At 42.2% G+C, this 72089-nt stretch overlaps 1 protein-coding gene across 1 annotated transcript; it reads left to right on the forward strand.

The window, feature by feature from the left end:
* Positions 1 to 1512: 1512 nt before the first annotated feature.
* On the forward strand, positions 1513 to 59470 carry LOC148010039 (protein TRIGALACTOSYLDIACYLGLYCEROL 4, chloroplastic-like). Its single transcript, XM_087673032.1, has 5 exons — positions 1513 to 1842; positions 31146 to 31437; positions 57181 to 57526; positions 57674 to 57948; positions 58062 to 59470. The coding sequence occupies exons 1-5, from the start codon at positions 1580 to 1582 to the stop codon at positions 58248 to 58250; spliced, it is 1365 nt and encodes a 454-aa protein (XP_087529158.1). The 5' UTR covers positions 1513 to 1579; the 3' UTR covers positions 58251 to 59470.
* The last annotated feature ends 12619 nt before the right edge of the window (positions 59471 to 72089 follow it).

The raw sequence follows: 72089 nt of genomic DNA on the forward strand, positions 1-72089 counted from the left end.
CATCACCTTTCTTGGGGAATAATTGCCAAGAAAAAGGAGAGTTAGGTATTTGCCTAGAAGCAAATGACCAATCAATAAATTGAAGCGACCTGGTCGCCAGGATTTACTATTAATAAAACCTAAGGTATTGGTTAAGTTGGGTTAACAGGGTATGGCCCTAACCCAAGGATAAAAGGGTGAACAAACAAACCCTTGGGGATCTTGCCAAGTCGCAATTTGATCCCAGATCGAATGCTGGGTGCATTCGGAGAGAAAGATTCGTTTTTTAACAGTTGGCCAAATAAACGACCACTGAAATTGATTGTGCTTGTAATAGTTTAGAAAGCACTGTTTGCTCAAGGAACTAAGGGATGAAAAGATATCTAAATGCTTCAGGTTGAGGGCCTGAAGGGAGAGGCAGCTTCAGTTACCCCCGACTGCCTGCCTGACCCTAACCAAGGGGGTTGTTGACCGCGCCGGGAACGTGGACCGAACCTGCCGCGAGAGGTCTTTCCGTTGAGCTATACTTGGAGCAGGAGGACGCTTGGGTGCCAGGGGGGGCTCTGGCCGTAAATCCCTCGCCTTCCGGGTCCTGCACAAGAGGCTAACGTGACTCGGGATTGGATCTCGAGGCCCGCATACTAGTCTACGGGCAGAAGCTTGGAATAGTGATCCCTGGCGGATTACTGGATAGCCTTCGGGCGGATTATGGACAAGCCTACGGGCGGAACTCCTTGTATTTCAAAGATAAAATGATGAAATCATAATAAAGAATTTGGCTGATATTGTTTTTCTATGTCACGTGATAAGATTACGTGAAGGAAACAGTGCTTAACAGGAGTAATTAAAGAAGCTGATTGTTATATGTCAAATTAATGTGTTAGATAATTACATAACTAAAACAAACTGAGGAAAGTGCGGAGGATGGGCCATGGGTCCGTCCTACGGTTGGGTGGTTCCGGTTAGCCGGGAACTTTTCTCAAAAATCTCGAAGAACAGCGGGAGGATCATCGAAAGCAATGACCTAGAATTATGTTTTACCCGATTTACGCTGTTTTAGGGGAACGGAATGGGATTATGCCTTATGGCAGAGAGGTTGAGTTTTGCATCCCTCTCGTTTCCCATTCTCCTTGAACCAAGTGCAGCGTGAATCCGCTTCGGACCGGGCGTTTCTGCGTAAAGTAGTTCGCTTGGGTCTGACGCTAGTTGTTGCTAGCTAATGATCAAACAAGAAAACCCAAATTCAGGTCGATCCTAAGTGGGAACGCCCAGGATACTTCCGCTACGTGGCAGACGCGGGAAGACCTAGATCGCAAGTCCCGTAACATTCCATGGGAGTGCCGGACGGAGCTTTCTAGACATCCTTTCCGATGGACTGCTAAGACGTGTCCGGGATGATTCTAGTGGACACGTTACAGTGGCTTTAAAACCATCATTTGCTCCTAGATGTTAGTGACCTTAAAACCATCATTTGCTTGTCACACCCTATGGAACTTGATAAGGGGTAGAAACACGCTAGAATAAGAAGAACACGTTGCCATATTTTAACAAGAAAGTGATCGTTTGTTTATCACACCCAAGGAACCAGAAGAGGCAGGCTATGGCGTCTTCTTTGTCTGTGAAGAAGGTTCTGGAGTCCCAGTTCTGGAACGAGGATGTGGAGACATCGAGATCAGTGGAGTCCGTCGTTCACACTCTTCCCCATGAGCCTCCCCCCGTCGGTCTCGTTCGCAGCAGCAAGCTCTTTCGGAGCCAACAGCTTCTTCTCCTTCAGCGCCTCTTTTCATTCCCCTTTACGCCATCTTACTCTGATGGAGGCTTCTCCTTGGACCGCGTCATCGCCAACGCAGGAGGTCTGAACTGGTACTGCCCTTGGCTATGCATTTATCCGGTCGATGTACTGGCAAGACATATGGTTGTTCACTGTAATGATATGAATACTAGCATTAGGTTTTCCGTGGATGTTAGTGGAAGGGAAATAACAGGTTATGATTAGTCTATTGCCGGCCCACTTGACTAGAGAGCATGCCCTACTACGATGTCGCAACTCAGCCTTCTGTATCGATTTAGACCTATCAATTTTTGGAACATTCTATTACAACAGTGTGCGCTATCCCAAGGCATGCGGTAGTTGGGTACATTATCCTTGCATGAGAATCCAATCGATGGCATAAGTTGCCGTATTAGAAAGATTTGGTTCTACACTGTCGTTTCGAGATACCATGGAAAAGCAATAATAGAATGTTCATAGTTGGAACCCCCTTCGAAGATTTCCAACATGCTTGAAGCATGCTCAGTTTTTGGATCTGCTCTCATTCAATATCCTTGTCCTTTGGAAGTTTAATTTGCTTGTACATTTGGAGAGTATTTAGATAGTTTTTTGAGGCGCTTCCTCAACTCAAAGAATCTTGTCCTCCCTTATTTGGGAAAACTTAGAACTCTTACCCACAAGAAAATCTCGTCAAATTCTGTCAGGAGCAACACAAGTAAATGAAAAGCCCTCTTTAAGTTTGTGACCTTCCTATTTGGAGGAGAGAATTAAGGTGTGCTAGTCTTATTAATTGATTTGGGGCAAAAGGCAATTATCAAGAGTAGAGAGTTAAGGTGTGCTAGTCTCATTGATTGATTTGGGGCAAAATACAATGATAGAACGTATTAGGAAAAATAACATCTTCGACCTTCACCTCAACAAACCTCAAGGTGGACACTTGCAATGAATCATGTGTGAGAAATGATGCAATGAAATGTGCTGCTAATCACGGAAATCAAGGTTTTGATTATTCACCTAGATCAAAGTTTGTATCCTAACCTCTCGTGACATTGCACGGCCTAGCCTTATTTCTCCTTAAAGTAAAAGTGATATTTTTATGTTCATACTCTAGATCCTATGAGTGTGCAACTAGAGGGTACAATATTGGTTGAGCATGCAAATAGAGGGTACAATGTTGGGTGAGTGTGCAACTAAAGGGTACATTATTGGTTGAGGATACAATGCTAGGTGATAAATGTTGACATTGAAGCTATATATACTACGTACCTTTCTATGGATGATTGCAAAAAAGAGAAGAGGATAATTAGTTTGAGCTATTTTATGCTATGTACCTTTCTATGGATGGCTACAAAAAGGAGATGAGGATAATTAATTTGAGCTGAGAATATCGAGCATGTAACTTGCCAAGGTTGCTTGATAGTTGGACTCAATTGGCTAGAAATAAACAGAAAGGAAATAGCACTATGGATGTTAGAAGCTAGTGAACAATGCGACGAGATATAAAAGCCTTTATAAGAGTGTATCTCTCTTCCTTAGGTCAGAAACTTTGGTGAAGATTTCAGTAATCAATGCAAAGCAAAGCAAGTGAATCTGATGAAGAGATTGATTGAAGAGTATAAGCATTAGATATATTAATGGGCTGAAAATAGCCCATTGAAAACAAGTATCTATGGACACCTCAAATATTAGGTATGAAGTACAAATTCAATAGGTTGAAAATACCCAAAACAATTGTCGTAAAATCCTTGTGATAGCTTGTCGTAAACAATTGACTTGAAAGGATTGAAACAAGCCCAAAACAATTGTGCAAGAAGAATATATATTTGTCTTGGGAAGAACGTGAAAGCAAAGCTAATGATAACTTTGATTTGGTGAATAAGAAGCTAGATGCAGTCATCTCATGTAAAGTAGTCCTATAAAATGCTTGTTTTTTTAAGGCAATGATAATGGCAATATATGAATGTGCTTGTAACTCATTGCCCATGGGGCTAGATAATAAACTTATAGATACACTCGATATACCATATAGTTGGAAATTTGCAAACATGGGGTAAAAGATTGGAGAAAGGATGGATGTTTCCACCATGACGAAATGTTGAATGGATCTAATGTGTGAGTATCTCAGATATTGATATGTAGCCTTTTGAAATCTCGATATCTTAGTTAGTGTGGTTTTGCATACTTGTTCGAATGTAGGCTCTCATAGCTTTCCAAGATTGACTTATCTTCATGTAGTTTCTTTTGCTTTCCAATAGTAGTAGGCTTCAACTCAATTCCAACAATACCAATCAAGACTCAAGTTCCAAGACTTCGTGGAGTAGTTTTCAGCAATTCCAACGGCAGTATTGGATGTATTGCTAGTCACTAATGGTTTATAGTCTCGGCGAGAGAGCTGTCCACTTCCCTTGTTTGCATTAAGTCTTCCCTTCTCCTATGAAAAGAGCTCATTTCCTCTCATAACCCTAGCTTTGGCCAAGAACCCCATGTTTCATGCTTGTATGAAACTCAGAGGGGTTCAATATCATTATATATGGGAGCGGATCGTGGATTTTGAGTTAGTGGTGGTCTATTGTCTTATGACAAACAATGCACAGACCTCTTCACAATGCCTTTGCCCAAGGCTTCTATGCTTTATCATATGTGTTTGTTGGGTCTTTAGACTCTCTTAGGATTTGAGAGGGGGTGCTAGCTTGCCTATTTTAGTTTGTCAGTTTGTCATCTCCTAGTTATGAGCTCCTTCAGAGTTTGATAGAGACATAGGGCCTTTGACTGTGTTTTTTCCTAGATTTTTCAGGCAAATTTGAGTTTCGCAGTCGATTTCCAGCCCTCGCCAGCTTCCAATTGCTCTAGGAGTGCCACATCAACATTTTTGGCTTGTCAAGCTACTGCCAACTGCCTTTAATGTAGTCGGCGTGGCTTTTTGACATCCTCTAAGGCTGGTCAGCCAAATTCGAGGGGTTTATGCTATTTTTTTGTCAGGATTGGATGCATCAATGGAAGCATAAACAAATGCTGAAATAAATTGTTGAACACAAGATAGAAGAGAAAAACATAGAAGAACACTGCAAAGAACAGAACTCAAAAGAATACTCGGGAAAGAGAATCCATATACCAAACACGAGATAGTTGCGTATAACAATGAGTCACTCGTTGCATGGGCACTGACACCAGCTCCCTCTCTCTAATAGAACCTCAGGTGATGAATGATAGACTGAGGAGGAAAGCCCAGAATATATAAGCTAAAATAGTGCCATAAATAGTAGCATGTCGGCCAACTTAAAATGCCTAAATAATCATAATACAAATCACAATAAAAAATGCCTAAATACCACTGTAATGCTTGGCTCAGCCGAGACTTTATTGCTAACACCCTCTCTTAGATCATGGGTGATTTGATACAATAGAATGATACAATGATAATGACTCATCATAGTCCATACAACAAAGACCACCAGAGTAGGACCATGGATACCGAAGTAGTGGGTGATGAAGCTACCACCACGGTGTCGTAGAAAGAATTTGATGTCAATGTCGATTGTACCAAAACTTGAAAATAGAGAAGAATCATAATAGATCTCTATGTCTATCAACGTCGTCTTGTAGTAGCATATAAGATTATCCCATCAAAAATGCCTTTGAACATACGTGAACATGGATTCCTTGTCTTTGGCAAAGTCTGCCAAAGTGTTGCCTAATGTGAGCTTAGATTAGGAGCCAATCTTGCTTTTTGTCAAGGAGCAGCCCTTCATTATCCTGGATGTGAATTTCAGCTCTAGGATCTCAAAACATGCGAGAGTTCCATTGATGTGTAAAGGAAGTTCCTCTTTGGAAGTTGCGCTCGTGCATACTTGTACATATGAGGTTTACTTGCCCCACTCCGGACCCCATTGTCAAAAGATGAGGTACCAACGAGACAATAGGGTTTGCGGGGAGGAACACGGAGTGGACTGGGTATCGATAGGTGAGATGACCATTGGAAGGAAGCCACCCCATCCAAGGGTAGAAGAAGAAGGTAAAAGTCCTCTGCCAGGGTGTGCGAAGGATTAAGCAGGGGGTGGGGACTCCCTTTGAAATTGGAGGAATAGGAGTCCCCTTTGAAGTCGCAGTAGATGTAGATGCCCCCTCGGAGGGCAAATAAAGATCATCCCCCTTTGAGGTAGATAGGGAATCCAAAAACTCATGGATCACGGACTCCGAAATGTTTGAGGGTGAAGGAAGTGCTGCCGGTCGTGCCAAAGAAGGTATCTGGGGTGGTGAAGCATTCCCAGAGGTGGCCTCTCGAACCTGAGTAGGTGAGGGTAAAAGGTGGGGCTTAGACTAAGCAATGATTGGGCAATAGTCACTACTTCTCAATAGAGCGGACCGGGAAGCCGAAGAAGAGGAAGGAGTCGAGCAGCCACTGTCTCTCGAAGGAGCGGACTAATGAGGAGACGGTATCAAACAATCTCTGTCTCTCAATGGAGCGGATTGCACAATTGCGGGCTGTGGTAGCCATTGTACCCGAAAATAGTGGGAGAAGACTTCTGCTGGCATTGCGCGATCTCGAGGAGGTCGTAGCGCCGATCGATCCTCCATGTGCTTGAAAGGACTTAGTGCACTTCGGATACGTCTTATTGCCTTGAGCATAGTACTCTGATAGCTGATGCAGAACGATCTAGGTGGCCCAGAAAGGAGATGTGGCACAAGGAGTGCTTGGTGGAAGACGCATATACTCCGGGGGGGTGGGGAGCAAAGGTCGAAGTTGGCAAGCATTGGTGGTGTGTCCGGTGATGCCACAGTAGAAGCACCCAATAGTCTGGTCATCTATTGGTAAAGAAGCCATGGGTTCTGGTGTGCCTTGTTGAAGAAGGAAGAGGTCAACCGCGAACCACAATGTTCGCCTCAAGGGGTGTGAGGGCAGTGTGAAGCATGAATTGCAATGTCCGTTGCAAGGGGCGAGAGGGTAGTGGAAGGGTTGGAAATGAGCTGCCAGTAGGAGGATGCTACTAGCTGTAAGAGGTTGCAACCAGGAGAAAAACGCAGGTGAGGAGAGAGAAAGACTAAAAATGCAAGTTGTAGAAGAGAGAAAGACAAAAGGTAGGAAAAACCAGCAGCAGCAGTCAGTATGCTGAAATCAGCTCCGAACAGTGTGTGGTAGGTTGGAAACAGGCACCAGATTGTTACAGACAGCAATGGCTAGCTTGGACTGCGATGTCCTCTGCGTTTGGGGTGTGGGCAGCAAGCTGAAATACTTGAAATATGCAAAAACGAGATTATTTTCTGAATGGAGTGATCAGCCATAGTCGCTCTGTTGTAAACAGTTGCAAACTGCAGGTGGAAGGCTGGAAATAGGCGCCAGACTATAGATGACAGCAAGGGACAGCTGAGATTGCGATTTCGTCCACGAAAGAGGTGTCGGCAGTAAGCTGAAAATACCTAAAACTTGCAAAAACAGCAGCCAGGTTGCAGAGAACAGCCGCTAGCAGGAGGGAGGAGCTGCCAGCAGTAGGGAGGTGGAGGTGGCAGCAGCAGCCTTGAACGCAGGTTGGAAAACAGCAAACACAGGAGGGAGCAGCCGCCAAATAGGATGTTGATGTAGCGGAAGAAGAAGAGAAGTAGATGCCGAACCCGCCACCGATCTTTGCCTTCACTGGAGTGGAGGATCTTTGCCGCTGCTTGAGCAGATCCAGCTCTGATACCATGTCAAAAGAGACGTACCAGCGAGATAGTATCCGTCTTGGAAAGATTTTGGAGAAGCCTAGTTGCACCACTTGTATAGCGCTTCCCGCAATACTTGCATGTCCAATGGTGGGAGTTGGACTTCTTTGTGTCCCTCTCCACATGGATCGCATGCAAATTGAAGGCCTCGTGCTTCTCACGAGTCATGGTGTTGATGACGGATAAAGGGGCCAAAGAGAGAGAGAGAGAGAGAGAGAGAGAGAGAGAGAGAGAGAGTGTGTGTGTCGACTCTTGAAACTTGAAAGTTGAGTCTTGAAAGTTGAAAGGGAGGGAGACTCGAGAGGCTCGAGGGTTGGGGTAAAGTTGAAAGGGCAAGAGTGAGAGAGAGGGGATGGGAGATGAGAATGGCAAATGCTTTGATAGGGTGTGGGATAGAGGGGATGGGAGATGAGATTTGAGAATGGCAAATGCTTCGATAGGGTGGGGGAAAGAGGGGATGGGAGGTGAGATTCGAGAAGGACAAACCACAAGTCCATTCAAGAATCAAGATTCAAGAGAAGAAGATGACTGAGAATGGTAAGTGCTTGCTGAATTGGTGTGGAAGCATGGAGAGGAGCACCTTTTGTAGATGAGAGAAGGGTCAAAGTTCAAACAATCAAAGAGGGGTAAATGGTCAAAGAGAGGGCTGCTAGCTAGAAGGAATCCAAAGAGGGCTAGGGAGGGAAGTGCATGGCTGGAAAAGGGGGTGGGATGAGGTATCCAAGGCTTCCCACCCCCCAAAAAGTGCCACGTAGGCAAGCGGAGTAAAAGCAGGGGCGCAAGAAACGTGTGACGCGGGATGAGAGGCGACATGGCCTAAATAGGTGCAAAAAAACGCATGAATTCATACGGATATGTATCGTACGGTACTGTACAAATTTGTCTGTACGACGTACAAGGCTTGCTGAATTGGTGTGGAAGCATGGAGAGGAGCACCTTTTGTAGATGAGAGAAGGGTCAAAGTTCAAACAATCAAAGAGGGGTAAATGGTCAAAGAGAGGGCTGCTAGCTAGAAGGAATCCAAAGAGGGCTAGGGAGGGAAGTGCATGGCTGGAAAAGGGGGTGGGATGAGGTATCCAAGGCTTCCCACCCCCCAAAAAGTGCCACGTAGGCAAACGGAGTAAAAGCAGGGGCGCAAGAAACGTGTGACGCGGGATGAGAGGCGACGTGGCCTAAATAGGTGCAAAAAAACGCATGAATTCATACGGATATGTATCGTACGGTACTGTACGAATTTGTCCGTACGACGTACAAAGGCAACTATGTCCATAAGTGAAGGATCCTTGTACATCATTTGAAGCTTCGCCCAAATTGCTAGAGCAATCTTGTAGGAGGTGACTGCTGGAAGGACTTCTTTAGAGATGCAGCAAAGAAGAGCAAAATATGCACGGGCATCATCAATATCCCATGTGAGCATAGCTTCTTCATAGTTATTCTCGTTAAAAATCAACTGGAAGAGTAGGATGCTCGCAAGCTCTAGACGCAACGTACCATAACCACTTTTGCACAAACCATGGTTTCATAACAGCACTCCGTGTTAGGTAATTAGGGCTGTGTAATTTGTCATTAGTACAACTGCAAGGAGGAGCCATCTGGAGAGGATAGGAAGAGAATAGAGAGAGAGAGAGAGAGAGAGAGAGAGAGAGAGAGGGGGGGGGGGGAGCAACCAAACCAACAGCACAAGCTGCATTAAATAGAGTTCACACGCAATGTACACAAGCTAATCACAAAAACGACTGCAAAAACAAAGAACAGAGATGGATTACAGGCAACAGATAGTGTCAAACGCCGGAAAGTGCTGTCGCCTAGCCTGCAAAGGCATTAAAATGCAGTAAATTCAGCAGCTGTGTGAAACCAATCTTGCTTCTTGGAGAGGGTGGTGAAATTCTGATCAAGCACTTAATTACAGCAATTAATAAATCAACAGAGGAAGGGGCCACCAAGCCCTTCCCGCGATCCGAAGAAGAGGATCCCTTCCGCGCCTTGGACTTCACCTTGGTCGGAGGATCTGAGTCAGAGTCTGATGAAGGAGAGAACTCATTGGTACAGTCAACATCCCGCTTCTTCTTCTGCTCCTTCCTGGAAACCGCTAACGTCTTGCAGTCCTTCCGCAAATGTCCCTTCTTGCCACAGTGGTAACACTGGGCCTTCGACTTCTTCTTCCTGTCACCCCTCTCTGAAGCTACATAAGCCTCGTCTCCATAATGAGCCGGAAGCTGCCCCTGTAATCTCAAGGATGTCTCATGCTCAAGAAGCATCGAGGTCATATGTGTAAAAGTATTTCTTTAACTTGTATTGTTGTTCCATGGAGTACAAACGGAGATATCTTTATCTCCTCTGTTGGTCCAAAAGCCCCTTGCTGTCATAAATGATCAGCAAGCCAATCGGGCAAATTGCCCCTTGATCTTCACCTAGGACTTGTACAAATTGGTCAAATGTTGCCCCAAATCAAATGGGATGGGCTGGTATCTAAAATCCTTGGCAATTCCTCATATTCCAGCTGCTGATTTTAGCGTACTATGCCCCCAATTTGCTAGCATGTGTCCCAAGGTGGCTGCTAAACCCTAATCTCTGTTGTAAATTAGGGTGTACCGCAGAAATCTCATTGCTGCCCACCAAATCTAACTGAGAACACCTTCAGTCAGCTGAGAAATGCTGAGATACTCTGAGAATGGACTGTTAGATATGATCAATGCCCCACCCTCATTAGGTACTACCAATGATCCATGGTGCTCAAAGTTGTAAGGCCCCCATTATGAGGAGAAGCCAAGTGTGAGCCCGGACATTGGTGGAGTCCTGACTTGTATATCAGATGAGGTCTATGTGACCGGATGGCAAAAAGGTGACCATTGTGGGTCTAATCTTTGGGTTAGACAGAGTGGTTAAGCTGGTAGCAACTCGAGGCACATTGCATTGAGTTGCGTAGTAAGGGAGTTAAAAGGGGCCCCTATTGTGGGGTCCGGGGGCCGCGGAAGCGGCCCCTGGCTGGGGGGTCCCAGGGGGGCCAGCGGCCCCCCTGGCGGGGGTCCGGGGGCAGCGCCCCCGGCCCGATGGTAAAGGGAATATTCCTTGGAATATTCCCTGGCCGACTAGTGGAGGCTCATATGGTAGGTCGGTCAGCAGGCCGACCTAACGACCTTCGCGGGCTATAAAAGCTAAACCCCTTCGCAGCCATCTTATACTCATCTTTCACCCAGTCAGAGTTGTTGTTCCAGCTAGCCTTAAGCTCTTCACCTATCTTCTGTCTAGATCGCCATCTAAGCTTCACTCAGTGGAAGCGCACGGGTGGACAGAGCCATCTTTGTATCAGTTGTTTGGAGTTAAAGAATTTACTGATTCTCCTCTTATCTGTTGTGTACTCTCTATCTCTTTCTCAGATTCTGTTCGCTGCGCCGTGTAATATTTTACATGGTATCAGAGCCCAGGGGGCTCTAGAGATCGGAGAGCGTGCAAGAGGCAAAGGCTTCAACAGCAAAGAGAAACGATGTCGACTCCGGGAAGCAGTTCTGGCGCATCAGGAAGCGGTGCAGGAGGTGGTGCTGCTGTACCGGCTATTCAAACACTGAGGATTCGTCCACCAACCTTCAGCGAAGGCAAGTTAGATGGTACAAACTACACCTTGTGGAAGTTCAAAATTACTACTATCCTTGATTCTTATGAGCTTCTGGAGACTGTGCTGGGGACTGACGCAGAACCACAGCCTACCCCCGACCCATCAAATCCTAGTGTGATGATTCCTCCGAATGCAGATCTTCTACGAGCTTGGAAACGAAGGAATGCAGATGCATTGTGTGCCTTAGTTACAAGCTGTTCTGACAGTGTTTTGACTCTGATTCAGCATACAACCAAAGCGTCAGAGGCTTGGAATGTACTAAGGAGTCAGTATGAAACACGAAACCAAACAAGGATTCAAAACTTGGAGAATCAACTAGCAGCGGAGAAGTTTGCTGAAGGAGAGACGGTTGAAGCATTCATCACTCGGATTAAGAATCTGCGCGACCAGATGGCTGGCGCTGGGATACAAAAGACTAGCGAAGAGCTAGCTCGGAGGTGTCTTCGGATTTGTCCACAAAAGTTTGATGGACTAGTAACTGCCCTTAATACTCAGGTGAGACCTCAAGCTTTGACTTTTGAGGAGTTTTGTGCATTATTAATGGAGGAGGAGTTGAGGCTGAAAGCCCGAGAAGGAAGCAACAATGGAGATGCTGCATTCTCTGCCAATGCAAAAGGCAAAGGTGTTTCCTCCACCAAAAATGATGGTGACAAAAAGAAAAAGGGCGGCAAGAAGAAGTTTCAAGGAGAGTGCTTCTACTGTAAGAAGAAAGGACATGCAATTGCAGATTGTCGTGTCAAGAAGGCAGATGAAAAGAATGGTACCCTTAAAACTAAAGGGAAAGAGACAGCCAATACGGCTGAAGCAGAGTTGGAATTATTCATGGCGACCATTGAGGAAGTGTGCTCCTCGGCGCAAGAAGAATCTACCACTGACTCTTGGGTGTTGGATAGTGGGGCCTCCCGTCACATGACCAACAAGAAAGGTCTATACAGTTCTATGCAGCCTCTACAAGAATCCATCACTGTGACGGTTGGAAATGATGCTAAATGCCCTGCTGCGGGCACAGGTACTATTTCTTTTGTTGCTGCAAATGGTGAAGTCAAAAAGCTTTCAAATGTGTTGTATGTTCCCGAAATCAGGAGAAATCTCTTATCAGTTGCTGCCATAACTGATCTTGGTCATGAAGTGAGGTTCAAGAAGACAGGTGCAGAAATTATTGATAGTGCTGGCACAATTGTTGGCAAAGGAGAAAGAAGGAACAACCTGTATGAGCTAAGTGCTCTTACAGCCACCGCTGGAGTGGGCACAAGTAAGCTTTGGCATGAAAGGTTTGGACACATCGGATTTGCAGTATTGAAGGAGATGCAAAAGCAAGGTATGGTTGCTCACCTACCTACAATAACTGAATTGAAGGAACCATGTGAAGCTTGTATGATGGGCAAGCAACAGAGAAAGGCATTTCCACAAGAAAGCAAGAATAGAGCACATGCTCCTCTAGAGTTGGTGCATGCTGACTTGTGTGGTAAGATGCCTACACAGGCCTTGGGGGGATCTTCTTATTTTATGTTGATTGTCGACGACTACAGTAGGAAGATGTGGGTGTACTTCCTTCGTGATAAGGCTCAAGCTTTTGGTAAGTTTAAAGAATGGCTAATACTTGTTGAGAATGAAACAGGGAAAAGTGTGAAGAAATTTAGAACAGATGGTGGTGGTGAGTTCAACTCAAAGGAGTTTGAAGGCTTTTGCAAGAGCAAAGGGATCAAGCGTCAATTGACGACGCCTCACACACCTCAGCAGAATGGTGTTGTGGAACGCAGGAATCGTACCATTGTGGAGATGGCAAGATGCATGCTAAAGGGCAAGGGATTGCCTAACCATTTTTGGGCTGAAGCTGTTAATACTGCAGTCTACATTCTAAATCGGAGCTACACAAAGGCTCTCAAGGGAAAAACACCTCATGAGGCTTACACTGGTAAGAAACCATCTGTTTCACATTTCAGAATTTTTGGATGTGAATGTTATGCACATGTTCCAGATGAGAAGAGAAACAAGTTACAACCAAAAAGCAGAAAATGTATCTTCTTGGGTTATAGTGATGAGCAGAAGGCTTACAAGTTATATGACCAAGAGGCAAAGAAGATCATCGCGAGCCGTGATGTGGTGTTCAAGGAGGAGCCGCATACAGTGGAGGAGGAGAAGGCAAGGTCTTCCACTTTATCATCAAGCGAAGAAGTAGTCCACTATGAACCTGTCCCGAGAGCTATCCCTATCCTTAAGGAGGAGGAAGCATCATCTTCAGATGATGAGGAAAAAGTTCACCAACCTGACATCACCCCACCGGAAAAGCCATTGCCGCGCTGGGTGAAGCAGCTCTATGACCACAATAATCCTATGCCTGCATCTGTTGAGGAGAAGGCAGACGGACCAAGGAGGTCTCAGAGAATAGAGGAGCAAAGGAGGGCTTCTGCTCACATAGTCAACATGGCCTTGATGGTTGAGATTATGAGAGAAGTAAAGGAGCCAACTGACTTAGAAGAAGCACTTGCAGATCCATCATGGAAGGCTGCTATGCAGGCGGAGTATGACAGCATAATGAAGAATGACACTTGGGTGCTAGTGGATCGGCCAGCAAAGCGGAAGATTATTGGCACCAAGTGGATCTGGAAGGTAAAGTACAAGGCTGATGGTACCTTAGAAAAGTACAAAGCTAGACTGGTTGCCCAAGGATTTTCACAAGTTGAAGGGTTTGATTTTCAAGAGTCATTTGCCCCAACTGCCAGAATGACCACTATTCGCACGGTACTTGCAGTGGCTGCCCACAAGAAGTGGCCAGTGTACCAAATGGATGTTAAGTCAGCGTTCTTAAATGGTGACCTCAAGGAGGAGGTGTACGTGGCTCAGCCACCAGGGTTTGAGGCCCCCCATTCTGAGAACAAAGTGTGTAAACTGAAGAAGGCATTGTATGGGCTGAAACAAGCCCCCAGAGCATGGTACCAGCGGATAGATAGGTTCTTTTTAAACCTAAACTTCAAAAGATGTGCCTCAGATGCTAACTTGTATGTTTACAGGGATGGTAAAAAGTCTGTAGTGATTGTCCTATATGTGGACGACCTTCTTATTACAGGTGACTATGAAGATATGATCAACCAAACTCGAAAGGCTTTGAGTTTTGAGTTTGAAATGACAGACTTGGGCTTGCTGCACTATTGTTTGGGGATTGAAGTCTGGCAAGAGCCAGGAAAGATCTTCATCTCTCAGAAGAAGTATGCATGGGAGATCTTGAAGGCATTTGGCATGACCGAGTGCAAGGAGATAGCTACACCTATGGAGGTGAATGTAAAGTTATCCGTTGAGGATACATCAGCACTAGCAGACATTGGGAGGTATAGGAGGTTGGTCGGCAGTCTAATCTACTTGTGTAACACCAGACCAGATATCAGTTTTGCTGTTGGTGTTTTGAGCAGGTTCTCAAACAAACCTCATGAGAGTCATTGGAAGGCTGGGATGCGGGTGCTCAGATACTTGAAGAAAACTCTTGACTATGGTATCACATACAGTTTCGGAACTTCTCTTGTGGGGAACTGTGACTCAGATTGGGCAGGAGACATTGATTCCAGGAAGTCAGTTTCTGGTTATTGTTTCTCTTTGGGTTCAGGAATTTTCTCTTGGATTAGTAAGAAGCAACCAACAGTGGCATTGTCTTCTACCGAAGCAGAGTACAAGGCAGCTTGTTTTGCTGCATGTGAGGCCGTATGGTTGAGAAGGATTCTATGGCATATGGGAGTGCAGGATGAAGAACCAACTGTGCTGAGATGTGACAATCAGAGTTGCATCGCCATTGCCAAAAATCCAGTGTTTCATGCACGCACCAAACATATAGAGATCCAGTATCACTATGTGCGTGATTTGATGGAGGATGGGATAGTGGAATTGATCTACTGTCCAACAGAGGAGAATGGAGCAGATATCTTCACCAAAGCACTTACGAAGGATCTGCTTCAAGTTCATCTTCAGAGACTCGGCATTGGGCCGAGGAGATAGTTCACTTATGGGTGGACATTGAGGGGGGGTGTTAGATATGATCAATGCCCCACCCTCATTAGGTACTACCAATGATCCATGGTGCTCAAAGTTGTAAGGCCCCCATTATGAGGAGAAGCCAAGTGTGAGCCCGGACATTGGTGGAGTCCTGACTTGTATATCAGATGAGGTCTATGTGACCGGATGGCAAAAAGGTGACCATTGTGGGTCTAATCTTTGGGTTAGACAGAGTGGTTAAGCTGGTAGCAACTCGAGGCACATTGCATTGAGTTGCGTAGTAAGGGAGTTAAAAGGGGCCCCTATTGTGGGGTCCGGGGGCCGCGGAAGCGGCCCCTGGCTGGGGGGTCCCAGGGGGGCCAGCGGCCCCCCTGGCGGGGGTCCGGGGGCAGCGCCCCCGGCCCGATGGTAAAGGGAATATTCCTTGGAATATTCCCTGGCCGACTAGTGGAGGCTCATATGGTAGGTCGGTCAGCAGGCCGACCTAACGACCTTCGCGGGCTATAAAAGCTAAACCCCTTCGCAGCCATCTTACACTCATCTTTCACCCAGTCAGAGTTGTTGTTCCAGCTAGCCTTAAGCTCTTCACCTATCTTCTGTCTAGATCGCCATCTAAGCTTCACTCAGTGGAAGCGCACGGGTGGACAGAGCCATCTTTGTATCAGTTGTTTGGAGTTAAAGAATTTACTGATTCTCCTCTTATCTGTTGTGTACTCTCTATCTCTTTCTCAGATTCTGTTCGCTGCGCCGTGTAATATTTTACATGGACTGGGAAAGGTGAGAAAATGCTGAGAGAAGAGAGAAATCAGAGTTTCCACATGGGAAAACCCTCAAAACTGCTTGCTGCCCTGACTGATTAATCATAAATGCTGTCGTATGTAATCTAGAGCCATAAAACCTGCTGTTGCCTGGTATCCTTGATGCTATAAAGGCTGTCACCTGATTCTTGAGGACTCTTGGCAGCTGTTGCTTGCAGCAAATGGCCTCCCAAGGCTCCAGAAGCTGATCAGCAGCACCTCCCTCTCTGTCACAGCCAGCATACACACAGAATAAGTCTCTCTCAGCCCCCAAACAGCCTTTACCCCCATGGCATGGGCATTTTTGCCACGTGGCAGCCTTCTAATCCCATTTTTCAGCAAACTTCAGCCAATTCATTAATTTTGAAAATTAATTTCAGCCTTTTTGACCCTGCCCAAAATTAAGTGTGCATCCATAATTTAATTGGCTAGGCCATTTGGAGCCTCAAGTGGTCTCCAACCTTTATCGACCCTTGGACATGCATTAATTAATTAATTGATGCTTGGTCTCTAGTGTCACCACCCACTGACGCTCATTGGCCAATTAATCGTCTTAGGGCCAAATTGATACCGATTGACATCCAAAAGGTATAACTCGTCACAACTTTTGCCTTTGAGAGCCATAGCTTCTTTGGGGTCTTTGACTTGTTGCCATGAAATAGCTGCCATGTGCATCACATGTGTCTTACAACATCGCACATTTGATTATTTAATTAATCAATGTTACTAGCAAGAACAAAGCATCTCAAGAATTTCATATCGCTGTGACAAATGCACACTAAAATGCTAGGGCTCCCATGTCTCTATTAGACTTTGACAAGAGCTCACTACGAGGAGATGACAGACAGAGAATCCTAAAATAGGTAGGCTAACAACATACCCACCACCCACCCCACAGGCCACCAACAATTTTTTCTTTCCTTGCCTTTGTATAATCCTCTTTACTTAGCTTAAGCCTTGTCTTTTGCTTTTGTGGAAATGTTGATGGTCTTTTTAGTGAAATGCAATTTTCTTTTGAACTTTTTTGTGGGTTTAATACTCGATTCCTTAGCCTTAGACTTGGACTTGGTGGGGTTGATGAATGCACAATGTGCTTTATTGTTATTAAACAATAAGAATTTGATTGTCTCTTCTAAGGTCTTAGGTTCATTCTTCTTAATTTCTCGGTAGGACTATCCAACCCCCCAATGAAACCCCCTTGTCTTTTGGAGGTCATCAATTCGCTGGTTTGAGGAGTACTTTGTAGTAGTCCGTGACATCTATCAAAAAGGGTTTTGCCCTTGCATGATCAGTCCCCAATCATCCCAATTTCTTCCATTTCACTTTTTGGAAGAAATTCCTTAAAGAAGATGCTTTGGCATTGAGTCCTTAGTCAATGTTTAGAAATTTTGTTGGCCTCTTTTAAGTGTTAGCCAAGATTATAGACTAGCCTCAAGCATGTGATACTCGAGTGGGGTATTTTTAACCGTATGTAAACCTTGCCTTTTTTGGACAAAAGTAAAAATTATATCATTATTCCTATCTCTTCATTCTTCATTAAACAATGGAAGTGCCATACCTTTTAAAATAGTGATCCTTGACCCTTAATGGCAAGTGAATGTTGTGCCTTTATTCCCATCTTTTTCTTCTCCATGTACTTGTGGAGGTTTGGATGTTTAAGGATAAGAATCCTTCCCCCTTAGTGCCTTCTTTGTCATATCAGCTAGAAACATAAAAAACATTCAGAATTGAAACATCAGAAACGTGTTCTGCAAGTTTCTTTCAAGAGGGGGTAAAATAAAAAACGTGAGTTTCTTTATAAAGGGATTTTTATAGTTTTAAACTAGAGAAAGAGGTTTTAAAGCTCCTTGGAACTCTCTCTTAAACAAAGAAAGGTTAATTGAGCATAAATGATTATACATGAGAGTCAATTGAGAAGAACATGTTACACATCCATTATCAAGTTATGTCAATGTTTAATCTTTAGATAAGCTATATCATATTTCAAACCTTAGACATCATGGTTCATGCATATCACACATAGAAAATTGACATAAACATGCTACATAGTCCATGTGCAATGTGGAATAAGTCAAGCTACAATACCATGATTCTCATTCCAAAACAAAAAGACAAAATGTCAAATTTCAAAATGAATCATGATAGATCATACATAACTCATAAATAAGACAAGAGTTGTACAAGCAACGTTTGAGACATGAATTGATACTACACTGACAGAGTCCAATAACTAGACAAATTGCCCAAAAAGTAAGTCTCTCATTCAAAATCAACTTTGGCAGGCTGAGAAGCTATTGGTATTCATGCACGATAGAGAAACAAGAGTGTTAGGAAGAGTGTGGAAGAAGGGAAAAAGAAAGACCCCAATTAAGGTCCCATAGCATCGTACAACATTTTACTAAAGTTGGGCTTCATTGTTTTGTTTTCATGGTAACCTCGTGTTTTTTTATTCATACAAATGTTTCTTACTTTTAGAAATGTTTCATGTTTCAAAAGATTTGAACCCAAAGAATGTCAGAGTGCAGCGATGCGGAAGCGTAGGACAAAGACTGAGAGAGAGTGAACACAGAGAGAAGAGAGACAGAAAAGAAGATAGTGTAAACGCAGAAAATCTGCGGTGTAGTATGCTGTATAAGAGTGTAGAAATACACAAGGGGGCAGAGGAAATATCTGCGTATGTCTCCGACTTGAGGACCTCGATCTCCGTCAACTTGAGCACAATTTGTCGCAGCCAACAGATCTCAAGATCAGAATCTGAAATCACTGAATAATGTGCCAACAATGTGCTGGAGGACTGCTATATAAAGCAGGCTGCCACGTGGCACCTGCGCAGTCTGCTGACGTGGCATTGTACTCTGTCTGCTGTCCAATTGCTGACGTATCCTTTGTAATCTGTCTGCTGTATCAAACCCTAACTGTGTAGAAACCCTAACATAGCCTGTCTAGGGGATGACTCAAATGCTAGTACCCCCTCTCAGATCCTGGACGAGGCATCAAATTGAGGGATCTGGAATGTTGCCTAAGGAGAGCCTGGGGAAGCGCCTTCGTAAACAGATCTGCAAGATTATCCTCCGTCTTGCAATACTCCACATCAATGGTTCCTGGATCTCAATGTGCTTCGTCTGGGCATGGAATACTGGATTCCATACCAAGGCAATGCAACTCTCATTGTCGCACCGCAGACGAGCAGGGCTCCTGAATGTACCTTTGCTGAGAGATGAAAATCCCCCTTTGAGACTGATAAATCTCGTGACCCAAGAAGAAATGAAGAAGTCCCAAATCTGTCATCTCGAATGCTTGATGTAAAGCTATCTTGGTCTCTTGGACCTTTTGTGCATGATCCCTTGTCAAAATCAAATCATCAACATACAACACAAACAACCCATGACCAACCTCGGAAGTGTGCACATAAAGTTGTGGATCGGCCTTGGAGCGCCAATATCCCAACTTCGACTGAAGAAATGAGTCAATCTTCTCGTTCCATGCATGTGGAGCTTGCTTGAGGCCATACAAGGCTTTCTTTAGCGTATAAATTTTCCCATCCGAGGATCCAAAGTCAGGAGGATGCTCAACATAGATCTCCTCCTGCAAGTCACCATTCAGAAAGGCCGACTTCACATCCAACTGATAAACAGGCCATCTTCTATGGCCAACCAAGGTAAGAATAGCTCGAATAGTCGCCATACGAGCAGTGGGGGCAAAAGTATCATGGAAATCAATGCCTAGGCGCTGAGCAAAACCTTTAGCAACAAGGCAAGCCTTGTGCTTGTCCAAAGAACCATTGCTAAGGTACTTGGTCTTGAAGACCCACTTAACACCAATCACTTTCTTGTGAGAGGGACGAGGCATAAGAGACCAATGTCATTCCTCTCAATAGCCTCCAACTCGGCTTCCATGGCCTTCCACCAATGATCAGATTGCAAGGCCTCCTTCACTTAAGTGGGCTTTTGATCCTGTATAACACAGGTTAGTAAACAATAGTTGGAGCAGACAAGCTTCGAAGAATGTGCCTGGGTTCTCCGTGACCTCCGCGGTCCATCCTACGGTTCCCACTCCTCAGGGACCCCCTTGATCCCTGAATCTTGGAGGGTGTCACAGGTCCAACGAGGAGGAGGACGAACCTCTTCCCGTCGGTCTCCATCTGCTGAAGACTCAGGAACATCCACCGGCGAAAGCTCCTCGGGGGTGGCCGGTGAAAGAGAAGACTGTGATTCCGAAGAAGAATCTCCATCAAGAGGCTCTGGCTCCAAAGGAACTGTCTCGGGAGCCCAATTCTCCCCTGGATCTCCAAGGATGGGGTGCTTCTCACCCCTCTCTGTGGCCGGTACTTTCACGAACCGCATATCTCGGCTCGAGTAGACATCCCGCCTAACGGGATCAAACAAACGATGACCTTGGGATTGGGAGCTATAGCCAACAAAAACCTGTCATCGGGAAGCCGCCTTGAACTTATCACGCTGCGTCTTCGGAATGTGTATATAAGCGTCATACCCAAAGATCGTGAAATAAGAGATATTAGGCTCAGTCCCGAAGTAAGCCTCAAAAGGTGTCATCCTGTCAACGTCCGAAGTGGGAGATCGACTAAGGATGTGAACTGCGGTAGCCACTGTCTCGGCCCACAAAAATTGAGGTGTTTGTCGGTGCTCCATCATGGTGCGTGCCATCTCGATCACACTTCGGTTCTTCTGCTCCAAAATGCCATTCTCTGGGGAGTGTTGGTGTTAGCAAACTCCTGGTGAATGCCCCTATCTGCATAAAAACGAGCAAACTCATTAGACATAAATTCACCTTCCTTGTTTGAACGCGAGGTCTTCAGTCTCGCCAGCCAGAAAGGTTCTTCTCAAAGAGAAGCTAGTCCTTGAAATGAGAGAAAGCCTTCGACTTCAAAGTCAAGAAATAGACCCAAGTCATCTTGTTGTAGTCATCTACGATCAAATGAAGTACAAGCTCCCCTTCAGGGACTCGGTCCTCATCGGGCCACAAAGATCCGTAGATACAAGCTCCATGGGTGAAGTAGACCTCCTAGAAGCTTTGTTGGGAATTGCATCCCGATGCAGTTTCCCACGAATGCAGGAGACACATGGCTGATGGCTCACCACTATGTCCGGCAATCCTCTGACAAAAGACCCTCGCGACGCCTTCCGAAGGTACTCGTAGTTGAGGTGGCCAAACTGAGCATGCCATAGCTCGGACTGTGTCTGAGAAGTAAGAGTTGAAGAAGACTTCAATTTGTAGACTCCATTATCCTCATACCCTGCAAAGAGAACCTTCCTTGATCCATGATCAAGGACTCGAACAGTATCATTGTCAAACTCCACCAAGAGGCCAAGAGCACAAACCTTATGAACCGAAAGTAAATGATACCCCAATCCTGGCACATGCAACACCTCAGAGGTGTGGCTACCACCACGTCCATCTGGAATAAGTTGCATCTCACCCCGCGCAACAATAGACACAGAAGAGCTGTCTCCAATGAGAATCTGTCCACGCGAAGGTCGCAAATGGGCAACACCAACGGAAGGAGGAGTCATGTGCCGTGAGGCACTACTGTCCACAATCCACTCTCGAGCCTGGGGAGCTGTCATCGCAACATTAAAAGTTGTTGGTGGAGTCCTCAATGACTGCTAAGTGAAGAAAAGTAGCTGATGAGGGTGCAGCCATTGCTGCAGAGTCCTTCGTGTCCTCCTTCTTGGTATCCTTATTGTCTTTGTTGGGGCAATCCTTCTTCCAGCGACCGGTCTTTCCACAAATATGGCAAGTCGATTCCTTCTCCTTGTCCTTTTTGGATTTGTTGTCCTCCTTTTTTGTTTGGTCCTTCCCCTTCTTCTGAGAGGCTTGACCAACCAATGCCTCCGATTTGGAAGCATTCTGTCCCTTCAATTCTTCCTCCTGGTCCAAAACCATAGGAACCAACTCTTTCCACTGAAGAGTGGACTCCCGCCTTGAAGCAATAAGAGCGGAATAAAAAGTACCGAATCGTGGCGGCAACTAGGATAGTAAAGTGATCGCCATGTCTTCGGAGGAAATAGGCTTCCCCACATTTTGAACCTGTGTTTGAAGCTGCTGAAGCTTGTTGACGTGTTCCTGAAGCGAAGACTTATGGACAAAGTCCGCATCTGCACCTCCAAAGAAACCCTCTTCATCAGGGTCATCCGGTTGTACATCAGATCGAGCTCCAGCCATATCTCATGAGCCACCGTCAAGTGCTCGATGTGAGCTATCACGGGTGTGGTGCAAGATAGAAACAGAAAAGATCGAATCCTGGCATTCAGTTTGTCCCAATGAGACTGGGCCTTAGTCAACTCCGCACGAGCATTGGAAGAGAGTTTGGACTCATCCCTCATCGAGGGCCTGTTAATCTCCTCCATCACCAGTACTGCCAAATCATAAGACTCTAAAATGGCCAACATCATCACCCGCCAGATGCGGTAATTGTCATCATCAAGCTTTTGATCCATTGGAAGAGCCGGTAGGACAGGCACCTTCCTGTCCATGATCGCCTGGAACTCCAAATGAGTCTCTGTAGACATGTTAACCTGCAATACCTACACAAACGCAAAAGCAACCCCCTCTGACTGTGAAAACGCAACCTTCTAGAACTGATTCCTTTGCTGCCCAAACCTTCTTCACCCGCCAGAGGCGATGAAAAGGTAAAATCTGCAATGGAAGGCCTCAAACGCAGCCTTCCTGATAGATGACGGAAAGACAGAGAGAGAAAACGATGAAAGCACGAGTGATTCTTCTCCTCCCAACCACGCCTAGATCCGTGCTGGCCCTCTCACTCGGATTTCTTTGCCAGCCGTCAACTTCCTGGAGTCCTACTATTCTTGGACTCTCTTACTCTCTAGGCTCCCCTTAACCCCGTTCGGGCGCCCAAGAGCCCGGACGGTCATTCTCGTGCATGTTCCCCTAGACTTACCTTAATGTCACATTAAATGTCACTTTTAATGTCATTCCATATTTATGACCTTAACGTGACATTAAATATCACTTTTAATGTCACATTAATGTCACATTTCCTTCCCCTTAAGAATCGGTTTCGTCCTCGAAAACGATACTTGGAAGGTCTAACTGTAAATCGGGAAACCTTTTCTTTAAAGTACTTACTCGCTTCCATGTTGAGCTTTCTTCTGAACAATCTTTCCACTTAACTAAACATTCCTGATAAATAGTATTCCTTGTTCGTCTATTACGAACATTTAATATTTTTTCTGGTTCATGTGGATTAGGTTGGTCATTGAATAGCTCCTCAAAATCATCATTTAAGATTAAATTATCCAAATCACCCAGCTTCTTCCTTAATTTACTTACATGAAAAACTGGATGTATTTTACTATCAGCAGGTAGTTGGAGCTTGTAAGCCAATTCTCCCACCCTTTTAAGTATTATGAAAGGACCACAATACCTTGGTGAAAGCTTTGGACATTGTCCCTTTTTCATAGTTTTAGTTTGTTCAGGCACCTTAAGATAGACCAATTCTCCTTCTTCAAAGGAGATGTCTCTTCGGTGAGGATCTGCATATGCTCTAGCTCGATTTTGAGCTTTTTTAATATTTTCTTGAGCAAATTTTAACATACTATTCATATCCTCCAAAAAGTCTTTAGCTGCCCGAACCTTTTCCTTATGCAGTCCTACTGCAAAAGGAGCTCTGGGCTGGAACCCATACATTAACATCAATGGACTATATCCAGTGGAAGAGTGCTTGGCACTGTTATATGCAAACTCTGCTATCGGTAAATACTCTTCCCAATTAGTTTGCCTTTTACTTACATATGCCCTAAGCATATCTTCAAGAATTTGGTTAACCCGTTCAGTTTGCCCATCTGTTTGCGGATGATCCGCCGTACTCATGCTAAGTTTAGTATCCAATTTCCTAAATACCGCACGCCAAAAATGGCTATCAAATTTTCTGTCTCGATCAGAAACTATGTTTGCCGGAAGGCCATACAATCGGTATATGTTCTCTACGAACAATCTAGCCAATTCTGGTGTTTTAACATCAGTTGAAGTTGGAATAAACCTAGCCATTTTGGTTAACCTATCCACAATCACCCACACAGAGTCGTGCCCCCTCTGTGTTCTAGGTAAAGCAACAATAAAGTCCATGGAGATACTCTCCCATTTTCCCGAAGGAATTTCTAATGGATGGAGAAGTCCTCCCATTTTTAATCTTTCAGCTTTATTAACCTGGCATTTATTACATTTGACCACATGGTCAAGGACGTCCTTATTCATTCCAGGCCAATAGAACTGCCTTTTAATAAGACTATAAGTCTTATTAACTCCTGGATGTCCCGCACTAGGGGTATCATGACACTCAAAGAGTATCTGGCGCCTTATTTCTGTATCTTTTGGGACACATACCCTACCCTTGTAGAGTAAATAACCATTATCAATGGTAAAATTCTTCCACTTGAATCCAGTTTGAGCAACCCCTGATGCTCCATTTCCTTGTTGAACATCCTCAGATATTCCTTCCTCAGTAGAAGCACTTTCATTTGGATCCCCATTTTTTATTGCTTCCCATATGTTGGAATATGCCGGATCAACCTGGCATTTCCCTTTTAAAGATTCAAGCAAGTTGGAAGTGAACTGAGTAAAACTCAATTCATTAATGATGGGCATTCTGCTGAGTGCATCAGCTACTATATTATATTTTCCTTTTCTATATCTTATCTCATAGTCGAACTCTTGGAGGAGTTCGGCCCATCTGGCTTTACGCCCATGTAAATCCGGTTGATCATTAAGCCACTTAATGCTTTCATGATTCGATAAAATCAAAAGTTTGGCACCATACAAATAGTGTCTCCATTTCTTCATTGCATGTACTATTGCATACAGCTCCCTCTCATAAACAGAATAATTCTGTTTTGCACGATCTAATTTCTTGCTTTCAAAAGCAACTGGTCGACCTTCTTGTAATAAGACCGCGCCTATTGCCTTATCACTGGCATCAGCTTCAACCACAAATGGTTTATTGGGATTCACTATTAATAATACTGGAGCTGTAGCAATAGCTACCTTAAGTTTTTGAAAACTTTCATTTTGGTCTGTTCCCCAATTAAAACTTTTCCCTTTGCCTTTAAGTTGGTCTGTCATTGGAACAGCTATTTTGGCATAATCTCGAATGAATCTACGATAAAATCCAGATAAACCTAGGAAGATCTGCAACTCTTCCAGGTTCCTTGGAGGTGGCCATTCAATAATTGCCCTTACTTTTTCTGGATCCATGTTGATTCCCTCCTTCAAGATAATATGCCCCAAATATTTGACCTCTTGTGCAAAGAATTCACATTTAGTTTTCTTCGCATAAAGGGAATGTGTTCGTAACAGTTGGAATACTAATTGTAAGTGTTCCAAATGTTCTTCTCTTGATTTACTAAAGATCAAGATATCATCCAAGAAGACTACTACAAACTGTCCTAGATAGGGCCGTAAAACACTATTCATCAGCTTCATAAAGGTAGTTGGTGCATTAGTGAGGCCAAAAGACATCACCAAAAAATCATAATGCCCATATCTAGTACGAAAGGCCGTTTTTGAAATATCTTGTGCCTTAATTCTTATTTGGTGATAGCCTGATCTTAAATCTATCTTTGTGAAGAATTTTGCCCCTTGCAATTGATCAAAAAGATCTTCCATTCTGGGCATAGGAAATTTATTCTTCACCGTTATTTTATTAAGTGCTCTATAGTCAACACAAAGTCGCATAGAACCATCTTTTTTCTTTACCAATAAAATTGGTGAAGCCCAAGGTGAATTACTGGGTTGAATAAACCCTTTATCCAGGTAATCCTTAATTTGTCTTTCGACTTCTTGATTCTGTGTTTCACTTAACCTATACGGTGGTTTTGAAATTGGGTGTGTATCCTTATTTATATCAATTGGGTGATTTATGTCACCCCTATCTGGTGGAAGGCCACTTGGTAAATCAGAAGGAAACACATCTTTAAAATCATCTAACAAACTACTCAATTCATTATTAACATTCAACTCACAAACATAAGAAAATTGTTGCTTTATATTATAGAAAGTAAAAGTATTCTGTACAGGAAGAGACCATAACATATATACCTCACAAACTTCCATCTTTATCAGCTTCTGAACTTCAGTAGAACACAACAAAGGATTATCAGATACTTCATGTTCACCTTGAATGACAAAAGTCTTACCATCCCTTTCAAATTCCAGTGTATTATGGTGATAGCTACGTTTAAAGGATGGTTCCAATCCCCATAGCCACTCCCTCCCTAGAGCAATATCAGCTCTTTCCATGTTCATTATTTGGAAATCAAGCTTATCTTTATATCCTTGAATCTCAATTTCCAAATTGGATACCATTGTATCCCATATTTTATTGTCTTGGCCTTGCATCATACGAACAACATATTGATGCTCACTGTTTTGTTGGGGAAGTTTCAATTTTTTGACAAGTGCATAATTTATAAAATTATGTGTGGCAGAGTCATGAATCATGACTCTAACCCTTTTTCCAGCTATCAATCCATGTACTCTAAGTAAATCATGTGGCCCAAAAGTAGGCTGCCACATAGAAGTTGACATACAACACTTATGTTGTACATCCATATGCAAGACCTCTAAAGATTTATACTTTTCATGGCCCTTTAATTCTAAGGTCTGCACTACATGAATTTGTTTTTCTTTTCCCTTGCCCTTGTCCTTATCCTTTCCTTTGTCTTCCCCCTTTTTCTTTTGAGGGCAATTCCAAGCAGCATGGTTAGGGGATAGGCAATTAAAACACAACTTTTCTTTTTTGGCCTTATCAAAGTCATCAGGACTTAACTTTGGCCTCATATATGGTTTCTTTTCAAAAGGTTGTTTTTTACCCTTAAAAAATGGCATTTTCCTTTTAAATTTGCCGACAAATTTTGAGGTTTCCAATTCCTTAGATTTGGGCTCCGTATCAGTGAGACTAGTGAGTGTACCTGGACGCATACTATCTTCATAAATTAATGCAAATTTAATTGCCTCTTCCAGCGTCTTAGGTAAACTCCGTTTTACTTCCTTTTTACAGGCTTTATCTAGTCCCCTAATGAATCCTCTTGTTTTTTGGAATTCATCTATTCCTTCCAGTTTGAGGATTATCTCACGATATTCCTCCAGATATGTCAGTAGGGGTCGTCCCTTTTGTCTGACATAATCCCAATCTTCCCAATTTCTTTCCATTTCATTTTCAGGAAGAAATTCTTTCAAAAAGACAGATTCAAATTGAGCCCAAGTTTCAGGTATTTTATTTGCCTCCTTTAAAGTTCGCCACCACTTATATGCTTTGGGTCCCAAAGTTAAACTAGTCTCCAGTGCTTGGAGATGTGGTGGGGTATTTTTTAATTTATGTAAATCTTCCCATTTTTGGAGGAAATTAAAGATTGTGTCTTTATTCCTATCTTTTTCCTCCCCGTAAAATTGAGGTGGTTTCATATCCTTTAGAACTGGATTATCCCTTAATTTATGGTAAGTTTGGGGTTCCTTAGGATCTCGCATAGTCACATCTAAATCTTTCGATGAAGATGGGACATTTGAGATTTCTATCTTATTTTTATCTCTTTCCAACAATAAAGTTAACTGAGATTTCATTTCAGTAAGTGTTTGAGTTAAAAATTCCATTTGAACCCCCTGAGTTTGTACACGAGCAGTAAGATCATCGAATTGCTCTCGCGTAGCAAAAAATTCTTCGCATTGTTCTTCTTGTATTTCTGGTTCATGAGGATCTACCATATGTTGGTCCCCAGAACTAGAACTTTCCATTACCCTTTCTTTCCCTTTTTTTGCCATTAATACACTGGAATTGGAAAGCAAAAATAAGAAATTTGCATACAAGATAAAGTACTTCCCTGATTTTTAATGGCAGGCTGCGGTTGCTGGTTTGGAAAGAAATCCGAAGAGTAAGGAACAAATTTTATCGCCCGAAGAAAGTCGGTCACGTAGAAAATGGAGCTTCTTTGCAGAACGACTAGTATTCAGCCCCCTTCTTTAATAATCACGCTGGTCATTAATGTCGCTTTCCTGAATTTGCTTCCTGCTGAACCTGTACTTATGATATAAATACAGTCGAGGCTGAAATTGCGTGTCTTATTGGTGTGTTCATGGAGAAGCATTCACAGTCAGGCGTGGGCAAGATTCGATGGCCCACGATCAGTTTACGATGGCCCACGATCAATTAAAAAAAAAAAAACGCGTAAAACAGAATGGTTGCCCCTTTCGATATGTTTCGTGGCCAGAATTACACGTCACGTTAACTTTCGTGACGTGTCAAGTCACTTCTAACCAGTGACTTACGGGTCGTTACAGGTCCGTCGATTGTTGTTGACGTCTCGTATGACCAGCGACTTCTTTTCGTGACGTGTCGTGTCACTTCTGACCAATGAATTCACGGTCCATTGAACTTTCGATTGAACAGATTGTGGGCGAATCCGTCACTGCCCTTCCGTTGAAGACCTCCAGGAATCCTCACGGCTCTGATACCAATGATAGATGACGGAAAGACAGAGAGAGAAAACGATGAAAGCACGAGTGATTCTTCTCCTTCCAACCACGCCTAGATCCGTGCTGGCCCTCTCACTCAGATTCCTTTGCCAGCCGTCAACTTCCTGGAGTCCTACTATTCCTGGACTCTCTTACTCTCTAGGCTCCCCTTAACCCCGTTCGGGCGCGTAAGAGCCCGGACGGTCATTCTCGTGCATGTTCCCCTAGACTTACCTTAATGTCACATTAAATGTCACTTTTAATGTCATTCCATATTTATGACCTTAACGTGACATTAAATATCACTTTTAATGTCACACTTCCTCTCTTTCCAATAGCAATAACTTGCAGCAAATTCACCGATTAGACTCCTTTCCCGCATGCCCACGCTTGCTTCAGCCTTGATCCGATGCGCAGCCCTCCCGCTCGCCCTCGAATCCTGGAAATGCAGCCTTGTGTTGTGCTGAAATCTCCTCTTCAGATAGGTTCAGCCCTCAGTTAGTCCATCTTCACCGCTCTGATACCATGTCAGAGTGCAGCGATGCGGAAGCGTAGGACAAAGACTGACAGAGAGTGAACACAGAGAAAAGAGAGAGAGAGAAAAGGAGGCAGTGTAAACACAGAAAATCTGCGGTGTAGTATGCTGTATAAGAGTGTAGAAATACAGAAGGGGGCAGAGGAAATATCTGCATATGTCTTCGACTTGACAACCTCGATTTCCGTCAGCCCGAGCACAGTCTGTCTCAGTCAACAGATCTCAAGATCAGAATCTTAAATCACTGAATAATGTGCCAACAATGTGTTGGAGGACTGCTATATAAAACAGAAATAAAAGGCATAAAATAAACGGGTCCGATTGCAATAAAATAATGCCTAAAAACTGTCTGATTGCACTGCAGGCTGCCACGTGGCACCTGCGCAGTCTGCTGACGTGGCTGATTGCTGACGTGGCACTGTACTCTGTCTGCTGTCCGACTGCTGACGTGTCCTCTGTAATCTGTCTGCTGTACCAAACCCTAACTGTGCAGAAACCCTAACACAGCCTGTCCAGGGGATGACTCAAATGCTAACAAAGAAATGCGTTTCGTTGCTGCTGTGTGAATCTCTTCGGGTTGAATATTGTAGATATGATGATAGAGTCCCCTATTTGCACTGCCAGCATCCTTTGATCTTGAAGGTGTATTATGGTCTATAGGCATGGACCTATTGTTCTATGTAAGGCTATGTGTCTTCTTCTTTGCTCTTATCCTTCTTGATTGACTATGCTAATGTTGTCAATTGCCAAGTCATGGTGTTCATTGCTTGCATGAATACACAACTGCATTTCAATGTTATCTACTCAAGATATTAGATTTTCTTGTTCTCGAGTAGCTACATAATCTTTCAGTTCTATTTCTAGATCAGCTATAAGTTGATCCTTTTACTTTGTGTTGGTTCATCTCTGCCCTCCGTGATTTGTATAGGAATATTTTCTTTCTTTTTCCTTTCCTTCAAATATTTACATTGGAATTGAAAAAGGAAGGAAAATTGAAATCATGAGCTTAACAAATAGAAGATGGGACACTTCCCTTTAATTTTGTCAACTGCTGTGTAAGAACTCAGTACACTGTCCCTGTCCTGTACACAGCAAATCCAGCTTGAAGATCCTGAAAAATTCAAATTGGCATTAGTCCTTCACGAAACTGAATGGCCATTGTTTTTGGATGATTTCAGCTTGCCTTGGGTTGCTGCACCAGCTCGGTGTCTTCTCTTCCTAAGCTTGCCATGCACTAAGTTTTGAAGATTGGGAATTGTTTACAGGGATAATTGCTGTTGGTATAAAGTGCTCAGGTGGCTAGGATGAGAAATTTAAGCATTCTCACTGTCATGTTGCTGTCCCAATCAAACATGTGAGATATTTTGCCGTTATTAACTTGTGAAAAGCAGTTGTGAAGTTATTCCTTGCTCTTATGAAGTGTTTGGAGCCAACAAAACAATCTTGGATGCCTCCCCATGTGGCCAATTTATAATTTGGAAGAAAGCAATTGATGCAGTTGTGGGCTGTATATCAGCAGTTTGAGAGCTGTTTTACTATTATCATTGGCTGATTTCATGTGCTTGTCGCAGGGTTGATATAGGTGATGGGCTATTTTGACTTTTTGCTGGCAGTTGTGACCTTTTCTTAGCAGATGTGGCACGTTTTTGGCAGTTGTCATTAGTTGGGAGGTTTTTCAAAATTTTGCTGATACAAATCACTATTTTTAATCATATCTTAATCCTTAATGTCTTCTTGCTCTGATACCGATGACAGATATCATACAACAGCTTGTTGTGTAATCTATAAATTAGGGTTTCTATAGTTGGACAGAGGAAAGAAGAGACAAAAGAATGTGTGAGCTGCATGATCTACCTCTAGCCACCACATTATCTTATTTTATGAATTTTTGACCTTAGATCTAGTAAGTGTGTGCATGTTTGTCAGATCACCCGTTTACTTGGCTCTAGCCCTTGTGCATAGGTGCTGCGTAATTTAAATGGCCTAAGCCCTTGGTCATACATGTTCCTAACATGTTCTATTAGTTGTGCGTTCCTGAACTCCACACTATGTACTGTAGTACACACATGGTCACATAACTCCTTAAATGTTTCCCCCTGTGATGTTATGCCACAGTAATAAATTATTAACGTCTTAATTTGCCAGACACACTGATTCCTTAAGTATTGTGAGGCTTGTGCTTGTAGTTAGGATGCAAATGCTTTATTTTCTTCTCTTGTAGCTCTTGATGTGCATGTTTGTAGACAAGTAATTTAATCTTGGACCTTTGTTTTGCCATATGGAAAAAAGGTGGACTACGTTAACTGCACGTGCAAAGACTCATGGATTGATCTCCTTCTTGAGAGAAAGAGGTAAAGCCACTGACTCTAATCTTGATGGAGCCAAGTTTTGGAACAAAGCTCAGCATTTATTATGTCAATCTTTATGTGTCTTGGGTGCACATGCAAGAATGGCATTTGGACCAAACACTTCATTGAATGCTAGCTGTGAAGTGAATAATGCTTTGGGATATCTCTTCTCCTGTAACAATTTGTCTGCTTGTGAGAAGCCCTGGCGTGCTCGAGCTTTACTGCGACACAAGGCAAGTGTGATCTTCTTATTCTTGATATAAATTTCTTGGTTGTTGAAAAGTCCTAGTCATCTTAAAGTTTACTTGTTTTCCCCACATTGAAGCCATGAGGTTTAGGAAATGTTTCATGGGTTGCAGAAACATCATAAAGTTTACATTTCTCATGTTGCTTTAATGTTACTTCATGGTTGTATGCTGTAGAATAATAGCGCACTTGAGCATCGAATAGAAGGATATGCAAACAAATATTGTAAAGATCTAAGTTGTATAGGAAAAGCAAAGCTTGAGTGCTAGTACAAAGATCAGAGCCTCACAGACAAAGCAAAATTTTAGTGCTTCTGTTTACCTAGATATTTGATAATAATGTCATTCAACAACGCTATAAAGCAAATCCTTGTGCATGTTACGTTTTACAAATGCATATAACAGCCTATATCTTTTTGGACAGATAGGATACAAAGAGCGCACAATATCTTATTTTGTTTGGGATTTTGATTGATTGATTTGTCACCACACCAACCCCCAACAACCCTCCTGTAAATAAATAATCGAGCACCAAAGATGAATACCAAGACAAAGTGTAATAGAGGAACATAGAGGTGAAGAGTAACTTAGAGACAGTGAACACTGAAGAATGAACAATGAATGAATATGATGTTCAGTGCAGTAAACACACTATGCAGAGTGAATACAAAACCTTGAACACCTGTGCCTTTGAAGGACTGGGTAGAGAGATAAGTTGGATAGTGTGTGCTATTGTGTATGGATCCCGAAATGCATCAAACAGTCTCTAAATGTAATCAGCAGCTGCAAATGCAGATCAGTGTGATGTACCTGTCTGGATCAGGCTGATAAGGGCAGCACCAAGCATGCTGAACAGAGTGGAGAAGTGCAGGGAAGCAGCCAAAAATGCAGGTCTGGCTGAAAGCACAGATCAGCTTGCATTGGTGACAGCTCTTGGAGAGAGAAGATGCTTGGTGGTAGCAACAGGCAGCTGTAAATGCAGCGTCCTAGCTGTGGAATTGATGGTTGTTTGGAGTGCAGTAGGAATGATAGTGATAGGTGCTAGGGGGCGCCTCAGGCTAATGAAGGGCTGGCAGCAACCCAAACTGGGGTGTCTACCAAGGAGGGTTGTAGACAGCAGTGTGTACTGGGCATCAGGAGGTGGAGAATTTGCAAAACTTGGTTGGCCGAGTGGAAGGACAGCCTTCAATTTATAGATGTGGATCCTCCCAAAAGTAGAGTTTGGCTCTCTCTCTAGGAAAGTTCGGTAATTTATTGTTAGCCTTCAATTTATAGATGTGGATCCTCCCAAAAGTAGAGTTTGGCTCTGAAAGTTCGGCAATTTATTGTTTTGGGGCTGTTTTAAAGAGCCAATAGAACCTCCCACCAACTCCCAACAACCTCCCAAAAAAACCTACAAAAAAAAAAAACAAACATTTATGAGAGCCCTTTTAAAAACTATCATCACTATGTTAAAAATATTATAAAATCCCATCTTTATGACATAAGGAAAAACATTGGAAATAGATTTCTCCTAGACTACTAATTGTCAAGGAAAGTATATAGGACCGGGGTAATCAAAATAGCAAGTGTCAAATTTATAGAATAAATAATATCTAGTTGAAGGGTTATCAAGGGAGATTATCAAGTATAAGGGTTATCAAAATAAATGGTGTTAAACCATGTGTGGGGGCTATACATGGAATTTCTAGATGGAAGTATAAGATGTACTTGAAAGCTAAAAAGGGCATACAAATGAGAAGATGATGAAGAGATGAAAAGATAATAAAATCTCAATAAAGCCACGAAAAAGATTGATATAGTGTAGCTGTGCATATGGTAGCTTGTGTACTTGTGAGGGTGGGGAGTGAAAGCCATTAGATTGATGGGAGATAGAAAGTTGATGTGCTAATATTGTTGGGATGTAAAGGTCCTTTATTCACCTCCGTGTATTTTACATGTGTATTATGTTGTACATGTGAATGCACCCTTACGGGCCCTAAGTATAAATACATTTTATTCTTTGTGTACCAACACATTGTCCCAAATCAGTTCGTCACTCTTACTCTCACTCTCACTCACCTGCTCACTTCCTCTGCTGCAAATCTTTACGCTTCCGCTACCCGCGCGCTCCAACAACTACGGTTAAGGTGCTCGCGCTTCTCGGAGTCCGTGCGAGACATCTTCAGTGTTCGCTCGCTCGAAATACACAAGTCGTTTTTGACCTGGCAGCTCACAGGAGTGGTCGTGTCTGACCAGTGGGCTCACACAGGTCGTGTTTGACCAGCGACAGCTCACAGGAGTGCAGGCGACAGCTTCTCAGCAGGCGACAGGCCAGTACGTTGCTTCTCCAGCAGGCGACAGCTCGTGCAGCAGGTGAAAGGGCTCGTTCGTCACTTTCTGACCAGGCGAGTGCAGGCGATGACCAGGCAGTTGCAGGCGACAGCTCACGAAGGCAGGCGATGACCAGGCAGTTGCAGGCGACAGGGCAGTTGCGGGCGACAACTCACGAAGGCAGGCGATGACCAGGCGGCTGCAAGCGACAGCTCACGCAAGCAGGCGACAGGTCAAAATCGTCAGCCGAAAGTTCACGCAAACAGGCGGTAGTCAGTTTTGACCTGAAAAATCAGGTCACGACAGTTTTTTTATATTTTGTGTGATTTTTCACACTTACACAAGTCCTGGTTTGTGCGCGCAGGCACAGTTTGCAGATTTGTGCAATTTTGAGCCTGAAATTTGGGGCTTTTCCCAGTTTTGATGCTGTTTATGCTTGACAGTGACATCTGTGTCAGAAATTGCAGACATTGTGCGCATTGACCTCAATTAATTTGGGGATTTTTCCAAATTTGTTGAAATTTTGCTCATCCGAGTAAAATTTCTTGGCATTGGACCAAGAAAAATTGGGGCTTTTCATGTATTGATGTAATTTTGCTCAGCTGAGTCAGTTTGGCTGACATTTGCGCACATTTGGACCTGGAAATTTGGGATTTTGTGCAGAATTTGATAAATTTCTGCATTATTTGCGTGTGCAGTGGCTGGTTTATGTCAAAACAGCAGAGGATTATTGCTGGTTATGCAAGAACAGCAGTGTATTTGCAAATTTAGCTTGTGCTCTTGCAGTTCAGTGCTTTTACACTTGTACTTGTGATAAAATGGCTGCAACATCTTCCAGTTCTGACATTAAAAGTTTGATGGAAATCAAGTGATTTGATGGTCAGGGCTTTGATCTTTGGAAAGATCGTATGCAGGGCATACTGTTCTTAAAGGATTGTGAGGATGCTTTGCAAATGGATAAACCCGCACAAATGTCTGAGGCGGATTGGGCCAAAGTCAATAAAAGGGTTGTGGCTTATATAAAGATGGGTGTCACTGATGACATTTTGACAGACATTAAGGGTTTAGACACTGGTTATGCAATATGGGAGAAGTTGAAAACTACCTATGAGATCACCACACCTGTTAATCAGGTGCATTTAATGCGCAAGTTGGTGAATATGCGGCTGGATGAGTCCAAGCCTGCAGCTGAGCACTTGAGTGCTTTTACTGGCATTTTAAATCAGCTCAAGGATGCAAGTTTGGATTTTGATGATAAGTTGAGGGCGATTTTTTTGATCATGACATTGCCTGACTCTTGGGAGACTTTGGTTGTTTCTCTCAGCAATAATCCCAATCTCACATATGATGGTGTGAGGGGTTCGATCTTGAATGAAGAAATTAGACGTAAGTCTAGTGGAGAAGGCAGCAACTCAGCTTATAATGTTAGAGGTAGGGCTGAAAAGAAAAATGCAAATGCTGGACAGAGAAGCAGGAGCAAGAGCAAAGGAAAAGAAAAGAGTGATGTTACATGCTATGAGTGTGGTCAGAAGGGCCACAAGAAGCCTGATTGCAGGTATTACAAGAAGGAACAAGAGAGAAAGAAGAATGCAGGAGACAAAAAGAAGAAAGATGAAAAGACAAATGCATCTGAGGCAGGTAAAGGCAAGGAAAAGGCCAATGTGGCCTCCAGTGTTGTCATAGAGGAGCTCTCAGATGCAGAGGCTGATGTATTATGTGCAGTGGATTATGATGCCCTTGTATGTCACATGCAGGATATGCAGATCACCAAGGCTGATGTGATTGATGCACTTTTGTCAGTTGATGATGGTGTCACTCAGACTTGGATTGTAGACTCTGGTGCCTCTTTCCATGTGACTCCATGCTTGGAGTGTTTTGCTACTTTTGATGCAGGCTGTTATGGCAAGGTTTACCTTGGAAATAATCATGCTTGCAGCATTGATGGGATTGGCACCATACACTTGTCTTTGGATAATGGGCAAGAACTTGTGTTGAAAGATGTCAGATATGTGCCTGGCATCAAGAAGAGTTTACTATTTGTTGGACAGCTTGACTTGCATGGTTACACCACACTGTTTGGTGGTGGTTTGTGGAAATTAAAAAGGGGTTCCATGCTGATTGCTAAAGGAACCAAGAAGGGCACTCTGTATTGTCTGCACTGTAAAGCTTTGAATGGCAAGTTTCTTGCAGTTGCTGAAATTGGCTGTCATTTGGAGTTATGGCATAAGAGATTAGGCCATATGAGCCAGAAAGGTCTTGATGTCCTTACCTCTTTGAAGAGGGTTGATGGAAAGTGCTCTAAACTTGATTTTTGTAATGACTGTCAGTTTGGAAAGCAAATAAAAAATTCCTTTTACTCTGGTGTCTCCCGTAAGTCAAATGTATTGGACTTAGTGCATTCTGATGTATGTAGCATGCCTTTGAAATCGTTGGGTGGTGCTGCATACTTTGCCTCTTTTATTGATGATTGTTCCAGGAAGATTTGGGTTTATTTGTTGAAAAAGAAAAGTGAAGTGTTTGCTGTTTTTAAAACTTTTCATGCATTCGTGACCACTCAGACAGGTAGAAAGTTGAAATGCTTGAGAACTGATAATGGGGGTGAGTTCACGTCTAATGAATTTAAGTCCTTTTGTGACTTGCATGGGATCAAGAGGGAGCTTACAGCCCTTTACAACCCTTCTTCAAATGGTGTGGCTGAAAGATACAATAGGACTCTATGTGAGAGAGTGCGGTGCATGCTGTCCACTGCTAATCTCCCTCATGAATTTTGGGGAGAGGCACTTAAAACCGCGGTTCACATTTGCAACCGCTCTCCAAACAGGTCCTTAAATAATGGCATCCCTGAGGAGGTTTGGTCTGGCAAACCGGCCTCATATGACCATTTACGAATATTTGGCTGTGATGCTTTTGTGCATGTTAGAGATGAGCTGAGGAATAAACTTGACCCGAAATCCACCAAAGGCATTTTCATGGGCTATGGTGATGAGGGTGAATTTGGCTATAGAGTGTGGCTACCTCAGTCCAAGAAAATTGTTCGCAGCCGTAATGTTGTGTTTAATGAGGCAAAGTTGCTGAAAAGTACTTTATCCTTTGATGACATGAAAAAGGTCAAATTTCAGAATTCGCAGCCACCTATTACTTCAAATGATGAGCCTCATGGTGCTGTACCACAGGCTGAAACTGATGATCAGCCGGTTATCACTTTGAGCCAGATGATGATGGACAGCAAATAGAAGCACAGGGAGGTCATGGACAGCAAGATAGACTTGCTTATTATGAAAATGCAGGTGCTGGAAATGAAAATGAAGGTGCTGTACAGTATGAACAGCATGCTGAAAATGGCTTACAGCAGCCAATAAATGCTGAAAATAACATGCCTCCAGATGTAGATCCGATTCCTGAGAATGTAGATCATTGGGTACGCAGGTCTACACGCCTAAGAAGGCAGCCACATAGGTATGACCCCTCTTTGCATTATGTGATGCTTACTGATGAGGGTGAGCCTCTGACATATAAAGAGGCTAAGTCATGCAAATTCAGCAATAAGTGGGAGCTAGCTATGCAGGAAGAGATTAAATCTCTGTATGCTAATGATACTTGGGATCTTGTGTCGTTGCCCAAAGGAAGAAAGCCCCTTCCAAACAAATGGGTTTATAAAGTAAAGACAGTTGATGGGAAACCCAAGTACAAGGCAAGATTGGTTGCCAAAGGGTATGCACAGAAGGAAGGGATTGACTTCCAGGAGGTCTTCTCACTTGTCGTGAAGATGACCACACTACGTGTGCTTTTTTCTCTCACTGCTGTATTGGATTTAGAGCTGTACCAAATGGATGTGAAAACAACTTTTCTGCATGGTGACATTGATGAGGAGATTTACATGAAACAGCCCGAGGGTTTTGTAGTTCCTGGAAAAGAGCAGTTGGTGTGTAAACTAAAACGCAACTTATATGGGCTGAAACAAGCACCACTGCAGTGGTACAAAAAGTTTGACACTTTTATGCTCTCTCATGGGTTTATGCGCAGCCATGCAGATCATTGTTTGTATATGAAAAAGGATACAGATGGCAGCCCTATCATACTTGTTTTGTATGTGGATGATATGTTGCTAGCTGGGAAGAAAAAGACAAGCTTGGATGCTCTCAAAGATCAGCTGAAATCAGTTTTTTCCATGAAAGATTTGGGGAATGCAGAGCATATATTGGGCATGAGGATTCGTAGGGATAGAACGCAGAAATTGTTGTTCTTATCTCAAGAAAAGTACATTGAAAAGGTATTGGACAGATTTAACATGGCTGAAGCTAAGCCTCTCGGAGTACTCTTACCTCCATACCTTAAGCTTAGTAAAGCCAACAGCCCAAAAGATGACATGGAAGTCAATGCTATGAAGGGAGTCCCTTATGCATCAGCTTGTGGCTCTCTTATGTATGCTATGGTGGCTACTCGTCCAGACATTGCTCATGCAGTGGGAGTTGTCAGCAGGTTTATGTCAAATCCTGGCAAACCACATTGGGAGGCTGTCAAGTGTATTCTTAGATATTTGAAGGGTACACAAAGAAAGTGTATTTGCTATGGGCAGGGTGCACTTATTCTGCAGGGTTATTGTGATGCAAACATGGCAGGTGACTTAGACACTCGTAGGTCCACTAGCGGATATGTCTTTACAGTTGCTGGAGGGGCCGTCTCTTGGTGCTCCAGGTTGTAGAACATCGTAGCACTGAGTACTACTGAAGCTGAATACATATCAGCTACTGAAGCTTCTAAGGAAGCTATATGGTTGAGCAGACTCGCAGAGGATCTCGGCATGTCTATGAGTGCTCCAGTGTTGGGATGTGATAGCCAGAGTGCTGTGTATCTGGCTAAAAATGCCATGTATCATTTACGCACAAAGCATATTGATGTGCGATATCACTTTATCAGACAGATTCTGGAGGATGGTCTAATCACATTGACCAAGATCAAAACACAGGACAACCCTGCAGATGTTCTCACTAAAAGTCTAGGCAAGGCTCAGTATGAGCATTGCATACGACTAGTGGGAGTTGGTTAAAGGTTCATTCCGGACCTTTAAGTGGGAGGTTATTGGGATGTAAAGGTCCTTTATTCACCTCCGTGTATTTTACACGTGTATTATGTTGTACATGTGAATGCACCCTTACGGGCCCCAAGTATAAATACATTTTATTCTTTGTGTACCAACAGATTGTTGGTACACCCAAATCAGTTCGTCACTCTTACTCTCACTCTCACTCACCTGCTCACTTCCTCTGCTGCAAATCTTCACGCTTCCGCTACCCGTGCGCCGTGTATTTTACACGTGTATTATGTTGTACATGTGAATGGACCCTTACGGGCCCTAAGTATAAATACATTTTATTCTTTGTATACCAACACATTGTTGGTACACCCAAATCAGTTCGTCACTCTTACTCTCACTCTCACTCACCTGCTCGCTTCCTCTGCTGCAAATCTTCACGCTTCCGCTACCCGCGCGCTCCAACAAATATGACATTCTAATAAGGATGCACACAACTTAGCGAGTGTGACAAGTGCTCATGCCCCAAAAATAAAGTGGATTGTCACTATTACCTTTATTTATCCTTGGTGTGCGAACACATTATTGTGTGTAAAAGTAGTTGTTTAGGTGTGAACACTTTAAGCCCGAAAACATAGCAAGTACACATAATAATGTATTGTGAATATCTTTTACATCATTTAGTATTAAATAAGGCTCAAAGGTGTAGGTGAATACCTTAGCTTATATATTCAAGCTCTATCACTTGACTATTATCTCACTTATCTCATCAATGTATCTTTCATTTTTTGTGTGCTTGTAAGAGTTCTCTCTCTCTCTCTCTCTCCATGGAGTTTCGTCCGTCATAGCCCAATGGCTACACATGCGAGCTCTATACCCAACAGTGGTATTAGAGCAAATTGATTAGTCTACTCCAAAATACCTAGCTTCACTTGAGGCGTTGTTTGCTCGATGTTGCTATTGGGTCAACCACTACCCTTTGTCACAATCTGTCTTGCACAAAGGTTGTGCACCTACTATTGATGGTGCTTCAACTGTAGCTAAAGAAGACGAAAAAGAAGAAAGAGAAGATGTTGAGAGAGAGAGAGAGAGAGAGAGAGAGAGAGAGAGAGAGAGAGAGAGAGAGAGAGAGCTCTTGAAGTACACAAATTGAAAGATAGATTGATAAGTGAGATAATAGTATAAGTGATAGGGCCTGAATTTATAGGCTAAGGTATCCACCTACACCTTTGACCCTTATTTAATGCTAAGTGGTATAAAAGATATTCACATCTAAATACACACTTTTAATACAAGAATATGTGTTGTACTCTATCTCTCTTCACAACTACACTCCCTATGAATTATGGTTTAGCTACCCTCCTGACTTCTGAGATCTCAAGATATTTGGATGCACAACTTTTTAAAATTAATATTGGCCACAAATAAAAAAATTTCACCCAAAGCCACACACCTAGTCTTCGCAGGATATAGTGACCCGTATGGCTAGAAAGCCTATATATTCTCTTAATAAAATCTTTGTGCATGGTGGGAGTGTAATATTTCATGAGTTAAATATATTTTCGGGATCCTTAGCTACCACTCATTCTCAGTTTCTTGCCTTATCTTCAGTTGTACCACTTGAATCCACAACATCTCTCTTTCCTTCCATTGACCACCACAATCTCAATCAATTCAGTATGGCACATTCATCTCTTGAAATCCAGATCTCATCCAATGCAAACTTTGTGGAGATTCATTCCCTAGATGCCGCGTCCGCAGGCTGCCACGTGGCAGTAGTCGGACTGCATCAGTCGGCTACATTTAATGCAGTGGACCTGATCAATTATTGGCATTATTTCAAGCCTATAAATAGGCTGAGTTTCCAGCAGTCTTGGCATATTGTCTCTCACAAATTTCAGCTTGCTGAATGTGGAGATTGCTCTCGGGGCTGATAGAGATCGAGATCCTCGAGGTGGAGACATATGTAGATATTTTCTCTGCATTTGTGTACGGCATCCTTATACAACATTCTTCACTGCAGATTTTTTGCGTTTCACTGTCTCTCTCTCTCTCTCTCTCTCCTCTCTCTATTCACTCTTTGTTACGGTCATTCGCTTCCGCATTGCTTCACTCTGACATGGTATCAGAGCATTGAAGGGCTGATCTAGGGCGACATATCTGAAGAGGAGTTTTCAGTGCGAGAGAAGGTTGCATTTTCAGCGTTAAAGTGCAAGTAGGTGGATTGCGCATCAGAACAAGGCTAAGGCAAGCGTGGGCGTGCGAGAAAAGAGACGATTTGTTGAAGCTGTTGCTGTTAGAGAAGAAAGAAGGCTGCTTTTTTGGCCTTCAAGTGCAGATTTTATCTTTTCATTGTCTCCAGTAGGTGAAAAAGGAATAGGACGAGAGAACTTCAGCCCTAGCAAGCTGTATTTACACAGTCAGAGGGGGCTGCTTTTTGTGTTTTGTGCAGGCATTGTAGGTGACGATGTCTTTTGAGGCCGAGACAAAGTTTCAGGTGATCATGGACCAGAAGGTGCCCGTCCTACTGGCTCTTCCTTCAGATCAAAAGCTTGATGGTGAGAACTATTGCTTTGGTGGGTCATGATGCTTGCTATATTGGAGTCCTATGATTTGGTGGAGCTTGTTACGGAGGCTATCAATCGTCCTTCTTCGCGAGACGAGTCCAGACTCTTTTCCAATGAGAAGGCAGAGTTGACAAAGGCTCAAGCACATTGGGATAAAGTCAATGCTTGCATTCGCTCGTTTTTATCTCTCATGTACTACAATTGTTATCTCTCATATAGAGCATTTGATGGTGGCTAGGAAGATATGGCTGATCGTTATGAAGCGAGTTTCTTTGGAAGTGCAAATGAGGACTATGAGTGTCAACAAGTCATCATCCATGCTGGAGCATATCAACAAGCTAAGGCAGCTTCAGATGTTGGTTCAAAATGCAGGGAAGGTGATCACAGTTACCGCCTCGCTTCAGTGGCTTTTATTTTGCCCTGATTGCTTCAAGGCGGTTTAAGACTCTTCGGTGGGAAGAGTTGGTTCCTATGATCTTGGACCAAGAGGAGCAACTGAAAGGGGTCTAAGAGGAGCAATTGAAAGGAACCATTGCTTCAAAATTTGAAGCTTTGGTTGGTCAATGCTCTCAGAAGACGGGGAAGGACCAAAAGAAGAAGAAGGAATACAAACCTAAGAAGGACAAAGACAAGGAATCTACTTGTCACATTTGTGGCAAAACAGGTCACTGGAAGAAGGATTGTCTCGACAAGGAGAAGAAGGAGAAATCTTCCAAGGATTCTGGAGCGGTGGTTGCTCCCTCATCAGCTGCTTTCCTCTCTTTGGAGGTGGTTGACGATTTGACCTTGTCGGCTTTTGATGCTGCGTTGACGGCCCCATTTACTCGGGAGTGGATTGTTGGCAATGGTGCCTCTGGGCACGCGACTCCTTCTTCGGCAGGTGGTACTCATTTGTGGCCTTCTCATGGTCAAATTCTTATTGGAGATAGTTCGTCTATTTCTATTCAGGGACGTGGCAACATGCATCTTATTCCAAATGGGTGTGGTGGTACCCATGCATCTGAGGTACTTTATGTGCTGGCTTTGGGGTATCATCTTCTCTCAGTGCACAAGATTGGTGCCCTCGGGTCTCTTGGTTGAATTTGATGTGAATTCTTTTCGGATTCTTCATCGTCGAGGATCGAAAGCGGTTCTTTCTTCAGGTTATGAGGAGATTGGAGTCTACAAGCTGCAGTCTTTTTCTGTCTTGACTTCTCTTCTTCTTACCTCTCAAACTCAGACCTTGCTTTGGCATGCTCGGTTTGGTTACCTCAATTATGAATACCTTCAGAAGGCGTCTAAGGACCAGTTTGTTTGAGGTTTGCCAGATATTGTGGTGAGTCAGTAGCGTTGTGTATCCTGCATCCGTGGGAAGCAGACTCCTGATGTTCCTAGGAAGGCTTCGAGGTGGTCTTCAGTATCCTTGGAGCTTGTTTCTACCGATCTTTGTGGACCGATGAGGATGGAATTCCTTCGCGGAAGTTTGTATTTCATGCTCATTGTAGATGATTATAGCAGTATGACATGGGTCTAGTTGAAGTCGGAGGCTTTCTCCAACTTCAAGGATTGGTTGCTCTTTGAGTAGAACCGATCGGGGTGAAAGCTTAAGACCTTACGATCGGATAAGGGCGGAGAATTTGTTTCTAATGAGTTTACTCAGTTTTGTGCAGATGGTGGCATACACTAGGGAGTTTGCCAATACAAACACCCCTCAGGAGAATGACATTTTGAAGCGGAAGAATCGCAGTGTGATCGAGATGGCCCATACCATGATGGAGCATCGTTAGACACCTCAGTGTCTATGGGCTGAGGGTATGGCTACTTCAGTTCACATCCTTTATCGTTCCCCTACTTCCGTTGTTGTTGGTATGACTCCTTTGAGGCATACTTTGGATCAAAGCCCGATGTTTCTTATTTTAGGGTTTTTGGGTGTGATGCTTATGTTCACATTCCGAAGACACAACGTGACAAATTTGAAGCGGCTTCCAGAAGATAGGTGTTTGTGGGCTATAGCTTGCAATTTCAAGGCTACTGATTATATGATCCTGTTAAGTGGGATGCCTACACGAGCCGTGATGTTCGGTTTGTGGAGGTTCCAGTCCCAGGGGGGGTGAGGATCACTCTGTACTTGGAGATCTTGGTGATAGCTGGGCCTCATCGACTGCCTTGAGCATGTGTCTCTTGAGGACTCTTTCTTCGGATGAGGAGCCTACTTCCCAGCCACCCGATTCATCGATTGGTCCTCCATTGATGGTGGACCTTCCTAAAACTTTAGCAGATGGAGAGTGCCAAGGCGAGATTCGGCCTCCTCCTTGTCGGACCCGCGACACGCTCCAAGATTCAGGGATTGAGGGGGTCCTTGATGAGTGGCAACCACAGGATGGACCTCAGAGGTCACAGCGGCACCAAGGACATACTATGGAGCTTGTTTGCTCTAACTACTGTTTGATGTCCAATGTTATCTAGAATAGAGATCCTACATCAGTGAAGGAGGCTTTACGGTACGATCATTGGCAGAAAGTGATGGAAGCCTAGTTGGAGGCTATTGAGCGGAATGACACTTGGTATCTTGTGCTTTGTCCCTCTCATAAGAAGGTGATTGGTATCAAATGGGTCTTCAAGACCAAGTACCATAGTGATGGCTCATTGGACAATCACAAGGCTCGCCTTGTTGCTAAAGGTTTTGCACAGTGCCTAGGTGCTGATTTCCATGATACTTTTATCCCTACTACTCGCATGGTGACTATTTGTGTTGTTCTTGCCCTGGCTGGTTATAGGAGATGGCCTGTCTTTCAATTAGATGTGAAGTCGGCCTTCTTGAATGGTGATTTAAAGGAGGAGATCTATGTAGAGCAGCCTCCTGGCTTTGGTTCCTCAAATGGAAAGGTTTACAGGTTGAAGAAGGCCTTGTATGGCTTAAAGTAGGCTCCACGTGCTTGGAATGAGAAGATTGATTTGTTTCTCTAGGCCAAGTTGGGATATCGGTGCTCTAGGGCCAATCCGCAGCTTTATGTGCACACATCAGAGGGAGGTCGTGTGTTGTTTGTTTTGTATGTTGATGACTTGATTATAACAAGTGATCATGCCTAGAAGGTCGAAGAGACGAAGGCAGCCCTACATCAGAAGTTCGAGATGATGGATTTAGGACTTCTCCGTTTCTTTTTGAGCCATGAGATTTATCAGTCTCAGCGGGGGATTTTCATCTCTCAATAGAGATATGTATAGGAGCTCTTGGTGACTTTTGAGATGGAGGATTGTCGGTCCATTTTCACTTCTATGGATTCGAACTGGAAGGCCACTTCACATGTAGATTCTCCTTTGGCAGATGCTACCCGCTATCGTCAGCTGATTGGATCACTGATTTGGCTTCTAACACACAAGTTGATCTATGTTTTGCTGTAGGTTTTTTGGTTGGGTTCATGAGTGCACCTCAATAGGTGCATTGACGGGTTGCTCAGAGGATACTTCGGTTTCTGAGGGGGACCTTGTAAAGAAAATACCCTAACACAGAAGCATATATAGAAACCGCACGACAAAGCACAAACTGATAAAAAAACACAGTTAGGGTTAGGGTTAGGGTTAGGGTTAAGGTAACTCAGAGACAATGAACACAATTAATAAATGAAATGATATGACTACTAATAATACGATGCTCATGCAGCAAACACACTATGCGGTGAATGAATACTGAACCTTGAACTCCTGTATCTCAAGGATTAGGGCAGGGTTAATGAGCTGGAGAGTGTGTCGTACTCTGAACGAATCCCGAATCGTAGCAAGGTAGCCTCCGGATGTTGAACACCAGCAAACGCAGCAGTGAGAAGTTGGATCTGATGTGGACAGCAGTGAGGAGAGAGAAAGACTAAAAACGTAGGCAGCAGGTGAGAGAAAGACTAAAAACGTAGGCAGGACAGCCTGCAGGAGAGAATGTAGGCAGCAAGTGAGAGAGACTAAAAATGCAGGTAGGACAGCTTGCAGGAGAGAGAAAGACTAAAACCGTAGGTAGGACAACTTGCAAGAGAGAAAAACTGCAGCAATTGCAGCAGGAGAGAGAGAACTGTCAGGGCGGCAGCTAGGGCCTGTAAACGCAGCAGTTTGCTGACGTGGCAGGCTGTACGACAGCAGTGCAGACGATCAGCAGTCAGTCGCCAGGCAGAAACAACAACAATCAGCGTGTGGAGGGCTGGAAACAGGTGCCAGACTATAGGTAACAGTGATGGACAACAAGGGTTGAGATGTCCTCCGTGAATGCGGTATGGGCAGCAAGCTGATAACACTTGAAACCTACAAAAACGAGAATTGGGGAGGTGTCACAAGGACGTGAAAATTTGATGCTTTGTTTATGTTTAATTGACATTTGATTAAAGGATTAATCAAATGTGCAATTAAAAGATACACATGTGAGGTGCAAGCTACTTTCTCACAATTGAAAACTGAAGGACCTTGTGAAAAAGATGGGTGTCAAAGGCAAAAGTTGTAACAAGTTACACTTGTTAGATTCTAGGTGAATTTTGGTGTCAGTTTGCTCCTAGGACCATTAATTGGCCATTAAGTGTCAGTGGTGACACTAGGGACTAGGCATTAATTAATGGATTAATGCTTGTCCAAGGGTCAATTAATGCATGGGACCACTTTGGGTTGCAAATGGCCCAGCCAATTAATTTTTGGATGGGCAATGTCAATTTTCTGGACATGGATTAAGGGCTGAATTAATTTTCAGAATTAATTAATTCTGAAAATTAATTAAGTGGCTGGAAATTGCTGAAAATAGATTAAGAAAGTTGCCACTTGGCAAAACTTTCCCATGCAAGTGGGGGAAAGGCTAAATAGGGCTGAAGGGAGAGGAAAATCTCGTTTTTTCATTTTGAAGCTGTTGGAAAGAGGTGTTGGACTGTTGCTGCGAGCTTTTGGGGCCAATTCCCAGCCTTTGGAGACCATTTTGGTGATGGAGATTGCATATTCTTGACCTTGGGAAGCTGACAATTGTTGCTGATGCACTTTCTCCTGAAGATCACAGTCTCTGATGCTCCTATTGTTGTTGGTGCATCCGTTTGGGGCTGGTACAGCAGGGCAGCAACTGATTTTGATCAGTTTTTTGTGACAAATCTCAAAATTTTCTCTCTATAGCATTCTCTCATCTCCTTCAGCTTATGCTCAGCCATTCTCAGCAATTCTCAGCCATTTGGAGGAGATCTCAGTCATTTTTGGTGGGCTGATCTGTAATTTCTGCAGTAAACCCTAATTCACAGCAAAAATTAGGGTTTAGCAGCCACCTTGGGATCCGTGCCAGAGATTGAAGGCTCAAGGGACTGAAATCAGCAGTTGATAATTGAAGATTATCAAGGGATTCAAGAGCCAGCCCATCCCTAATTGATTTGGGGCAGCATTTGGCCAACCAAGGGTCAAATTGGAGTAGAAGTCTTGGGTGAAACAAGGGGCAAATGACCAAAAAGGCTTGCTGGACATTTATGATAGCAAGAGCAATTGGTTAGCAGGAGGAGATTGAAGAATCTCAAGTTGTACTCCTTTCAATTGAATGAAAGCTAAAGAAATACCGCAAGGGGTGCCAATTTTGGGGCCAACAGGGTGTCTACTGTCCAAGAATGTTATGGTAAAGTGTGTATTTCATTTTATGTGCATTTATTTATTATTGTAATTAACTCTTAAATTAGGTTATCACCACCCATTCCAAGGAGGAAGGCTGGTTTCAGGAAGAGTGGAGGGCTAGCTGCTAATTTATAGAAAATTAGGATTCTAGATCCTCTCCCACTTAACTCTTTCGATCCACTCTCCGTTTTAGGATTTTGGCTAAAATAAGCCTAAAATAGGCATGTTTTGGGGCTGTTTAAGTGGCTAAGAGCAATTCCCAGCCCAAAACAGCTAGGGTATCGGACAAAGGGTGCGCATCGGCTGTCCAGTGGCCTACCAAGACTAGAGAGGCGATGGTTATCTTACCAAGGGAGCCCAAGTGATCACCCTAGAGAGGCCAAGGCATCGGACCAACGGAGCTTGGCGGCTGCCCAAGGGCCTACCAAGTCCTACAAAGGCGGATGGAATCAATGGATTTTTTTTGTTTTTTGAAATGTTTTGAAAATACATAAGTAATATAGGGGCAGCGGCCGATTAAGTGACAGATAGAAAAATATAAAGAGAGTTTTAAATCCAAGTCAAACACAAAACTAGTAGACCAATCCCTCACACTGACTAGGATAAGTGTGTAAGGATGAGAACAAGTGTGTGTTTGTGCCAATCATGTGGTGAATATGTGGAAAGGCAAAAAAGAGGATGGTGGGCTTAGCAAGACAAGCAAAACAAGCAAGTAAGCAAGGGTGGGGATATTGCCGTTAGGAAAACTGCCATGTGTTATGCTACGAATATGGTGGATCCTAGAGTGGACGACTCCAAAAGACCGAAAAGGGATAAATGCGCATAGATGCATGTTGACATGAATAGAATGCCAATGCATAGAGGAATGCAGAGGGAGATGCAAGATGTCATGCTCATGCAATATGCGATGCAACGGTGCCACTGGAACAGTGCCCTCGCAGGGGAATTGTTCACTTGTCCAAGTGCCCTTTTACAATTAGGTGATCCTGACAGTGTGGATGAAGTTACAAATGCCCATAATACAATAAAAAAGAATAAGTGAATGTAATGTCTAAAAATTGTAAGCATCATTACTATCACGATCAAGAGTAGAAGCCGTCCGCTCTCAAACTGGAAGGGAAAGCAAGAGGAAAGCACCCTCTCCCTGTCAAGTTGAAGAAGTAGGGGAGGGTGTACCCAAGCCGATCCTGGGTAGTAGGTATTGAAGAACTGGCCGGTTGACCGCTTTGGTCAAGATATCTGCAAAATTATCTGATGAAGGCACAAACTCTAGGCGAATAGTGCCTAGCTCAATCTTCTCTCTGGAAAAGTGGAAGTGGACTCCCACATGTCGTGTCCATGGTGTGATGATCGGATTGCCTTCAAGGGCAATGACACTCTGGTTGTCGCAGTAGACAACTGTGGGAGAGACGTGGAAGGCGCTCAACTTGCTCACGGCATGACAACTCATAAAGTGAGTCATAACCAAGATGCCCTAAGTGAAAATGCCAAAGACGCTCATTGTGCGTAGGCTCTCGAGATGTGGCTAAGGCCTGGAAGCTATGAAACATAGAGCCCTGAGCAGTCAGCTCGGTGAGAAAATGAGTCATGTGGTATAGGCCATTAGGCTGTGCCTCACCGCGAGCAATCACTAAACCAGTTTGAGAGTCAAGGACCTCTACTGTGGTCGCTGTAAAGAAAAATGCTCGCTCCAACCGGTGAAGCTGTTGAATAGATAACAAGTTCACCCCAAGCTAAGGGACATGATATACATTGTCTAGCGAAGCCAGATCTGGACCTTTGTCAGTGGCAAAACTGACGCAACCTTGAGTCTGAATCTTGACTGAGGAGTTGTTTCCTACACGGACCCACCCGGTTGGCTGTGACGAGTGGGCCTTTGTAGTAACCTCGTCAGGAGGCAACTCACAGATGTGAACGAGACTCGCATCAAATGTCTCTACGGAGACAATGTGAGCCTCTGCAGACCAGTCAAACAAGCCGTCTGGAGTTGAGAACGTTGTCGACTGAGATGGTTGTGCGGTGGCAGTGTGAGTTTGATCTTTAAACTGCCCCTTGCCATCACCTTGCCTCCCTTGTTGGGTTTTACCCGACTGTGGGATGGGGGTCTGAGACTTTGGTTTTGGTGGTGTTCCTCGTGCATTTGATCGACACTCGTCGTCAAAATGGCTAGCCTTTTGACAATGTTGACAGTACCTATTCTTTTTAGGTATATTTTACCACCTTGGTTTAAGTTGTGACTGGGAGTTTCCTTGAGAATTTCCAGATTAATTTAGCTTTTGAGTTTGATTTTGATTTTGAGTGGAGGTTTGGTTTGGTTTGCGCTTCCTTTGTTGCCCTTTCTGAGAATGAGCAAGAAAAGCCCCCTGTAAAGAGGAATTCATATGAAACTGATCGAATAACCGTGCATAACGCAACAGTTGACACTCAAATTCATAGAATGTAGGCATGGTAGGCTTTGAAACTATTCCTTCCACAAAATTGAAGTATTTCTTGGGGAGTTTATTTAGGAACAATGTGACCTGATCGTCAGAGGACTTGTGAGTCCCCGTAGTGAAGAATTCAGGGAGGAGACACCGATACTCAGCCAACTTGACTTTTAAGTCATCCCCGTCAGTGATTTTGAAAAGCTGAAGCTCATGGTCAAGATTAATACGACGGATCCTACCCCGAGCCACATAGTGGTCAATCAAGTGTGCCCATCACTCTGATGCTAAGTCAAAATGTTGAAGCTGAGAATGAAACTTAGGCAATTAGCCCTACATCAGCTCGACAATAGTGAAGGCATTCCTAGCCTTCCATGGGCGGACGACCTTGTATGAAACAAATGCGGGATCAGGTTGGGGTTCCAACCCCTACACAAGATCCCATAGGTTCTGTGAGTCAAGGATACGTCTCATCAAATTCGATCAAGTAGTAAAATTTGACCCGTTAAAACGAGTCTTGTTAGTAAATGCATTCTTGGCAGAAGATGAGCTAGGTCCATGAGGTATCGAGTAGGTGGTGTAAGATAATGGTGGGAAAGATGGTGGAGGTGTGCATTTGATAAGAAAAAGAGGGAGGGGGAAGAGGTGGGTAGGTAGAAGGAGGTTGTGAGTGTCCAATGAGTGCCGATTGATACGGAGGCATTGGAACATGAATGTTTCCATAAGGTGCCGGTGTAGGTGGAGACACTGGGATACGGTAGCCTTGTCCAAAGTGAGGCTAGGACACAACAGGATGACCAGAAGGTCCACTAGGCAATGCCATGGAGGCAAACTGTGGAGGCAATTGATCCACACTCAGGAGAGACTGAGTGGGATACCCAGGCTGCAATGATCTCGAAAGTATGTATGAGGTAGGTGGAACACCACTCGGCTGAGGGAAGGATGAGGTCCTAAAGGATGTTCCTATGTTTTCATAAACCCCCGGTGTGATGTGCGGTGCGATATGAGGTGTCTGAAATGGAAATGTAAATGGTGTAAATGGAAGTGGTGAAGCAGTGGAAGAATGTGGTGGGATGGGTGGGTTTTGAAAGTGAGGTGTATGAGGTGCAGATTCTTTTTGTTCATTTTAATCATTTAAAGATTGAAAGTGAAACTGTGAAGATGATGATGCAACATGTAATGAAGTGAAAGGAACACCAAATTCATTCTGATTATGTGAAGTAGACGGAAAAGAAGAAAGGGCAGAAGAAGAGATATCTGACTTTTCTTATAATCCCAGCGATGTGTGTTAACATACAAGAATTGGTTCTCAAGAGGACCTTTTCTGTAGTCAACATATTGGACTCTTTCTTCCACATGATCTCTACTAGTACATTGTAAAACAGAAGAGGTAAAAGAAGAAGGCACAAAAGACGAATCAAAAGTACATTGTATTGGAGAGGACGGAAGAGTCTGAAAAAATGGAAAATACTCCGGATCTTGCTCTCCAAGAGGGGGGTCCATCCTTGATGGAGGTCTCGACGGCCTTGTAACATTATCAGACTTACATGCAACAACGGAAGAGTGAAAATCATGCATACCTTCATTCAGAAGCTTTTCTTGAATGGCAATCCTTCGGTTGAGCTCCTCAATCTTCTTTCGTCGATAGGCTATGATCAGTTTATATTCTTCAGAGGTCAGCTTGCCTATCTTTTCTTCCATGTACTCAGATGTGTCTTCCACTATGTTGGAACTTTGTGGAGCAAGCTGATCGGCCCACTCGCTCGGTTCTCAGCATACGCTGTTTTGGAGACAAAATCGGTGTTGATGTGTTCGAAGTCATTTGAACCTACTGTTGTTCTTGCTTCTTGCGAAGAGCTCTCAGATCAAAGGCCTAGGTTTCTCAAAGAGTACCAAGCGTTGATACCATGTAAAGAAAATACCCTAACACAGAAGCATAAACAGAAACCATACGACAAAGCACAGACTGATAAAAGAACACAATTAGGGTTAGGGTTAGGGTAACTCAGAGACAATGAGCACAGTTGATAAATGAAATGATATGACTACTTATAATACGATGCTCATGCAACAGACACACTATGGAGTGAATGAATATTGAACCTTGAACTCCTGTATCTCAAGGATTAGGGCAGGGGTAATGAGCTGGAGAGTGCATCGTACTCTGAACGGATCCCGAATCGCAGCACGGCAGCCTCCGGATGTCGGACACGAGCAAACGCAGCAGTGAGAAGCTGGATCTGATGCAGACAACAGTGAGGAGAGAGAAAGACCAAAAACACAGGTAGGACAGCTTGCAGGAGAGAAAAATTGCAGCGACTGCATCAGGAGAGAGAAAGCTGTCAGGGCGGCAGCTGGGGACTGTAAATGCATCAGTTTGCTGATGTGGCAGGCTATACGACCGTAGTGCAGATGATCAGCAGTCAGTAGCCAGGCAGAAACAGCAGCAAACAGCGTGTGGGGGGCTGGAAACAGGTGCTAGACTGGGGAACAGTGATGGACAGCAAGGGCTGAGATGTCCTCCGCGAACGGGGTATGGGTAGCAAGCTGATAACACTTGAAACTTGCAAAAACGAGATTGGGGGAAGAGTGGAGGGCTGGCTGCCAATTTATAGAAAATTAGGGTTCTAGATCCTCTCCCACTCAACTCTCTCAATCTGTTCCCCCTTTTAGGGTTTTGGCTAAAATAAGCCTAAAATAAGCATGTTTTGGGGAAGTTTAAGTGGCTAAGAGCAATTCTTAGCACAACAGACCTCCGACCTCGGGATTTCCTATAGAGCAGGTACAGGTGCTTCTGATCTCGTTCTTGTAGGTTGAAGTGATTCGGATTGGGTTGACGAGGTGGACCACAGGCGGTCTACTACAGGTTATTGTTTTACCTTGGGTGTTAGTGCTATCTCTTGGAGTAGCAAGAAGCAACCCACCCTATCTTCGAATGAGGCAGAGTATTGGGGCTGCGTCTTCTACCACATGTGAGACTGTATGGCTTTGGCATTTGTTGGGGGAGCTTGGTTGCCCCCAGACTCGTCCTACTCTTTTGCGGTGCGACAATGAGAGTTGCATTGCCTTGGCAGAGAATCTTGTATTCCATGCTTGGACAAAGCGCATAGAGATCCAATAGCGCTTCATTAGGGAGAAGCTTCTGGATGAGACCATCGATGTGGAATACTGTAAGACCGAAGAGAATCTTGCATATTTGTTATGAAGGCACTTCCCCAGGCTTTACTTCACCGACATTCCAGATCCCTTCGTCCGTTGCCTTGTCCAAGATTTGAGAGGGGGTGTTGAGAGTCATTCCTGGACGCCATATCAGCAAGCGCCATGTGGCAAGCTGCCACTTGGTAGCAGTCGATTGGATTATATGCAGCTGACCTGATCAATTATTGGCATTATTTCCAGCCTATAAATAGGCTGATTTTCGTGTACTCTTGGCATATTGTCTCTCACAGATTTCAGCCTGCTAACTGCGGAGATTGCTCTCGGGGTTGATGGAGATCTAGATCCTCCAGGTGGAGACATACGTAGATATTTTCTCTGCACCCATGTATAATTCTGCATCCTTATACAGCATTCTTCATTGCAGATTTTCTGCGTTTCACTGTCTCTTTCTGTCTTTCTCTTCTCTCTTTGTTCACTCTTTGTTACGGTCATTCGCTTTCGCATTGCTTCACTTTGACAAACTTTCCTACCCTCCAAGCCACATGTGACAATGCACTTTCACATTGTCAAAGGAGTTTACTTCTCTAAGGTTATCCAAATGATAATAACCCTTCCTCTTGCTCTTAGCTTGCTCACGCTTCTCATGGTAGTCAAAATTTGCATGCACTTGTTACTCAGTCTGCACATTTAGCTCCTTCAATCACTCACAACTATTCTTCTAAGCATAGTGTTGGCCTAGGGTAGCCTAGAATCTCATCCATCTCTCTTTTTCCACACAATGGAAGCTCATAGGTGGTGCTATATACAATAGTCATGGAACAATAGGCAAGAACATACTCTCTTCTTGCTCATAAAAGGACCGTGCCTTCAGCTCAAACGACCTGATGTTCGACATCTTTAGTCCTTGGATTCTCAATTTTTGGTCTAGCATGAAATTAGAGAAGCAAAGGGACATTTTCATTAGTTCAATTTTGCAGTAGATTAACCTGCATTGCTATCATGTCTTCTATCAACAACACTACACCCCCTGTTCCTCTCATTGTAAGAGGTATCCATCCTTTTTTATCTATTTCTTCATCTAAACCATCACCATTTTCAATTCATCAGATGTAGATGAAAAAGAAGTATTATCAACACCTGTCCAATGCTTAAAAAGCTTGAATGATCTTTTATTTCAAGCAAACATTGTTGTTGGTCAAGCAATAGATTCTCTCAATGTGAGCATACTGGAGTCTATTATTTTTCCATCGATAACTCAAAGCTCTTCGAAGTTCTGAAGCTCATCATTGGCGAGTTGCCATGTCTGAAGAATATCGAGCTCTACACAAAAAATTACGCTTGAACTTTGGTGACAGTTAGCAATAAGTTAGGAGCAGGTTTTTCAAAAGAAGCTAAAGTTGGACGGGAGAATCGAGAAGTACAAAGTCCGATTTGAAGAAATAGAAGGCTTGCGTTATGGTAATATCTTCTCGTCGATGCTATCCATGAGCTCTTTATGAGTACTTATTTCCATAGTTGCTTAGTTCCATTTTCTTTTGCATCATGTAGATGTTAAGATTGCATTTCTCCATGGTCATTTAGAAGAAGAAATCTGCATGTTCTAGTCTCCACATTTTATAGATAAAAGGTTTCCTAACCATGTGTGTCTCCGTAACAAAGCTGTACATGGTTTAAAACAAACACTAAACAATGGTATACCTGAATACATGTCCATTTAGTTCACCATGGTTTTCGAAGGCTCAAGACTAATAATAACATTTATGTTCTTTTACAAGGTAATAGTCATCATCTTAGGACTATGTGTTGATGATATATCTATCCTAGCAAATGCATCTTGTGCCATGTTGAAAGCTAAATCTATCATATCCTCGTAGTTTGCTATTATCGACTATGACCCTATATATTATTAACTTACAATTGAAATAGATAAATCCCTTGCATTCATTAGAATGTATTAACATACATAATATCCAAAATACCATCTCCCACTATTCTATGACTGGTTGTAATCCAATGATAAACCCTCTTGCTCAAAATCTCTAGCTAAATTTCTTGACATATTATTTTCTCTCCATTGACCGAGCCAAAGAAATGGAAACCTTATCATAAATGGAAGCACTTGGACATTTAATTTATCTAATCACTTGTATATGACTAGATTTGTGTTATGCATGCCATATTCTCTCAAGAGCTATATAACAACCAATATACGAGTGTTGGAAGCAACTCAAAAGTGTCTCAAGGTATCTCTAGGCTATGGCTTGTGTGGAAGTATGTTTTGTCCAAGCAGAGAATGAAGTTACCTTGAAGGCTTAGTCGGATGTAGATTCGGCTAGAGACCTTAGTGCCTAAAGGTCTTTTATAGGATTTGTAGTCACTCTAGCACGTGGAGCCATCTCTTAGAGTACAAAGCAACAAACATCAATAGCTCTTTCTACTATCAATGCAAAATATGTGGTATGCAACATCAAGAGGTAATTTGCATTAAAAAAACTTCTAGAAGGCATTAGTTTTGGCTACCAACCTTAGCGAATTTTTTTCTTCACTAATAATAAGTCATGCATTTTAGTAGCCCAAGGGTCAAAATTAAGTCTTAAGCTCCGTCACATTGATATGTGTGATTACTTTGTACCATAGTACCCCAAAATGACGTTTTAGGGTTGCCAAAACGGACCGGTCGTTTCGGACCAGAGTGAAAATGGTAGACCGGAGTTTCGGCGTCCTACGGTGCGAAATGGGCAAGATATTGCGGGTTATCCAAGGAGAAAACGCGGGCGCCAGGTCCGAATCGTGATCGTCTCGAGTCTCGACTCTCCTTAGTCTTGCAGGCTGCACTGAGCACTCCTCCTCATCATCATTATCATCATCATCATCATCTTCTTCTTTTTCCTATTACCTAAAGGCTAATCATGGTGCCGGATCCATATTGGAGACACGTCACCCCAAATCAAGGGATATGAAGGCTCCGGCGGATCAAAGAAGTGGTGGTGCAACTATTGTGGATTGGAGAAATTGGGGAGCGTAACGTGCATGAAAGACCACTTGGTATGCGTTCCCAACAAAGACATCGGGCCTTGCGCAAATATGCCGGTAAAGGTAGCGGTAAGTCTCCACACCCATCCAAGACTAGAGTTTTCTAGAGTGATCTGTTCGAGGCCTCTCTTTTTCCTTTGCTCTTTGGTGGCCTTCCATTTGATCGAATTTTTATATGGAGAGGGGGTCTTGCTCCTTGGTTGGCTTTCTTCTTTGATGAACTTTATTGACGTTGGCACTTAATTGCAACCCTCAGATCCACATCTTCTTTGGCCTTCTGCTACATCTAGGATTTAAGAGGGGGTGTTAGCAGTTGCGTGTCTTGTGTGGTCATCTCTTACTTGTGAGCCTTAGTTTGAGTCAGATGAGGATATTAGGAGCTTTGGCATTGCATTTGTTTGTCCTTTTATGTTTCTTAGACACTTTAGATGGAGGGCACATTAGTGCATTTCTTTTTGGGCATTTTTGGCCATATTTAGAATTTCGACCCTATTTAGGGGTTTGTTACTTTTTGCCTAAATATAGGTGGCTTGCGCTTTTACTTTCATTATTCCTCATTGATCCTTTGTGATAAGGCAGCCCTCCTCATTCTTTCATCCCCTTGCTATTGTTTGGTACCCACATTAATGTGTAGAGTTGTGTGTTGGGGTTGATTGTTGCAACCTTGTACCTTCAGCCATTGCAGTCACATTGTTCCTTCTCTCTCTCTTGCGTTCTCTCTTTGTCTCCTCTCCATGTTCACTTTCCTTTTTCCGTTGTGCACTCTCACAAAAACAACCAGCCCAATTACTGTCTATAAATTCATGCAAGCAAAGAGTAGTGCCATTGGGATAAAAAAGGCGCAATGTTTGAGTGCCTTTAAGATAACAAAAGACACGTTTAACTGCTTGCCAATGTGTAGTAGTGGGGCTGTGCATAAAGCATGCCAACTGAGAGACCCCAAATTGAATATCTGGCCGGGTATTACACAAATACAATAAACAGCCAACAACATGCTGATGAAGAGAAGCATCAAAGGGTTCTCCTGCATCCTTGAATGTAAACTTGTGGCGTGTCTTAACGGGAGTAGAGATAGGCTTGCAGTCTTACATCTGAAAACGCTCAAGAAGCTGCCCAATGTACTTAGAATGTTGCAAAATAACACCCCTCTTACCTGTAGTAAACTGTATGCCAAGATAGTAGTGCAAGTGGCCAAGATTTGTCACATTAAACACATGCTGCAATTCAGCTTTTAATGCTAAAATATGTGTTTCATGAGGTCCAGTCAACAGTATGCCATCCACATAAAGAAAGAGAATCAAGAGGCTCTCCCCATCTTTATGGACGTATAGTGTGCTTTCAATGTGTGAATTATTGAAGCCAAGAGCAATCAAGTATGCATGTATCTTCTCATACCATGCCTTAGGTGCTCGCTTTAAACCATAGAGGGCCTTATGCAAATGGCACACTTTGCTTTCATAGATGTAAACATTGATATCATAGTAATGACAAAGTGCTTTCAATGTAATCTCAATATATGTGCTATCTCAGTAATGATATTTATGGAAATTTGCAAAGACTAAGGTCTTTCCTAATTTTACAGTAAGTTCGGGCATTTTTCCTTTTCAAATGGATGCAGCTGCAACAACATGATGTGGTACTGGAAGCAGCTTGGAATGACAAGTGCCTTGATAGAAGAGGACAGTACTGGAATGTGCCTGAAATGGTCTCCTTGGATCTGGTATCATCTGGCTCTACATCAGGACTACGGTACCGCTTGGGTCTGCACCACAGCTCGGGGGTGATTGAAGGAAGAGAAGGAAACACAACTCCAGTTCCCCCAAATACTTTTCCTGGCACACATGGTCGTGCTGCCATCTCTGTTGAAAAGGAAATGATTATATGGAGGGATATGAAGCACAAGACACGAAAGCCGTACAATCTCATGGCTTCTCATCCTCAATTCACTGTTTCTGGCATCATTGGTAAGTTGAGAATGGCTTTTCACCCTCACTCAAATGTTTTTGGCACTATCAGTAAGAAATAGTAATGTTCCACTGATGTTTCACTTAAGGGGGTGAAGATTGTTTCTGTTGGAAACCAGCTTTAATTGTGTGGTTGATTCTCTATAGGTGGTCTAGTAACTGCAAATATATTTGGAGGGGGACGACATTGCAAGGGCTTCTCATTTAAGGATATTAGAGATTGTCTCTCTGCTGATGCATTTGCATCAATGGGCCTCTCTGTTCAACTAGGCCATTTCCAAAGGCCACTTCTTGATTTTTCCAAGCTAGATGCTCGTTTAGATCTTAGATCAGCTTCTCCTCTCTTAGGAGCTGCTGATATTGATGATTTTCACAGGAGCAATTTGTGTCCTCCAATTGTTGAGGTCACTCTGCAGCAACAGGTTATCTCACTAGTTTTTTAACAAGTTTCAACAGGTGGTCTCACAAGCATTATGTTATTTTTTTCTCTCCCCTTCAACATGAATGACACGTTTGGGCACATCTTTTGTTACAGGTGGCAGGCCCAGTCCGTGCACGTGTTGACTCCAGATTTGAAGCTGATTTGGTACGGTATGCCAAAATGCAGGATTTGACCTATGGCCTTGACTGCTCGTTGGAAGCTTCAGGAGCTGCTAGGCTTGTCATATGGTATTCACCAATTCGTAGAGAGGGAATGGTTGAGATCCGTGTGTTTGAAAGATAACACGGCTAGTCCTTACAACTGGTTAGAAGCCAACAGTGTGGGGGTTCTGCAGGGTTATTCTGCCCTCAAGTCTTTGACTCATTCCGGTACGATGGTAAACTGTGTACTTCTGGAATGGAAACTAGTTTTGAAAGACACAAATCTCTCTCTCTCTCTCAGCATGCTGTCATTTCTCAGTGTAAGGCTCACATTAACTGTTTTCTTGGGATGCCTCCTAAATCATGACCTTGGGTTTCCCCATATTGGAGGTCTTACAGACTAGGCCAATCTTTATTCATCATGTGACAGAGAAAGGGAGGGAGGTTATGGGTTGGTTCAACGTGGCATCTCTCTGGGAAGATAACGGTTACCGCATGCTTAAGTGGCCATCATTACCCAAATGAAAGGGGATGTCCATGATGGTTTGTTGTTAACATGTTATTTTTGAGTTATGCCAGATCCTTTGGTATACTCCTAAGAATGGTTTATACTAGTGAAGAAAGTAGTCTAAATCAATTTCTTTTTGTTTCTTTGCAAACTTTGGAGTCCCTACAGCAAAGTTTATTGAAAGAGGGGTGAGCCCTGACCACCCAATGAATGTTGAAAGCAAACATGGTACACTTGTGAATATTAAATTCCTAGTTGGTGGGATTGTGGCACCGACAATAAACTCCTTCCTAAAGCCTCCTGTGACAAATGCTATGGATTGAATATTCTTTTGGCCAAGAGCGACATTTCTTTTTGGTTCTAATAGGCCACATTTGTGACATGACATAGATCACCTTTGAGCTAAACCATAATGGTTTCATTTTTGGTTGTGTCAATCAAAGATGGAACATGCAATGCCAAAGGGTGTTGGTGTTGTGCATAGTCAAGTGATATAGTCTACAAGTGATTGGTGGGGCGCCTTTTTGATTCCAAGATGTGGGCTGTTTGTCAAAGGTTGGTAAAAATAATTTATTGAAGTCAGAAGGGGTGGCCTTTTACTGTTGCAAAAGCTGCTTGTTACTTTGCAATAGTCAAGTGACTGCAAGTACCCCTTCTTTTACTCTTGCAAAAGGTGGTTGTTACTCTTGCAATGGCCAAGTGACTAAGTACTTCGTCTCTAATAGTCAAGTGACTGTAAGTACTCTCATATGAGAATTTGAGCAGGATGACTTTTCTTTGAGATGTATTGCTTGCTTTCAAAGGCTGCCAATTTGAGAGCAGGCTATCTTCGTGGTCTCTACCTGGCATTTATATAAGGGATTTTCTTCAATGCTTGTTTTATTTTCGTGTATGAGAACCAATGTTGATTTTTGAAGGTGGTCCTAGATGCTGCCTTGATCATTTTTCATAGGTGGTAAGTGATCCCTTGCTTTATCATTATTAGACCCCTTTCATTCCACAACTATTTTGGTCATTTTTGTTCCATGACGGCTTAGATCATTCAAGTTGTAACTTCTAGTGTCATCAATTACTGGAATGTTAGAGCAAGTCCACAAACTCAAGCATGGTGTTTTATAAAAAGTTAAACTTGGGATGCGCCTTATTTGATATTTGTGGCTTCACTTATTGAGGCAATGCAACCTATATAGGCAAATAACCACCTCCATGCATGCCAATTGTGTGCAGAGCATGCATACAAACATATAATATGGGCACTTGCATGTGCATGCATGAATGCACGTTGTTTTAATGGTCTCAATTTGTTGCATGGCCAAAATAATAGGTTCTTAGTGATCGATTTCTTTCTTTTAACACTAAACTTGCTAATTTATCTTATTTTGACAAATTAATCCTTTGAACCTAAAAAATAAAAAAAATTGAAATTTATCCTAGCTATGATGGTCTATATGTTGATGGATTGTTTCTATATTTTACCATTAAATAAGTTAATGGACTATTTCATAATGTTCAATGTGTTGATGGATTGTTTCTCTATCTCACAATACTTACTAATAAGCTGTTGGTGACATTTATCTTCTTGGTAAATCATGAAACATGGTACTGGACCAAAAACTTTAATTAGGTTCAACTAAACCACAAGTAATTTTGAAATGTGTACATATCAAATCTTGAATTTTTCATAAGAAATTTAACAATAAAGAGTTGAGCTAATGGATGTTGAAGGATGATGGAAATGAAATGGAGGGGTATGGAAGTATAGGTGGAGAATTATGATCATGCTAGCTCAACATATGGAATGCTATGATAGGTCAAGTGTTGCGATAACCAAATGCCACAAGCAGCTCTCAAAGGAGAGCACGCTAAGTGGGAGAATTAAGTTAAATTGTAAACAAAAGAACTTGATTTAAATCATATAATCATGCAAAAGAAAAATCATAGTGATTGTGTTCCCATGATCACAAGAAACAAAATATAGTGGATGCATGTTTGAAACTTTCTATTTCTCTAGGTCTTTTGATAAATTTTGTGTTTGTAGCTCAATATTATAATAGTAATCTTTATCACAAAAGATGTACACTAGTATGATTAGTAATAAGGTTGGACAAATTTATGTTTTATTAGCAATAATGTGAACTTTATGCGAATAATAGATCGCCATGTAATTAGGGTCAATTGGTTTTTTAATCGTTTTTTCAATACTATGCATTGGTTGGTTGATAAAAAAATGAGGTGATTCTTTTGTTCAAGCTATTCGGCTTAATTCAAGCATAATCACTTTGATATAACTAGCTCTTCTAGGTACTTGAATATTCGCCAACTTTTTTGGCACATTCACGGTTACTGCTTCTGTGAACATAGTAGCTAAATAATCCCATCTTGTGACATATGGAAGATATTGCAAAATCGTTCGGTTTTCAGCAATTTTTTCCATCCCTCTGTGTAAATAACGTACCACTGGTTCGCAATTAGCAACATTTTCACCATCCGAAGCAACGACAAGTCGAAGAACACCATGCATTGATGGGTGATGAGGACCCATACTCACAATAATCGGATCCATTTTCTCGAGGAACATGCTCGTAAGTCACTTCTCTCCCAATAACTATTGATCCGTATTTCACAAAATTCAAAAAAAAAAAGATTGCTTTTCAAATTATTGATCGCCAATTAATAATAAACCCTTTATAAGTATGAATCAAATATCCTTCAACCCACGAATACCTAACTTTTTTATCACTCTATTATATAAATTCAAATCCTTTGTAAACAAATATCTCAAGATACGTTTACGTTTTCCAAGTAATTTCCAAAGTCCCCTTTGGGAAGAAAAATCTCTAGGATGTTCCAAATGAGAAGTGATTCTCGAGACTCGAGAAGTTAAGATACTTGAGATCTGGAAGATCCAATACTATCATTTTTAGTAATCGACAATGAAAAAATAGAGATCTTTTTGTCCATAATAATAGTAACGGGTGTTTCTTACTCTCAATTAATTTCTAGTAAACCAAGGAATCCGATCATTTTCTGCATTAATTTAACAAAAATTTAATACTCTGATGGTTTTAAACAAAGGGGAGAGAAACAAACTGTTCATGTCTCGAGTCGCGACCAGATAATGAGACTGAGAATATGGCTGGGGGAGGATAGGAGAAACGGCCAATTCCACTGGAAGGATTCCCTTGTGGCTAGTAGGTACTGTAGCCGGTATACTCGTAATTGGTTTAATGGGAATATCTTTTTATGGGGCTTATTCCGGATTGGGATCATCCATTTGATAAGAAACAAGATTGAAAATCTCTTTATTCCACTTGAAATACTCCAAATGTAGGCGGGAAAACCAGAATGATTGGCAAAATACGTCATTTGGCTAATCTCCGTATAATTAAAAAAAAAAAGAAAAGAAATCCTGCAAGCAAAGTTTCAAAAAAGATTGAAATTGATAGGGTTAGGACCATTCTTTTTAGGTCAATGGAGTATTTACGCACAGAATCCAGATTCCAACGATCATTTATTTAATGGTGCTCAAGGAGCAGGAACCACTATTCTAACGTTTCTGGGAGGATTTCATCCACAGACTCAGAGTCTATGGTTGACCGATATTGCTAATCACCACCTAGCTATTGCTGTTGTGTTTATCATAGCTGGACACATGTACAGAACAAACTTTGGGATTGGACATAGCATAAAGGAGATCCTGGAGTCACATCTTCCGCCAGGGGGTAGATTGGGACGTGGACATAAAGGACTTTATGATACAGTCAACAATTCACGTAATTTTAAGCATCCAATTCCCACTTCCCGTTGGTGAAACTACCGATAAGAAAATTGCTATACAATCGATCCTATTTTAAGAAGAATGTACGTGGATTTTTTATCTCAAAAGAAAGCGTACGTCGAGTCAATTCTATTTTTGGAATAGCAAAGGAGATGTCTCCCTGTACAATATGGATTCAAGATATTCATGAATTGAGTGTTCATGGTTCGTATCACAAATTAGAAGCTGATCCCATATTTTTACTTTGCCTAGTATTGAGGAAAATTCATAATGAGAACATGGATTCTCGCATTTGTAACAATCTTATCATGGCTTCGACTCACATACCTGCAAAGATAGATCCAGCTTTGATAGCCCCAAATCGGTTAAACCAATTGATAAATCTTCGTAAACCTAATAGTTTTCAACGTCAGAAAGAATTGTCGATTCTATCATGTGTCAAAGGATTTAACATACATGCTGATCCATCTTTTCTTAAAGGAACCGGGTTTGGAACTATGGGTTATAGTAAACGAGATTTATTCTTTCTTGCTCATGAAGCGTTATTAATCAGTACTTATAGAAGAGAAAAAATTGTATGTAGTAATGCAATTCTATTTGCTTTACATAGACAATGCGTGGTTGCGACTTATCTGGATAATGCAATTTCATCCGGTTCGGAGTACAAAATATTTTTTCATAGGATAGGAAAAGCTATTCCTTAAAAGAGTTTGGATTGGCCAAAAGAATAGGTTCTTATTAATCGATTGTTATTATACAAGAATTCTTGTATCGCTCATGCAGATCTTCCATCTACCGGAAACCAAAGGATTCATTGCTTTTTCTTTTTTGCCGAACTTGTATAGACACAACCCTATTTGCACCTATCAGTTACGAACTTGCTATTGTTATGAAAGACAACCCCTAGGCTCAGTCACAGCAACAAGTACTGAACCGTCGTTCCCACGGCTACAGTACCAGGAGTTGTTGCTGAGCCAGCCCGTTCAAAACAGTGCTTCTGTCTAGTAGAAACTATTAGCGACATCCCTAGAACAGTATTCGTATCGTGAACCAATGGCCACTTTTTCGGTCGAAGGAAATGCCTAATAAATAGTCAACTACTGCACTCTTTAGCTACTGTACTCCGGAAACAAAGTAAGGGAAAGCCCCGTACGTCAAGAGCTGCACTGCTATGAATCAAAGACTGTCTGCTCGCCGTTTCCGGCCAGTATTGCGGGTTCAATGGCTTTATACGAATTAGCTGTTTTTGACCCATCCGATCCCCAGAAATGGAAATTGTTAATACTGGCACTGTACCTTAAGTGGGAGATGGAATAGCCCGCATTCATGGTTCGAACAAAGTAATGGCTGGAGAATTGGTAGAATCTGAAGATGGTACAGTAGGCATCGCTTTGAATTTAGAATATGATAATGTTGGCTAAGTACTGATGGGCGATGGTTCGACCATACAGGAAGGGGGTTCCGTAAAAGCAACGGGAAAAATTGCGCAAATACCAGTTAGTAATTCTTTCTTAGGCCTTTAAGCTAGTAAATGCTTTGGCCCAACCGATTGATGGAAAGGGTCAAATCCCAGCTTCTGAGTCTAGATCAATTGAGTCTCCCGCACCATATGGGAATTATTTCAAGACGTTTCGGTGGCGGAAAACGACCCGAATCTGCAGGAATTCGAGAATGGTCTTTTGCCACATGTAGCATGTTGTCATAAAACATGTTAACTCGGATATAGGACTAGTGATTTGTGATAGGTCCCATATTCTAATTTGTGATGAAAGATTGCTTTAGTAAACTTTGTTTATGGACCTCGCTTTGGTTTGTCTCCTTATGCTTGCTAGACTTTTTATCCATGTTATTAAGTTTAAAAGGCTACACAATGCAAGTGACTCAAAACACTTATTGCAAACTTTATATGTAAACAAATAAATACATATAAATCTCTATCCACTAAGAGGCCTATTTGGAGATATTAGCTTGCTAAATCAACATATATTAAAATCCCATTTTTTTCTCTACTTCCATGTACCTAAGAAACACCAAAGATGATGGTAGGCATACCAACATTAGCTTCATGTTAGTTTCCATATGGCCATCTCTTATGTTGCCAATCAAAAAGCTACAAATAATAGGAATTGAACCTATATACTCTAGCATATAGCCTACCATTAATGTATATTTATTGAAGTTTCATTCTCATATGTTATAAATAAAAGTTTCTATGATACAAGTTAGCAAAGTGGCTTTCCATGTGTGTGCAAAGGTCTTGTCTTGCTTAAGCGCTTAGTAAAATGTGAGTCACATTATGTATGTTTAATTTGTTTCATATACAATGATTCATGGAACACCATCAATGAAAACTTTCTATTCATCTCTCTCCAATGATTTATGTATGGTTGACAATGTTATGTAGAGTGAGCTTACATAAAAATATTGCAATAAAAAGGACATCTCATTACCCCATTACCAGAAAATTTTTGAAATGGCACGAAGTATCTATAGTCACAAAAATCACATGTGGAAAGTGGTCAAAAAGTAATCTTGCTTTCTTTTGAAGCACATTCTATAGTGAGCATTTGAAGGCATCCTTATGTGATGGAAATGTCCCAAATGAAGGAAACATGTGAACCATTATACTATGTTGCTCATTATTTTTCTAGTTTTTGTTTCTCTCTAATAAAAACAAATAATAGAATATGCTAGAAGTAAGAAGATACATGAATCCTTTGTAACTGATAAATGAAGTGATTAAAAATAATAGAGAATGGAGCATGTGAATGTACGAGAGTAGACAAATAATGTTTAGAAATCGAATTCTAAGTATCTTTTGGGTCCATTTGGTTCAAATGCACAATACATGACATTATGATTCTCATGCTATCCAATAAATCTACTTATTTATAATATGTAATCAAAACATTGTGCGCCTATGCAATGGTGGACTTAGACAAAACATTGAAGATATGTTCCATACTAGACCTCAGTATATAAGGGGAAGGAATTGTCCAAGAAATGTAGAGTTATTGATATTCACAAATAGGAGCAAGGCTTTTGCGTACTATAACAATAGGAGCTCTACAATAAGTAGTTTTTTTGTAGAGCCAATTGGGTTGATGAAGTAGGCTAGTATCCAACAATGGGGGTTGCTAACAAAGTTGAGAATGTTGATTGTGAAAAAAAAAAAGGGATAGTATTGGCAAGCACAAAGCAAAGCTCTTGATGATCACCCATTTGTATCTTTTGCATGTGATCTTAACTTTGATGAATGTATAGGATTATGGCAATTAGAATCTTGCACATAAGTTTCCTCTGACCCATTCTAACATTCTAGATGTAAGGCCTAATTTAGTGTTTTTTGTTTGTAAATTCAAACAAAAATGAAAAATAAACAAAATAGTATTTGAAAAACACCTTTGGTTTTGTTGGCAATGTGTCACAAATATTTCCAGAACCTCCTTTTATACCATGCTCATAATTTAAAGCTCAATAGTAACCTCGAGTAGTAATTTGATAATAGTGGGAGATTTTACTTGAGAGGAAGTAAAGTAAAATATAACTAAAGAAGATACTAGTGCCTCAAGGTACCATCCTGAGAATAGTAAAGTTTGGCATTGAGGCTTGTAGTCATAAGAAACACCCAAAATGGAAAATTACATTTTTTTAATAGAGAGATGCAAAAAAAAGGACATAGAAATGGAGGTGGTGTAAAGGAACAAGTCCAAACCATCTATGATAATAGAGTTGACATAATACTATTGTTGGTATATATCTAGGCTTGTTTTATATCTATCATGACATCATCTTTACTATTGGCGTTTTTACGAGAGTACTATGGGATGTCTCCAACCTCGTTTTACAAGACACCTATATTCATGGCCCTTAATGTGAGAAGCCAAAATAGCTGGATTACTAAAGAAAGAGGCATACTGTGGGTGTGGAAAAACATATTCATAAAAGTGTATAATAAATAATGTCATCAATCATAATGCTCTACAAAATAAAGAGCATGAGAACTCCATTCTATTAGAATCATAGTAGAAACCCAAATGGTAGAAATTGAAGCCATTAGCCAAATCCAATATGCAATTACTAATTGTTCCTCTATAGAGTTTATATTATACATAACGACATGCATAATTTGTCTTAATTTAGCAATTCCATATGCATCCAAAAAAGTGGAAAGAAATGCATTACACCCATTGTATCCTCTTGATGCCTTTCAAGACAACTAGTAATAGGATGGAGGGGTCAATAGATTGAGACTTAACAATCCTCCATTGGATCGTTGTTATCTAGAGTGGTTATATGAATTTCTTATATAAGTCAAACTAGATATAATATACTATACTCGAATAATAAAATTTGAGGCATTTTAATATTTTTTCCAAGTACTCCTAGTTATAAACAAGGATTCATCCAAGTAATAATGAGGGGCTAGTAGAGTGACTCTCAAGAATGCATTATTTTGAGGCTTTACAAAATTTAAAAGTTAAAATAATTTCCATGATTCAATTGTTTGATTCACATTAAACCTATATTTACTAACATAAAATAATTGTTTGACTCACATTAAACATATATCTACTAAGAGAAAATAACTTGTCACATAACTTCAATAGGCTAAAAATGAGGCTTCTTTTATAAAAAGTCGTCACTAAATTGGGGTGGCATTTATTGGTCCTTTTGTCCTATGAAAAAAAATTGTTGAGCCAAAAAAAAGGGTTTATCATAAGAAAGGTTCTACCAAGTGCCTTGAAAGGGCATTGGTGCATCATAGTGTATAGAAAGGCTCACTTTTCTTAAGAGTTTCGTAAGTTAGATTCTATATGTATTTTCATGGCTCTTTAACTCTATAGATTTTAGAATTCAAGGTGTATACTCCATGCCTTACGTGAAAATGTAGCCTAAAACTATCCAAACCCCATAGGATTCCATAGATTTAGCTAGTCATGTGATTTTGAAGTCTACCTTGCAATAGAATGTCATGCTTTGAATCATTAATATTAGCTTATGATTGAGAAATGTCACTTTGCATAACTAATCAAGGTCGAGGGCGCACTAGCACCACACTTGGTTCAAAGAGAGTGAGAGGTGAGGGGGAGCTTCGTATTGACCCCTTGGCATAGCCTCATTTTGGTCCCCCTAAAATGATGCTATTCAGTTTCTATGACTCCCAGTCAAACATTTTGCTCTTTCTACAAAATTTATTAGGAAAGCTTCGGAATTATTGAGACCACCCCTCCATAGGATAATTATACATGACACATCTACCCACTTTTCACCCATGCACTTGATATTTTTGGTTATTTTATTAAGGGTTGAGAAACATAAGAATAGCTTCATTACTTATCTCCTTACAAGAGGTTCATTGAATGACCTTTAAGCACAACATAAAATATTGAAAATAATCTTTCCCAAAGAGTACAAGTAAATTTTAATTGAATCTTTTAGTTGGACTCAAGTTCAAGATTGGTATCCTCCCATTGGATATTCTAACCACCTCCCAAGTCCTTCACCCTCATTCCTTTCTAGAATCATGTCTCTCAAGTGCCCATACACCATGCCTGCATAGGATTCCTTCTTTTATCTTAGGAAAGTGGGATTAGAATTGGGGTCTCTCTAGTGCCCATACACCATGCATGTGGAGGATTCCTTCTCTCATCTTAGAGTCCCCATCTGGCCTCATGCCATCATAGGAGGAAATGTTCCTTGTAGCATTTGACCCCATCCTCTAAGTGGCGATCTCACACTCTACATGGTTATAATTAGTTGGGTGATAAAGCCAACATTGGCAAGAGTTGGGGGTGGGGGGAAGAGTACAATACTTCATTTTCTCTTTAATCAAATCACATCCATGATAGCCAAGATAGCCAAGATAGCCTCTTCAATCACATCCATAAACAGCCATACCAAGGCACAAACATATTTATCAAACAATAAATCCATTTCTAATCTTCCATGGCATCTACAAACATGTTCAAATTATTACAATTGCATTATCTCTTTCTATGATCGCAATGCATCCATGTAGGCATAAGGTCTATATCTCCAAGTTGATACCATCGCATAATCCTCATCTTCAATGAAAACACATCATTATATGCATAATATACCACTGCATGATCCCTATCTTTGACAACTATACATCTGTGCAAGTGCATGGTACGATATACACATATTAATCATATTTCTAATTCAGCTATTCATCATCTTGAAAAATCAAACAGATGGGATGAAAGATAAATTTGAGTCCACAAGAAATAGCATAGGTGAGTTCTATGGACATCGACTAAGCATGGCTTGCATTGGGTCGTGGACAACATATACTATTTTACTTTGGACCTCTTGGTTCTTGAAGTCAATCATGTGCATATGGCTTTGTAAACAATATTTTCTTATATTGATGTCCCATCCTTAACACACACACACACACACACACACACACACACACACACACACACACACACACACACACACACACACACACACACACACACACACACACACACACACACACACACACACACACACACACACACACACACACACACACACACACACACACACACACACACACACACACACACACACACACACACACACACACACACACACACACACACACACACACACACACACATGCACGCATGCGCTCATGTGTGTGTGTGTGGTTTAGTGTGGGGTTGCTTTGGATGGGGTGCTCATTGAGCCTAGAGTGCTCAAGGCACCGTTGGAGGTCGAGGCACGGGAGTGGTCATTCGATGTGAAAGTTATTATAGCATGCAAATGGAGTTTTGCCAAGTCTTGGTTAGGTTGTGACAAGGAGTTAGAGGGGGTAACAATTGTATTGAGAGGCCATAAATAAGGGCTACCCTACTTAATCTCTACATAGACATGTCAAATATATATATATATATATATAGAGAGAGAGAGAGAGAGAGAGAGAGAGAGAGAGCTTCGACAATTGCACCTTCCCAGTGATCATTGTTCCTTTACAAACCTCCTATCAAGCTGCTATGGAAGTCCTTTGCTCCTAATTCTTCATTGTCACCACACACATCCTCCAATTGTGTGCATGGCCTGACTTCTAGATGTTAGATATGATCAATGCCCCACCCTCATTAGGTGCTACCAATGATCCATGGTGCTCAAAGTTGTAAGGCCCCCATTATGAGGAGAAGCCAAATGTGAGCCCGGACATTGGTTGAGTCCTGACTTGTATATCAGATGAGGTCTATGTGACTGGATGGCAAAAAGGTGACTGTTGTGGGTCTAATCTTTGGGTTAGACGGAGTGGTTAAGCTGGTAGCAACTCGAGGCACATTGCATTGAGTTGCGTGGTAAGGGAGTTAAAAGGGGCCCCTATTGTGGGGTTTGGGGGCCGCGGAAGCGGCCCCTGGCTGGCGGGGGTCCGGGGGCAGCGCCCCCGGCCCGATGGTAAAGGGAATATTCCCTGGAATATTCCCTGGCCGACTAGTGGAGGCTCATATGGTAGGTCGGTCAGCAGGCCGACCTAACGACCTTCGCGGGCTATAAAAGCTAAACCCCTTCGCAGCCATCTCTCACTCATCTTTCACCCAGTCAGAGTTGTTGTTCCAGCTAGCCTTAAGCTCTTCACCTATCTTCTGTCTAGATCGCCATCTAAGCTTCACTCAGTGGAAGCGCACGGGTGGACAGAGCCATCTTTGTATCAGTTGTTTGAAGTTAAAGAATTTACTGATTCTCCACTTATCTGTTGTGTACTCTGTATCTCTTTCTCAGATTCTGTTCGCTGCGCCGTGTAATATTTTACACTAGATGGGCTATTGCTAGCAGGTATCTAGCATGTGGATAGTAGCATGGCGTGCTTGCTAGATGAGTGTGCGAAGGGGTTGATGTTTTGTGTAAGGTTGGAGTTTTGTATGGTTTACTAGTGGCATCCTTGAAGCCTTGATAGAGACAATCCAAGAGTCATGAGTCATAATGGGTTGTCTAATGCATGTTGGTGATAAGATATGGAGCCACTTAAAGATTGCTTGTGAAATATGCATGGCCCGGACGATGGCTTGATTGGCTATGATACTAGTACATTGTCATGAATATGTGTGGAATGCTTGGAGTTGCGGGGTAGGATAAAGAAGCCAGAGAAGTTGGAGGGTAGGAGAAGGATGGTATCAAGGTTACCATTGTTAACAAATTTTGTCATGTCATTGTCATCTAGATATTGGAAGAGTGGAGCATAGAGACAAGGCAGGTTGGATTATGTTGCATGCATCCACACCCAATTTTGGATGAAAAAGTCCATTATATGGCAATGTAGACAAATCTATTGGGTGTGTAGTTCATTTGAACTGAATTTTTTGATTGACTTATAGTCCACCTCCTTGAAGGTTTCTATGGTTGTGTAGAAACAAATGTTTCCAATAAAAACTCTATTGCTACTTATGGAGTTATGTCTACTTCAAGTCTAATCTTAATGCTAAATTTCTAAAAATTAATTAGCTACTACTAACTCAATATTAATAGTTAATGTATTAATTATTATTAATTAGTATATTTAGTTAACTAGTTAGTGTATTTTGTTGCAATTACTTAGTGTATTAGTATAACTAATTCACTATTGTATTTGTACTTAGAATTTATGTACTTTGCTCATTCATTTCTATCTCATCATTGCAAGGTTCACTTTTGCAAATACAACTACAATCTTGATATGTACAATCTTTCATAAGGTAAGAATCTACCATCTTCCCTTTTTGTCATGACCAATAGTAAAGAAAAGTGCATTTCTTTTTGAAAGACGAGGGAACGACATCTTTCCCCATGATTATAAAACAATGAAGAGACATGTGTTAGCTCTTCTACTTGTAGCATGTTTGTTTGTTTTTTTAATGTTACTACTATGCTTTTACAGGGTAATAAGTTAATTTTTAAGTAAGAAAAAAAAGTAAATATAAAAGCCACCACATCTCAAACTTTGATCGAGCAAATTTTTGGTTTTTGGTTTTATATTTTGTAAGATACTCTTCATTAACTTGACTGCCATTATTCTAATTCATAATTTAAAACAAATGTTTCATTTTACTTAGATATGATTAAAAATAAATCCAATTTAGCAAGACTAATATCATATAGAAAAAAAGATACATTCAATTCTTAGGGGGACCTCCTCTTATATGAATTTGAGGAGGTGCTATAACCAAGAGAAAAGTGTATAGCAAATATTGTAGAAGATCTATGAATAGTAAAAAAGTGATTGAACATTTGATCCACTCACTGGTGTAAAGAGAAGCAGAGAGGGAGAGAAAATAGCAAGGGGAGGAAGATTTTTGCGCTTCTATTGCTGCTCGATTAGGATACCCAATGATAAATCCTCCTCTAGACAAGTCTCATCGCCTCTTGTGGGTACATAGATGGAGAAGGGACCCACAAGTCATTGTGGATGCTCATAAGAATTTAAAGAAGAATCAGAGAGTGACCTATATATACCCATGAAAAGTACTATGTAAGATATTACCAAATATAATGGTGAGGTTATTGTTTTGGAGCCCCTTATCTCCTTGTCTAATTTCTCCCCTTTTGGTGAGGACCCCCAAAAAAGTAGGTAGAATTACCTCCAATATCACCCTCAAATTGTCTAAACAAAATCCCAAAACCTAAACCTGGTTACACGTATCAACCTAGTTAATACTCTCTATGATTTTCTTTTAAGAAAAACGAATGCA

This window comes from Lygodium microphyllum, chromosome 30 (genome assembly GCF_053477565.2).
Source record: "Lygodium microphyllum isolate KBCC chromosome 30, Lygodium_microphyllum_v1.1.10, whole genome shotgun sequence".
Lineage (NCBI taxonomy): Eukaryota > Viridiplantae > Streptophyta > Polypodiopsida > Schizaeales > Lygodiaceae > Lygodium > Lygodium microphyllum.

Coding starts and splice junctions, on each gene's coding strand:
- LOC148010039 (XM_087673032.1), top strand. CDS start 1,580: ATGGCGTCTTCTTTGTCTGTGAAGAAGGTTCTGGAGTCCCAGTTCTGG. Junction 1,843..31,145: donor AACGCAGGAGGTCTGAACTG/GTACTGCCCTTG, acceptor TATGGAAAAAAG/GTGGACTACGTTAACTGCAC. Junction 57,949..58,061: donor AGGTCACTCTGCAGCAACAG/GTTATCTCACTA, acceptor CTTTTGTTACAG/GTGGCAGGCCCAGTCCGTGC.